Source organism: Lolium rigidum, unplaced genomic scaffold (assembly GCF_022539505.1).
Source record: "Lolium rigidum isolate FL_2022 unplaced genomic scaffold, APGP_CSIRO_Lrig_0.1 contig_69768_1, whole genome shotgun sequence".
Taxonomy (NCBI): Eukaryota; Viridiplantae; Streptophyta; class Magnoliopsida; order Poales; family Poaceae; genus Lolium; species Lolium rigidum.
Genome location: NW_025901421.1, coordinates 1 through 59,317, shown reverse-complemented (window position 1 = coordinate 59,317; position 59,317 = coordinate 1). Strand labels below are relative to the sequence as shown.

At 44.6% G+C, this 59,317-nt stretch overlaps 1 protein-coding gene and 1 pseudogene across 1 annotated transcript; both read left to right on the top strand.

Annotated features, from left to right (window-relative positions):
• The first annotated feature begins 40,350 nt into the window (after positions 1-40,350).
• LOC124682171 lies at positions 40,351-45,737 on the top strand (annotated as a pseudogene).
• A 30-nt stretch (positions 45,738-45,767) lies between these two features.
• LOC124682170 lies at positions 45,768-46,929 on the top strand. Its single transcript, XM_047216912.1, has 4 exons — positions 45,768-46,113; positions 46,199-46,297; positions 46,377-46,532; positions 46,606-46,929. Exons 1-4 carry the CDS (start codon positions 45,784-45,786, stop codon positions 46,927-46,929), a joined length of 909 nt encoding a protein of 302 aa, XP_047072868.1. The 5' UTR covers positions 45,768-45,783.
• Positions 46,930-59,317: the final 12,388 nt, after the last annotated feature.

Genomic DNA, 59,317 nt, shown 5'->3' with positions numbered 1-59,317 from the left:
ACACAAGTGTTTGCTTCTTGAGGTGGAGAGAAATAGGTGAACTGACTCAACATAAAAGTAAAAAGAATGGTCCTCATAGAGGAAAAGCATCGGTTGCTATATTTGTGCTAGAGCTTTGATTTTGAAAACATGAAACAATTTTGTCAACGGTAGTAATAAAGCATATGCATCATGTAAATTATATCTTATAAGTTGCAAGCCTCATGCATAGTGTACTAATAGTGCTCGCACCTTGTCCTAATTAGCTTGGACTACCTGGATTATCACCGCAATACATATGCTTTAACCAAGTATCACAAAGGGGTACCTCTATGCCGCTCGTACAAAGGTCTAAGGAGAAAGCTCGCATTCGGATTTCTCGCTTTTGATTATTCTCAACTTAGACATCCATACCGGGACAACATAGACAACGAGATAATGGACTCCTCTTTTAATGCTTTAAGCATTCAACAACAATTAATTCTTTTCTCATTAGAGATTTGAGGATGTTTGTCCAAAACTGAAACTTCCACCATGGAACATGGCTTTAGTTAGCGGCCCAATGTTCTTCTCTCACAATATGCATGCTCAAACCATTCAACTCAGTGTAGATCGCCCTTACTTCAGACAAGACGAACATGCATAGCAACTCACATGAAATTCAACAATGAGTTGATGGCGTTCCCCGATAAACATGGTTATCGCACAACAAGCAACTTAATAAGAGATAAAGTGCATAATTACATATTCAATACCACAATAGTTTTTAAGCTATTTGTCCCATGAGCTATATATTGCAAAGGTGAATGATGGAATTTTAAAGGTAGCACTCAAGCAATTTACTTTGGAATGGCGGGAAAATACCATGTAGTATAGGTAGGTATGGTGGACACAAATGGCATAGTGGTTGGCTCAAGTATTTTGGATGCATGAGAAGTATTCCCTCTCGATACAAGGTTTAGGCTAGCAAGGTTATTTGAGGCAAACACAAGGATGAACTAGTACAGCAAAAACTCACATAAAAGACATATTGAAAGCATTATAATACTCTATACCGTCTTCCTTGTTGTTCAAACTCAAAACTAGAAATTATCTAGACCTTAGAGAAACCAAATATGCAAACCAAATTTTAGCATGCTCTATGTATTTCTTCATTAATGGGTGCAAAGCATATGATGCAAGAGCTTAAACATGAGCACAACAATTGCCAAGTATCACATTACCCAAAACATTTATAGCAATTACTACATGTATCATTTTCCAATTCCAACCATATAACAATTTAACGAAGGAGAAACTTCGCCATGAATACTATGAGTAGAAACCAAGGACATATTTGTCCATAAGCTACAGCGGAGTGTGTATCTCTCCCATAAAGTGAATGCTAGGATCCATTTTATTCAAACAAAACAAAAACAAAAACAAACCGACGCTCCAAGAAAAAGCACATAAGATGTGGCCGAATAAAAATGTAGTTTCAGGGGAGGAACCTGATAATTTGTTGATGAAGAAGGGGATGCCTTGGGCATCCCCAAGCTTAGACGCTTGAGTCTTCTTGATATATGCAGGGGTGAACCGCCGGGTGCATCCCCAAGCTTAGAGCTTTCACTCTCCTTGATCATGTTGCATCATACTCCTCTCTTGATCCTTGAAAACTTCCTCCACACCAAACTCGAAACAACTCATTAGAGGGTTAGTGCACAATATAAATTGACATATTCAGAGGTGACACACTCATTCTTAACACTTCTGGACATTGCATAATGCTACTGGACATTAGTGGATCAAAGAAATTCATCCAACATAGCGAAAGAGGCAATGCGAAATAAAAGGCAGAATCTGTCAAAACAGAACAGTTCGTATTGACGAATTTTAAAATGGCACCAGACTTGCTCAAATGAAAATGCTCAAATTGAATGAAAGTTGCGTACATATCTGAGGATCATGCACGTAAATTGGCATAATTTTCTGAGCTTCCTGCAGGGCAGTGGGCTCAGATTCGTGACAGCAAAGAAATCTGGAACTGCGCAGTAATCCAAATCTAGTACTTACTTTTCTATCAACGGCTTAACTTGGCACAACAAAACTCAAAACTAAGATAAGGAGAGGTTGCTACAGTAGTAAACAACTTCCAAGACACAAAATAAAAACAAAGTACTGTAGGTAAAAACATGGGTTGTCTCCCATAAGCGCTTTTCTTTAACGCCTTTCAGCTAGGCGCAGAAAGTGTGTATCAAGTATTATCGAAGGGTGGTGCATTCTCAGCGAGGTGTGGAGTTTTCTCAACTAGGCATATTATATTAGATACATAAGTTTTAGCATCTCCCTTTTCATTAGTCTTAGGTGTGCTACTCTCATCAAACAAATTTTCAGGAACAAGCCAAGCATAGTTATTTTCTAGTGCATCATTCATAGCTAGGAGCTTACATGGTATTGGTGCTTTGATCTCCCCTCCATCATCAATATTATTAGTGTATCTTATTCTATCCATATCCATCTTTTCAAGGAGACTAACAAAATTAGTAGGAGAACCAAGCATATTAAATTTAGCAAACACCTTTCTAGCTTCTCTTGCTAGACCACCAAATTCTCTAAGAAGGGTTTCTAATACAAAATCTTTCTTTTCCCCTTCTTCCATATCACCAAGCGTGAAAAACATGTGTTGGATTATAGGATTAAGATTAACAAATTTAGTTTCCAACAAGCGAACTAAATGCGCAGCAGCAATTTCATAAGTAGGCGCAAGATCTATCAAGTGTCTATCTTCAAAATTTTCAATGGTACTAACATGGTTGAAGAATTCTTCTATATTATTTCTCCCGACTATAGACCCACGTCCTACCGGTATGTTCTTTGTAGTAAAATTAAAAGGAAACATGATGAAATAAGTAAAGTGAATGCAGGTAAACTAAATTTTTTTGTGTTTTCGATATAGCAAACAAGATAGCAAATAAAGTAAAACTAGCAACTAATTTTTTTGTATTTTGATTTAGTGCAGCAAACAAAGTAGTAAAAAATAAAATAAAGCAAGACAAAAACAAAGTAAAGAGATTGAGAAGTGGAGACTCCCCTTGCAGCGTGTCTTGATCTCCCCGGCAACGGCGCCAGAAAAAGAGCTTGATGGCGTGTATTTCACACGTTCGTTGGGCAACCCCAAGAGGAAGGTATGATGCGCACAGCAGCAAGTTTTCCCTCGTAAAGAAACCAAGGTTTATCGAACCGAGGAGGAGCCAAGAAGCACGTTGAAGGTTGATGGCGGCGGGATGTAGTGCGGCGCAACACCGGAGATTCCGGCGCCAACGTGGAACCTGCACAACACAACCAAGCTACTTTGCCCCAACGAAACAGAGTGAGGTTGTCAATCTCACCGGCTTGTCTGTAACAAAGGATTAACCGTATTGTGTGGAAGATGATTGTTTGCAGAGAAAACGAGTAGAAACAAGTATTGCAGTAGATTGTATTTCGGTAAAGAGAATTGGACCGGGGTCCACGAGTTCACTAGAGGTGTCTCTCCCATAAGACGAACGAGCATGTTGGGTGAACAAATTACGGTTGGGCAATTGACAAATAAAGAGAGCATGACAATGCACATACATATCATGATGAGTATAGTGAGATTTAATTGGGCATTACGACAAAGTACATAGACCGCCATCCAATCGCATCTATGCCTAAAAAGTCCACCTTCGAGGTTATCATCCGAACCCCCTCCGGTATTAAGTTGCAAAACAACAGACAATTGCATTAAGTATGGTGCGTAATGTAATCAACAACTACATCCTTAGACATAGCATCAATGTTTTATCCCTAGTGGCAACGAGCACAACACAACCTTAGAACTTTCGTCACTCTGTCCCGGTGTCAATGCGAGCATGAACCCACTATCGAGCATAAGTACTCCCTCTTGGAGTTAAAAGCATCTACTTGGCCGGAGCATCTACTAATAACGGAGAGCATGCAAGATCATAAACAACACATAAGCATAACTTTGATAATCAACATAACAAGTATTCTCTATTCATCGGATCCCAACAAACGCAACATATAGAATTACATATAGATGATCTTGATCATGATAGGCAGCTCACAAGATCCGACAATGATAGCACAATGGGGAGAAGACAACCATCTAGCTACTGCTATGGACCCATAGTCCAGGGGTAGACTACTCACTCATCACTCCGGAGGCGACCATGGCGGTGTAGAGTCCTCCGGGAGATGAATCCCCTCTCCGGCGGGGTGCCGGAGGCGATCTCCGGGATCCCCGAGATGGGATCGGCGGCGACGGCGTCTCGGTAATGTTTTCCGTATCGTGGCTCTCGATGCGGGGGTTTCGTCACGGAGGCTATTTGTAGGCGGAAGGGCAGGTCAAGAGGCGGCACAGGGGGCCCACACCACGGGCCGGCGCGGCCAAGGGGGCCGCGCCGCCTAGGGTTTGGCGCCCCTGTGGCCCTCTTCGTCTCTCCTTCGGACTTCCGGAAGCTTCGTGAGAAAATAGGCCTCCGGGCTTTTATTTCGTCCAATTCCGAGAATATTTCTTTACTAGGATTTCCGAAACCAAAAACAGCAGAAAACGACAGAACGGCACTTCGGCATCTTGTTAATAGGTTAGTTCCAGAAAATGCACGAATATGACATAAAGTGTGCATAAAACATGTAGATAACATCAATAATGTGGCATGGAACACAAGAAATTATCGATACGTTGGAGACGTATCAGGCCCGACATATTTAGTGCCCATACCTCTCCTTAGATCTGAGGGATCGACATAGGGATTGCCCAAATCGTCGAAAGCCTCTGATGTTTCTCCTTGATCGCGGCTTGCATCTCCAATGGCAAAAACTTGATGATATTTTGGAGTTTTTACTTTGCTTGGTTCGGTGACACCATCATAAAATTTGGTGAAGACCTTCCCAATAGAGGTGGATTTGTCGATGAAGTCGAAGCTGTTATTGTCGCTTGAATCATCGCTTATATAAGAGTCCGCCGATGATTCGAAGGACATGTCGCTAAAGATTCTGGCGAGTTTTTCACTTGCCCTGCTGTCGATGAAGCGTGGCGACGAAATCTCCTTATCGCTGGACTCGACGGATGATACTGAGTTTGAGAGATCAGAACCACCCGACGAAAATCTCGACGAGATCGGAACTTCGAGGCGATACACTCCTTCTTTCTCGACGCGGAAGTCGAATTTTCCAACCGTCATCTTCATTGGCTCCTCCAGATACGCATATGCATCCAAACGGGAGGGCGGGTGAGGAACAAAATCAACAAGACCAGTTTCGATCTGTTTACCTCTGTCCATGATGTTGCTTGCTACTGATGAAGTCGACGAACTTGAACGTGCCATCGAGATCAGCTCCTTATCGCCTCTAATTCCCACAGACGGCGCCAATTGACAAGGTATTAACTTGTCAATGCCTATAGATTGTAGGCTAGGGTTTAGTTGGAAGTAGAGGGCAAGTAGATCTCGAAGGTTTCAGCCGAAAAGTACTCGACGATTATGAAAACTAGGGTTTGTAGACAATGATTCGATGATCTTCGCGTCCCTCGACTCCCCTTATATAGGAGGTGGAGCCGAGGGACTCGTCTTGTACAAGTTACAAAGTCCGGGAAGGTTTCAAACTCATCCCGCAAGATTACAAATAAGACTTTCTATTACAACTCTAACTTTCCTTAATAACATCTTGGGCTTCTGAATCTTCTTATTCTTCGAGTAGTGGGCCTTCAGTAAACCCCGGGTACTATCTTCGGCATGCCCATTAGGGATGCCTATGTCAGGCACGCCCGCGACAAAAAACTCCCACGAAAGCCCTGTTTTCCACTAGTGAAGGCAAATGAACTACAAAGTAGGCTGCGTCAACGCGGAGCAAGAAGGTGAAGGCAGAGGTGGACGACTCGTTTCCCACGGCGGCAACGGCGGGCGGCGGTAAAGCTCTGCCTGGGAAGAGTCGCCCGCGCACGTTGCATGTTGGCGACGACGTTTCCTGCGGGGGAGGGGGTCCCGCGCGCGGCATGCACGTGGAAGAAAGTGAGTACGATATGGTGGCAATCCTTGATCATGATGTCCTTCGGCGCGTGGAAACGGCCATCTTTTCTTCCGGTCGCCTGCCCCGTGAATTCGTGACACCAGGGAAAACGATGTGACGTTGATCCAAGGCCGAAAAGTGATCATGATTCATGAGCCGCACCTACATTCGAAATTTAGAAGGGCAACTTTGTCACGGTGCTAATCTAGGAACGAATGTTTAGGAAAGAAGCCAACGAATACCTTAACGAACACAACGATTTTACAGGCGCCTGCACATACCGGTGTCACATCCACCATCCAATCTGCTTTGAGATTGGGGAGATTTTTTGCATTTTGTCTAATATAAAGTTTGTTATTTAAATAAGTAAAACTTCTGTGAAACATAACTGATACATGGGTAATATTGTGAAATATTTTGGCAAAAGAGTGAAACTACTGACATCAGTATCGTATGTTTGACAAAATATTTGTGTTTCAATTATATTTTGTTTTTTGTTTCATAATTTTGTGAGAGAATTGAGTCAGCCCATGGCTGATGTTCAGTGGAGAATCCAGAATTTTATGTTAGGGTGGGGCAAATAGACATTTTTTTGTCACATGCTATAATTTCTAAAAGCACAAAAAGTAGTTCATAAGGTGTGCAGAGGTACTCAAATTGGATGACTGGTTTGATGTTTGCATACATAAATTAGCTTGGTGGCAAAGTTACAAGTCGATTCACCTAATTCTCTCTTTCCCTCTAAAAACAAACCACCATATTATGTGATTTCATTGAAAACTTATGTATTTACTATTTAGTGATCACGAATGAACCTATAGAGTGGTTGTATACAAAAGGCTACCAAATTTAGAAAAAGATCAAGATGAAAGGATTTAGCATCTTAGAAAGGGGAAGCCCTAGCCTTTTTAGAGAGTAGACTGACTGCGCGGCAAGTGCCGTCGCCCTGCGCGTCAGCCTAATCAGTACCGCCACATGCTCCCTCCCTTTGTCGCCCCAACACTGCTCGCTACTGCCTTCGTCCGCCGGAGCGATCGACCCCGTCTGGCCGCTTGCCGCCCTGGCGTCTAGGGGCAATTGGGACCTGGAGCGATCAAGACGACAACGAGAAAATTAGAGGCGATCCCTTCTGGTTCTCTACCTGGGCCAATCCTAACTGGATTTTTTCTCTAAGATATCTATGTGCTATACAGGCTAGGAGGCCAAAATCTTAGGGTGGGCCACCCATCCACCCTGTTGGCTCCACCCCTTTGCTGATGTTCTGTTGGTACATGCGACTGTAAAAAGAGTTTTTTTTTTTTTTTTTTGCGAAACACAGTACAATCAAAGACGCTCATACATACGCGTACACACTCACCCCGATACCCTGATCGTCTTCTTTGCTATCTCGATATCTTTTTTCTCAAGAAAATTACCCAACGAACACGGCGAGGAGCAGTGTGCCATCACACGCCCTCGTGCCACGCTTGTTGCCCTGCTAAGGTCTGATGTAGTGCCCAGCCGCAGATCTCGGCCACGTGCATAGGGCATACGACTTAATTATTGGTTAATAACAACCTAGTAGCTTAACGACCATTGTGTCTTTGATTACCAAGGGTACGAAACAGTCTCGGTCGTTGTTTTGTTTTAGTTTGGGAGAGAGGTTGTACTGAAACAAAAGTCGTCTGATAATCGGAGGTCGGATCTGGTTGAGTATTTCGTGACATACAAGTACTATATATGAACGGAGAATCAACATGTGATTGGATGATTAGGAGTGGCATCCCCATCCCACTAGAGTTTAAATTCTAGGTTTGACACTTTGATATCTCATAAAAGGCGAAATATTCTTTAGTAGGAGGCGACGTTTCCGTCGACACTGAGGCCGATGTGGTGACTTCGTCAATTTCAAGACCCGTCAGATAAAGTTTCTTTAACGCAGTCTCTCGGAGGTGCTCACAGGGTAGGGTGTGTGTACATTCATAGGGTTGAGTGTATGTGCATATGTATGAGCGCCTAAGTTTGTACCGTGTTTAAAAAAAGTACTATACATGAACGAGATGTAGGCAAATGTTGGAGAATTAGGCATAATTTTTACGATTAATTTTTTAGAATATTAAGCATGATGATAGCAACTACTAACATGTGAAACTCGAACATACTAGATGCATTAGTCAATATGAATAGTAGTAGAGCAAATGGTACAACATTCATCGCTAAACATATCGAGATATGTCGCACGTACCTCTCTGGTGGAGGTGTAACAGTAGCGGTTATCTCTTCAAATATACTCTACAAGCATATATGATGCACTGTGAAAGGGTAGATAGGCTCAATCGGGCGAGAACCAACCCGTTGAACACTTTGATGTCTCATAAAAAAAAAAATGGCAGATGACGTTTTCCTCGATAGCGTGTTCGTCGGTGCTAATTTCATCAATCTTAAAATACGTTAGATCGGTTTCTCAGACTTTAGTATATCAGAAATGCTTATGTGGATCAGGTAGACTTAGTCTATCAGAAATGCTTATGTGGATCAGGCATGAATGTGTCCGTCCATTAGTGTAAGTATAACGTATTTCTCAGCCTCTACGGTCGGTATTTTAACACGGCGCACCGGTGAGTCCACACAGCCGGGCACCGCACCACGGGCCGAAGTGCCAAGTGGGCGGCGTCAACTTGCCAAAAAAAGCTCGAGTGGCAGCAAGGATTGACGACGAGTCATGTGCGATGGCTCCGTCCGACGGTTGGGTCGGTCGGTCGGTTGCGATACGATGGCAAATTGATTGACCGCCCCCTACGCATGCATGGAATGCTATGGTCGATCCAGTTAGTCATGTCCTACTCCTCTCTGTAAAATCTCCGCTGTGTAATTTCGTCGCTGGGAATAGAAAGGTGGCCGAAAGAAAACCATGCCGTGTTAGATACTGCCGTGCCCACCAGCCACCAGCACCAGACCCCTCCTCTGTCGATCAAAAAATCGTTTGCGTTCTAGCAATTGTGCATATGCATTCTGTGCATCCCCCCGCTATTTCCAGCGACGCCTTTACTCTTTTGGATTTGCTCCGTTTGTCATGTTTGCTGGTCGGTACATGCATGAACTATGCAGACACCATGACACGTGAATCTCTGACCTCTGAAGCAATGTACACCGTAAGTAGGAGGATGAGACAGTAAAAGTACACCCCCCGCCGAGCACTGCTGCTTGGCCCAAATAGCTTTTGTTTTTTTAGAATTGGCCCAAATAGCTAACGCATCACGTGTACTTCAATTGCTGGACATATAGATCGATCCGCTTGGCTCTCGTTCTGGTAGCACAATACAAAGGACAAAATTATTACAAAAACCATTTTGATCACTCTGAAATAAGCAATTTTACCCTAGATGAAAATATGTGTGGTTCGATAGTGAGAGATTAAATGATAATGATAATGCACAGCTGTGTAAACCTTTTGATGAAGATGAAGTAAAATTTGCAATCTTCCAAATGAAGTAAAACAAAGCGGCATGACCAGATGGTACGCTTGCTGAATTCTACCAAAGCCTGTTGGGACATCATTAAATTGTATATGCTTGAATTTTTTGCCGTGTTTCCAGCTAGTAGTTTGGATCTCGGTAGAATGAATTATGAGATTATTACTCTTATTCCGAAAAAAAGTGTTGATAGAATTTAACTGTTTAGACCTATTGATTTATTAAATGTTTGTTTTAAAGTTTTTCTGAAAGCCCTTTCAATTAGATTTGATCAAGTTGTTGATAAAATAGTTTTGAAGTGTGAAAATGCTTCCATTCGTGGCAGATTTATTTCGGATGGGGTGTTGTCACTTCATGAATTTTACATTAGTCGGAAAAAAATACAAGGGGTTGTCTTTAAAATTACTTTGAAAAAGCATATCATAAAAATTGGGAGTTCCTTTTTAAATATCTTGATTTGAGTGATTTCAGTTTCACTGTGTGTGGATGGATTAAACAATGGTTCTACCAGATCTCATTTGTACTCCTCCCAAGAAAAATGGGAATAACCATGTCTCGGGAAAGTGACCTCCTGTCATAATAACGACACTACAGGAAACACACAAGGTTCCGATGCACAGGGCCCGTTCCGGCCAGGCCAGCAGGCAAGCCGTCGGCACAGGAAAGCCATCGTCATAGTTTTGGCCGTCGACACAGCCTCTTTGCCGTAACGGCGAGGTAATAGCGGCAGGCTTGTGCCGACGTCTTTGCTTTCAACCCTGTGTCGACGGCAAAGCCATAGGCATAGCTATTTTCTATTTTACCACATTAATCTTAGAAAAATCATAACTAAATTATTATAATTCAGAAAATACAAATAATATATCAAAATTTTCAAAACAAATAAGATCTATCTTGGAAAAATATCAAACTTGGAATCTTCAAAATATCTCAAAAAACCTTCTAAGAAATGAGCTATCGTGTGTGATGTTTCATGGATTTCACGCCGAACGACCAATGTTATGGCTAGAATCGTCGCATAGTTTGTGATAATGTGCCCATATTGTTCACACATGTGCATATTGAGATGATGAACAATGTTGCTAGAGGAAACGTTCATTTTCGTGGCACCAAAAAGATATTTTCCATTTTTGGAGTTCCAAAAACGGGGTGTTTTGTGAAGCAACCACTAAATAAAAGTTTCACAATGGTACCACCCCATTTTTCAAAAATACTAGACCACCTTACATACACAATTTCCCGACCGGGGTATCTCAAACATTACCGTCCACCCCTCGTTAAAAATACAAATTCCTGCCTAGTCAGCAGGAAGTTTGTCAGATTTGAACTACACACATGATCTATTGATCATTTTTAGGTTCACAACATGCTATTTCATTAGAGATTCACTGCAAGTTTCGCGAGGCTCATCTCCGAGCTAAGAATCTTCATGCCCGCTATTTTGACCATAGTTTGAAACGGGCATAAAAAACTAAAAAAAATGAAAAACATTCGCGTGGTGTCATATTATGTGACATAGTTGAAAGAAAAAATATCAAACTTGGAATATTGAAAATATCAAAAAAAAACTTCTCAGAAGCGAGCTATCTATTCGATGTTTCATGGCTTTTAGGCCAAACAACCAATGTTATGCCTAGGTTCGTGGAATCTTTTGTGATAATATGCTCATATTGTGCACACATGTACATCTTTGGATGGATAACAATGTTGCAGGAGGAAGATTTCCTTTTCGTCACACCAAAAAGTTATTTTCTATTTTTCGAGTCCCAAAAATGGTGTGTTTTGTGAAGCAACCACCAAATAAACGTTTCACAATGGTACCACCTCATTTTTAAAAATACTAGACCATCTTACATGCATAATTTCCTAAATGGGGTATCTTAAACATTTTCGTCTACCCCTCATGAAAAAGATAAATTTCTACCAAATCGGTAGGAAGTCGGTCAGATTTAAATTACATATACATGATCTAATGCTCATGATTTTTCGTAAAAATCATTTTTAGCTTCAAAATATGATATAGATGTCATATTTCGATTCCTCTCATTTTTCGATCGATTTAGACATATTATTTGTCGAATTCTAATTTACAGATTTAAAGATATTAATTATTCCATGTTAAATAGAAAAGGACAAAAGAATAAAATCATTTTATTGTCAATTGAATTAAGATTAATATTGCTTATTCAGTAAATTGTTTGGAATTCAAAAAAATAAAGGGGTGCGACATCAAGGATTAGGTGTTAATAGGATTGATATGGTAGTATTATCAACAAAGTGTCATTTCTTTCACGTGCGAAAGGAACAGAGAAGTTAAACGTTCTAGGACTAGAGCAGTGTGAGGATGTGTGATTCACCGGAAAGTTTGACCACGAGTGCAATGTCGCCTAATACTAATTGTAGTTAGAGTTAAAATAGTCCACGTGAGAGATTAAAAAATTAAAAAAAATTGATTTTTTCTTAAAAAAAATCGAGCCAGAATTGCCAAAACGGCCATTAGTTCTATACCGACGGCTTTACCATCGGGCACATGATGTTGTGCCGACGATAAATGGATCTGTGCCGAGAACATATTGTGCCAACTGCGAGGTGGCGATAACATGGCGGTCATCGGCACCTTGACTGGTTCCCGTAGTGCGACCCTATGCTGCAGAAGTGAAGACAAGAAAATAATCGAGCTTCAGCATCCCTGGATCAGTAGATAAAACAAGTCTTACTAGAAAATATCTACTGGGTATGAGCAGGAGCACGAATACGATAAACCAGAACAAAGGAGATGCAAACAAATACAGTCATAACAGTAGTAGGTACGTAGAATGGCACACGCACATGCCCTTGATCATTCAGTTGATGGAGCGCATGTTGCAGTTACGCGGTCGATCAATCTGATCATTGGACCGTTATCCGTTGGACGAAAATGTCAACAAATTAATAACATGATGAAGCTTCTTCATACTGTTTATATACCATATCGCCCGGCCCGATTAGTATGAACGAGCATGCATGTCAACTCCTAGCAGCTAGAGCTTGATGTACCACTCAAAATAGAATAATTATTTGACATTGAGATCCAGTTAGCGCGTGATCAGATATCTGTTCAACCACCAAATAATTGGCTTGAACAGTTTTCTTCTTCTTTCAGACCCACGTCAAACATTGGAATGTCGTAATCTAAGCGAGGAATATAATTTATCGAAAAGAAAGGAGAAGCGCTGGCGCGTCTGCATCGATGCCTCATGCACACCATATTTGTTGCAAAGCTTTAAGAGGTGATCGTTACAGCCCATGAAAGAGGCTGAGTATGGGTTCCTTTGATTAATAGAATTTACATAGAAATTCTACTCGTGATGTTTAATTCATAGGAACGTATCCTATAGAAAATCTTATGCAAAGCTTGTAGGGCAAATTCTATAGAAAAAAATTAGATCATACCTCATGAAAATTTTCTTTGGTACCATCAAACACATTTAACTTATCCATATAATTAAAATAAGCATGACACTCCAAGTATATATTTCCCCTATCTCATCAAAAAATTCTTTGGTACCATCAAACACATTTAACTTATCCATAGAATTAAAATAAGCATGACACTCTAAGTATATATCTTCCCTATCTTATAAACCAAAGAAAGGCCTGTATCTCAACCAAACTCAACAAAGGAAAATATGAATGAGTACCGTACACTGCCATGCATCCATATTTTATGAACAATATGTACTTTTAACAAATCTAGCCTAATAGCGCATCTAATGCCTCGGCAAAACTAGTTTAGAGTCTGACCCTTGACAAAGGTGGATGCGACAACGGCTCCAAGACGAAGGGAGCCCTGAGTCGTGACCGAGAGTGACCACTACATGAACCAGTCAAGGTGGCCGTCGGCACATGCCATTTTAGTCGTCAGCATAGGCTATGCCGACGGCCGCCATCGGCACAATCCTCTCTCGGCACAGACCATCTGTCCGTCGGCTGTTAGCTGAGGAAAGTCCTATGCCGAAGGCATCATTTTTCAAAAAAAAAAAATCAATTCTTTTTCAGGCAATTTTTTGAATTGTTTGCCAGATCAATCTCTAAGTATGCTTAGTATTAGGTCAAATTACTTACTAGTAGTCAAACTTTTCACTCGGTCAGCCATCCTCAAACTGCTCCCAGACCAGCACGATTAACTTTTTTATTCTTTCCGGATGAGCTTCCGGCACATGAGTGGTTCTTTGCTGACAATTGTACACTATCGATTCTATTAACCCTTGGGGCCATGATATCACACTTCTTTGTTATTTGAATTTCGAACAATTATTTGACAAATCAATAATGAATGTATTATTTTTTTAATAACAAATCTTGAAATAATAAAATAAATTTTCAGGTTGAAATTCATGTTTGTTAATTTTCCTAACAACTAGAACACATAATACATGGATATCTCAACGGATTTTATTTTTTGAAATTTCCAACATTTTATTATATAGTTTTGAAAACTAAAAAGGCGTTTCAGGGAGGGGGTGCATGGAGAAAAGAAAGAAAAAAACATGTGCCGACTGTCCTAACGCCGTTGCTTCGCCGTCACGACGGAGACCACTGTGCCGATGGTTTTATGTGTTGATGGCCATTTTCTATGCCTATAGTGGCCGTCGGTACAACCGTACAAGTTACCCTATGGAGATGGCTTGCTTCGCGGCCTGCCTGGTTTAAACCCTGTACCAACGACCCTGACAAAAAGCCGTTAACACAGGGAAAGCCGTCAACACCTTGACGTTTTCCTGTAGTGGAGTGAGGACCAAACCGGCTGGCGAGCAAATGGGTGTAGTATTTTTTTTTGTTGTTTACTTGTAGCTCACCGAGAACTTGCCGCTCAGTAGCAAATGGGCGTATTGCCGGCCGGGGGGCGGGGCTTGTGTTTTGACTCACCCGCCGGCAATGCTACGATCAACCCTGCTCTGGTCAGGGTCTACAAGTTCAAAGCCACCGCCATGTAGTATGCGGAGCGCTTCTTATGGTGGGTGGCACAGACATCTCCCGTCGCCGTCGCCGTCGCCGTCGCCTATCAGTCCTGGCAATGGCATGATGATTGACAAATAATTAAAGCGCACGCCTCCATTAGACCATCAGGCAATGAATATATCTGTGTGCAGTATTGCGTAGCCTGTAGTGAGCCACGTATACGCACGGTTCAAAGAAATTCTGGCGTCGCGTCACACGATCACATCGACGCAGACCCGCTTTCATTATACGGTAGGGGCCAGCGATGGACGGAGAGAACATGGGCGCGCGACGGCAGAGCTAGGCGGGGACAGGACGAGACATGCACGCGGGGACGTGGATTTACAACACCGAAATGGCAAGGCGAGCATGGCTCCCAAAAGCCGAGCCCCGCAGGAACCAATCGATCCATCCATCGACATAGCCATTCCTCCTTGCCACAAGGTTTCAGTTTCGTTTCACATCACATGGACGATGCCCTACGAGGCTACGCCCGACCGACCTAAAGCTAGCTGTCTTACTGGCCTGCTCCGTACCACGAGCGCAGACTCTCCTGCATGCATGCGACGCGTACGGCTGGCCCAGGTGCGCGGGATCGATGGCGCTGGCGTCGGCGTCGGCGTCGGCATCGGCATCGGCATGGCAACGCGTCGTGGCTATGGCTTGGCTTTGGACTCTTGAGCCTCTGCGCCGGAGTGGACAACCAATAATGGCACAGGGACATGCTGCGCTCGATTGTGCGCGCGGCTTTGCACATGCGCGCCTCTGCCCGATCCCCTCCCATCTAGCCGCTCACTGCGAGCAACTTTGTTCTTTTCTTGCACGTCATCTCCAGCGAGCAACGCATTTTAGAGCATCTTCATCGGTGACTTCGAAACGCTGGCGCTTTTTCGAGCCCAGTTAGGCCGTCGAGGCTACCACAGGTGGATTGGGGAGGACACGCCGCCCGTATGTCTCCTACCCGCGTCGACATAAACCGGGCCCAAATTTGAGGTCTGGCGGATAGGTGAACGGACAGGTAACCAAATACATGACCGCGTTGGGCCATGATTTTTATCTGCAACAACCCATCCGTACAACGCGCGGAACAAATGTGTCATAGCCGTTTGCAGCACTGCCTTGCTAAATAATGCTCAAGCTGAGAACATGTGGCTGGGTGGTTTAGAGGATAGTGATACTCCCATGTAATATCCCAGGTTTAGAGACAATCGAGGGGTAGATTTTAGAAAGGGATGTGCATTGCATCGTAAATTCTGGGGAAATTTCGCGCTTTTAAAAGAAAACTGCAGCGAAGGGGGCAAGTTTCTCTCTCGACACCTTACAGGGTTAGGGTTTCGAGAGTGCGATAAATTTGGACCTCACTCAACTAGACTAGGGTTTTTGAGAAGAGAGAGGAATAGTGCATCACAAACATTAAGTTGCATGATTGAATTCAACTTAGTAAGTTTGAATTCCAAATTCAAACATCACATGAACATTTCATAATTCAAATAGAAGTAATTTATTAAAAAAGTATAAATAATCAAGGATATTATTTATACAACATATAAATAAAAGCTCATTAGAGAAACTTTGAGCTTTATTGATCATCACACATAATACATTGTCATTTACAAAATTCAGGATTGAATTATGAAATATTACAACACATTACAAGAATTGAATAAATGTAAAAAGAAAAAGGAAAATTACAAGTCAATTAAATGTCCTAAACTACATAGTTGATCATCATGAAATTCTTGATCAAGATGATCTTGATCTTCATCTTGATCATCTCATTGTTCCCTGCACACACACAAAGATCAAACAAAGGGTTATGCCAAGTGGCATTGCCACTTGGCAGGTTAGTAAAAAAATTGGAGAATTGAGAGGATATGACCAAGATCAGCCGAGCTGATCCACTCACTGGACCAAGTACCAACCAACAACCACACATGCAGCTCACCAGGCATAGTGCATGCACACCAGCACACACAACCTGGGGGAGTCACCAAAATGACCAGGCCCTGTTGTCGACCAGAGAGGCAAGGGCAGGGAATACATAAACTTTTCACAGCCCAAACCCTAGCCATTCCATCGGCGGAAACTCAAGTGGTAAGAACATAGCAAGAACAGCAAGAACAGGTGACAAGGGACTAACTTGTCAATGCCTACAAGTTGTACACTAGGGTTTCGTTGAATGTAGAGGGCAAGTAGATCTCGAAGGTTTCAGCCGAAAAGTACTCGACGATATAAAAACTAGGGTTTGTGAGACAATGATTCGATCCTCTCTTTGTCCCTCGACCCCCCCTTATATAGGAGGCGGAGTCGAGGGATTCGTGATACACAAGTTTACCGAGTCCGGGAGGGTTTCTAACCCGTCCCGCAAGATTACAAATAATGCTTCCTATTACAACTCTAGCTTTCATTAATAGTATCTTGGGCTTCCGAATCTTCTTATCCTTTGGGTCGTGGGCCTTCAGTAAACCCCGGGTACCATCTTCGGCAGGCCCATTGGGGATGCCTATGTCAGTAGCCCCCGAGGTTTTACTTGAATCGCAGAGTCAGGGAAAATCTCCAACTTTATATTTGTTCAATAGCTCTGAACTTTATCATATATCTTTGAATATGAAATTATATATTGCATAGGGATAATGGTAGTTGGGGCTAGTTCATCTGAAGGATCAGGTACTAGTTAACTGCTCTAGTGGCAATCCGCAAAAAACCTACTTCAAGATCACGTCCCTGGACATGATCCCGGGATACTGGTGTAAACTTCGACAGGTGCCGCTTAAGGTCTTACCATTCCGTCGAGTCCCGGTCATATTTTATCGGGTACCTAACGCGTCCGTTGGGATTTTTCTTCGTATCCGTTGATACGGGAAAAAGTAGCAAACCGACGTCGAGACGGCGCCACGCCGCTCGGAACGGATCCGGGGTCTCACCTTCGCAAAGTTTTGCGGCATTCAGAGATTATTCGCTACTTTGGCGCTCTGAGAATATATTGTCGAGTGCTTTTTCGGCTGCTGGAATAGCACATTTTATTGAGTCAACGGATGACTTATTTTGCCTTCCCGATGGGAATATATGTAGAGTTATTTGTATAACTCGAAATATACTCATTTCTTCCTAATACGTCTCCGACGTATCGATAATTTCTTATGTTCCATGCCATATTATTGATGATACCTACATGTTTTATGCACACTTTATGTCATATTCGTGCATTTTCGGGAACTAACCTATTAACAAGATGCCGAAGTGCCAGTTGCTGTTTTCTGCTGTTTTTGGTTTCAGAAATCCTAGTAACGAAATATTCTCGGAATTGGACGAAATCAAGACCCAAGGGCCTATTTTGCCACGAACCTTCCAGAAGACCGAAGAGCATACGAAGTGGGGCCACGAGGTGGCCAGACCATAGGGCCGCGCGGCCAGAGGGGGGCCCGCGCCGCCCTATGGTGTGGGCCCCTCGTCAGCCCTCCGACTCTGCCCTTCCGCCTACTTAAAGCCTCCGTCGCGAAACCCCTGATGCAAAAACCACGATACGGAAAACCTTCCGGAGACGCCGCCGCCGCCAATCCCATCTCGGGGGATTACGGAGATCTCCTCCGGCACCCCGCCGGAGAGGGGATTCATCTCCCGGAGGACTCTACACCGCCATGGTCGCCTCCGGAGTGATGAGTGAGTAGTTCACCCCTGGACTATGGGTCCATAGCAGTATCTAGATGGTTGTGTTCTCCTCATTGTGCTTCATTGTTGGATCTTGTGAGCTGCCTAACATGATCAAGATCATCTATCTGTAATACTCTATGTTGTGTTTGTCGGGATCCGATGGATAGAGAATACCATGTTATGTTAATTATCAAGTTATTGCATATGTGTTGTTTATGATCTTGCATGCTCTCCGTTATTAGTAGAGGCTCGGCCAAGTTGATGCTAGTAACTCCAAGAGGGAGTATTTATGCTCGATAGTGGGTTCATGCCCGCATTGACACCGGGACAGAGTGACGTAAAGTTCTAAGGTTGTGTTGTGCTCGTTGCCACTAGGGATAAAACATTGATGCTATGTCCGAGGATGTAGTTATTGATTACATTACGCACCATACTTAATGCAATTGTCTCGTTGCTTTGCAACTTAATACTGGAAGGGGTTCGGACGATAACCTCAAGGTGGACTTTTTAGGCATAGATGCCGTTGGATGGCGGTCTATGTACTTTGTCGTAATGCCCAATTAAATCTCACTATACTTATCATGACATGTATGTGCATTGTTATGCCCTCTCTATTTGTCAATTGCCCGACTGTAATTTGTTCACCCAACATGCTTTTATCTTATGGGAGAGACACCTCTAGTGAACTCGTGGACCCCGGTCCATTCTTTTAATATCGAAATACAAATCTGCTTGCAATACTTGTTTTTACTCGTTTTCTTGCAAACAATCATCTTCCACACTATACATCTAATCCTTTGTTACAGCAAGCCGGTGAGATTGACAACCTCACTTGTTTCGTTGGGGCAAAGTACTTTGGTTGTGTTGTGCGAGGTTCCACGTTGGCGTCGGAATCTCCGGTGTTGCGCCGCACTACATCCCGCCGCCATCAACCTTCAACGTGCTTCTTGGCTCCTCCTGGTTCGATAAACCTTGGTTTGTTTCGAGGGAAAACTTGCTGCTGTGCGCATCATACCTTCCTCTTGGGGTTCCCCAACGAACGTGTGAAATACACGCCATCAAGCATATTTTCACGGCGCCGTTGTCGGGGAGATCAAGACACGCTGCAAGGGGAGTCTCCACTTCCCAATCTCTTTACTTTGTTTTTGTCTTGCTTTATTTTATTTACTACTTTGTTTGCTGCACTTATATCAAAACACAAAAAAATTAGTTGCTAGCTTTACTTTATTTACTGTCTTGTTTGCTATATCAAAAACACAAAAAAAATTAGTATACTTGCATTTACTTTATCTAGTTTGCTTTATTTACTACTGCTAAAATGGCTACCCCTGAAAATACTAAGTTGTGTGATTTCACTAGCACAAATAATAATGATTTCCTATGCACACCTATTGCTCCACCTGCTACTACAGCGGAATTCTTTGAAATTAAACCTGCTTTACTTAATCTTGTTATGCGAGAGCAATTTTCTAGGTGTTAGTTCCGATGATGCTGTTGCCCATCTCAATAATTTTGTTGAATTGTGTGAAATGCAAAAGTATAAAGATGTAGATGGTGACATTATAAAATTAAAATTGTTTCCTTTCTCATTAAGAGGAAGAGCTAAAGATTGGTTGCTATCTCTCGCCTAAGAATAGTATTGATTCCTGGACTAAATGCAAGGATGATTTTATTGGTAGATATTATCCCCCTGCTAAAATTATATCTTTGAGGAGTAGCATAATGAATTTTAAACAATTGGATAATGAACATGTTGCTCAAGCTTGGGAAAGAATGAAATCTTTGGTTAAAAATTGCCCAACCCATGGACTGACTACTTGGATGATCATCCAAACCTTCTATGCACGACTAAATTTTTCTTCGCGGAATTTATTGGATTCAGCTGCTGGAGGTACCTTTATGTCCATCACTCTTGGTGAAGCAACAAAGCTTCTTGATAATATGATGGTTAATTACTCTGAATGGCACACGGAAAGAGCTCCACAAGGTAAGAAGGTAAATTCTGTTGAAGAATCATCTTCCTTGAGTGATAAGATTGATGCTATTATGTCTATGCTTGTGAATGATAGGACTAATGTTGATCCTAATAATGTTCCATTAGCTTCATTGGTTGCCCAAGAAGAACATGTTGATGTAAACTTCATTAAAAATAATAATTTCAACAACAATGCTTATCGGAACAATTCTAGTAATAACTATAGGCCATATCCTTATGGTAACGGTTATGCTAATTCTTATGGGAATTCTTACAACAATAATAGGAACACACCCCCTGGACTTGAAGCTATGCTTAAAGAATTTATTAGTACACAAACTGCCTTTAACAAATCTGTTGAGGAAAAGCTCAATAAAATTGATATTCTTGTTTCTAGAGTTGATAGTCTTGCCTCTGATGTTGATCTTTTGAAATCGAAAGTTATGCCTAATAGGGATATTGAAAATAAAATTGTTACTACAGCAAATGCCATCCAAGTTAGAATTAATGAGAATATAAGATTAATGGCTGAACTGCGTGCTAGGTGGGATAGAGAAGAAAATGAAAAACTAGCTAAAGAGAAAAATGTAGCTAAAGTTTGGACTATTACCACCACTAGCAATGCTAATGATTCACATGTTGCTGCACCTCCTACTATCAATGGTAAAATAATTGGTGTTGGCAATGCTTCTACTCCTAGTGCAAAGCGCGCAAAATTACTGAAATTGCTAAAACTAGCTGAAGCTGCTTGTGATAAAGCTGCTGAAATTTTTTCCAACCTTGGGGATGATAATCCCATTGCTTTAAATTGTAATGATTTAGATTTTGATGATTGCCACATCTCTGAAGTTATGAAGTTCTTACAAAAACTTGCTAAAAGTCCCAATGCTAGCGCTGTAAACTTGGCTTTCACAAAACATATTACAAATGCTCTCATAAAAGCTAGAGAAGAGAAACTAAAACTTGAAACTTCTATTCCTAGAAAGCTAGAGGATGGTTGGGAGCCCATCATTAAAATGAGAGTCAAAGATTTTGATCGTAATGCTTTATGTGATCTTGGTGCAAGTATTTCTGTTATGCCTAAGAAAGTTTATGATATGCTTGACTTGCCACCATTGAAAAACTGTTATCTGGATGTTAATCTCGCTGATAATGCTAAAAAGAAACCTTTGGGGAGAGTTGATAATGTTCATATTATGGTTAACAATAACCTTGTCCCCGTTGATTTTGTTGTCTTGGATATTGAATGCAATGCATCTTGCCCCATTATATTGGGAAGACCTTTTCTTCGAACCGTTGGTGCTACTATTGATATGAAGGAAGGTAACATTAAATATCAATTTCCTCTCAAGAAAGGTATGGAGCACTTCCCTAGAAAGAGAATGAAGTTACCTTATGATTCTATTATTAGAACAAATTATGATGTTGATGCTTCATCTCTCGATGTTACTTGAGTTACACTTTCTGCGCCTAGCTGAAAGGCGTTAAAGAAAAGCGCTTATGGGAGACAACCCATGTTTTTACTACAACACTCTGTTTTATATTTGTGTCTTGGAAGTTGTTTACTACTGTAGCAACCTCTCCTTATCTTAGTTTTATGTTTTGTTGTGCCAAGTAAAGTCTTTGATAGTAAAGTAAGTACTAGATTTGGATTACTGCGCAGTTCCAGATTTCTTTGCTGTCACGAATCTGGGTCTACCTCCCTGTAGGTAGCTCAGAAAATTAAGCCAATTTACGTGCATGATCCTCAGATATGTACGCAACTTTCATTCAATTTGATCATTTTCATTTGAGCAAGTCTGGTGGCCTAATAAAATTCATCTTTACGGACTGTTCTGTTTTGACAGATTCTGCCTTTTATTTCGCATTGCCTCTTTCGCTATGTTGGATGAATTTCTTTGATCCATTAATGTGCAGTAGCTTTATGCAATGTCCAGAAGTGTTAAGAATGATTGTTTTACCTCTGAACATGTGAATTTTTATTATGCACTAACCCTCTAATGAGTTGTTTCGAGTTTGGTGTGGAGGAAGTTTTCAAGGATCAAGAGAGGAGTATGATGCAATATGATCAAGGAGAGTGAAAGCTCTAAGCTTGGGGATGCCCCGGTGGTTCACCCCTGCATATTCTAAGAAGACTCAAGCGTCTAAGCTTGGGGATGCCCAAGGCATCCCCTTCTTCATCGACAACATTATCGGGTTCCTCCCACGAAACTATATTTTTATTCCGTCACATCTTATGCACTTTGCTTGGAGCGTCGGTTTGTTTTTGTTTTTGTTTTGTTTGAATAAAATGGATCCTAGCATTCACTTTGTGGGAGAGAGACACGCTCCGCTGTAGCATATGGACAAGTATGTCCTTAGGCTCTACTCATAGTATTCATGGCGAAGTTTCTTCTTCGTTAATTTGTTATATGGTTGGAATTGGAAAATGCTACATGTAGTAACTCTAAAATGTCTTGGATAATTTGATACTTGGCAATTGTTGTGCTCATGTTTAAGCTCTTGCATCATATACTTTGCACCCATTAATGAAGAAATACTTAGAGCTTGCTAATTTGGTTTGCATATTTGGTTTCTCTAGAGTCTAGATAATATCTAGTATTGAGTTTTGAACAACAAGGAAGACGGTGTAGAGTCTTATAATGTTTACAATATGTCTTTTATGTGAGTTTTGCTGCACCGTTCATCCTTGTGTTTGTTTCAAATAACCTTGCTAGCCTAAACCTTGTATCGAGAGGGAATACTTCTCATGCATCCAAAATCCTTGAGCCAACCACTATGCCATTTGTGTCCACCATACCTACCTACTACATGGTATTTATCCGCCATTCCAAAGTAAATTGCTTGAGTGCTACCTTTAAAATTCCATCATTTACCTTTGCAATATATAGCTCATGGGACAAATAGCTTAAAAACTATTGTGGTATTGAATATGTACTTATGCACTTTATCTCTTATTAAGTTGCTTGTTGTGCGATAACCATGTTTACGGGGACGCCATCAACTATTCTTTGTTGAATATCATGTGAGTTGCTATGCATGTCCGTCTTGTCCGAAGTAAGAGAGATCTACCACCTTAATGGTTGGAGCATGCATATTGTTAGAGAAGAACATTGGGCCGCTAACTAAAGCCATGAATCATGGTGGAAGTTTCGGTTTTGGACACATATCCTCAATCTCATATGAGAATAATAATTGTTGCCACATGCTTATGCATTAAAGAGGAGTCCATTATCTGTTGTCCATGTTGTCCCGGTATGGATGTCTAAGTTGAGAATAATCAAAAGCGAGAAATCCAAAATGCGAGCTTTCTCCTTAGACCTTTGTACAGGCGGCATGGAGGTACCCCATTGTGACACTTGGTTAAAACATGTGCATTGCAAAGATCCAGGTAGTCCAAGCTGATTAGGACAAGGTGCGGGCACTATTAGTATACTATGCATGAGACTTGCAACTTGTAAGATATAATTTACATAACTCATATGCTTTATTACTACCGTTGACAAAATTGTTTCATGTTTTCAAAATAAAAGCTCTAGCACAAATATAGCAATCGATGCTTTCCTGTTTGAAGGACCATTCTTTTTACTTTTATGTTGAGTCAGTTCACCTATCTCTCTCCACCTCAAGAAGCAAACACTTGTGTGAATTGTGCATTGATTCCTACATACTTGCATATTGTACTTGTTATATTACTCTATGTTGACAATTATCCATGAGATATACATGTTACAAGTTGAAAGCAACCGCTGAAACTTAATCTTCCTTTGTGTTGCTTCAATACCTTTACTTTGATTTATTGCTTTATGAGTTAACTCTTATGCAAGACTTATTGATGCTTGTCTTGAAGTACTATTCATAAAAAGTCTTTGCTTTATGATTCACTTGTTTACTCATGTCATTACCATTGTTTTGATCGCTGCATCCACTACATATGTTTACAAATAGTATGATCAAGGTTATGATGACATGTCACTTCAGAAATTATCTTTGTTATCGTTTTACCTGCTCGGGACGAGCAGAACTAAGCTTGGGGATGCTTGATACGTCTCCGACGTATCGATAATTTCTTATGTTCCATGCCATATTATTGATGATACCTACATGTTTTATGCACACTTTATGTCATATTCGTGCATTTTCGGGAACTAACGTATTAACAAGATGCCGAAGTGCCGATTCTTCGTTTTCTCGCTATTTTTGGTTTCGAAATCCTAGTAACGAAATATTCTCGGAATTGGACGAAATCAAGACCCGGGGGCCTATTTTGCCACGAACCTTCCGGAAGACCGAAGAGCATACGAAGTGGGGCCACGAGGTGGCCGGACCATAGGGCCGCGCGGCCAGAGGGGGCCCGCGCCGCCCTATGGTGTGGGCCCCTCATCAACCCTCCGACTCTGCCCTTCCGCCTACTTAAAGCCTCCGTCGCGAAACCCCTGATGCGAAAAACCACGATACGGAAAACCTTCCAGAGACGCCGCCGCCGCCAATCCCATCTCGGGGGATTCTTGAGATCTCCTCCGACACCCTGCCGGAGAGGGGATTCATCTCCCGGAGGACTCTACACCGCCATGGTCGCCTCCGGAGTGATGAGTGAGTAGTTCACCCCTGGACTATGGGTCCATAGCAGTATCTAGATGGTTGTCTTCTCCTCATTGTGCTTCATTGTTGGATCTTGTGAGCTGCCTAACATGATCAAGATCATCTATCACGTAATACTCTATGTTGTGTTTGTCGGGATCCGATGGATAGAGAATACCATGTTATGTTAATTATCAAGTTATTGCATATGTGTTGTTTATGATCTTGCATGCTCTCCGTTATTAGTAGAGGCTCTGGCCAAGTTGATGCTAGTAACTCCAAGAGGGAGTATTTATGCTCGATAGTGGGTTCATGCCTGCATTGACAGCTGGGACAGTGACAGAAAGTTCTAAGGTTGTGTTGTGCTGTTGCCACTAGGGATAAAACATTGATGCTATGTCCGAGGATGTAGTTTTTTTTTTTTTTTGAGGGAAAAATCAACTTTATTAACTCAAAAGCACAGAGTTACAATCAGCCTGAAGGCTGTGAATAAGAAAACCTGGACTATCTTCTAACCATACTGTATCTAAACCATTTTCACAAGCAAATCTAGCACACTCATGAGCAGCCCTATTGGTCGTTCTACCGAAGAAACGGAAATCAAACGACTCAAAGGTTGAGATGTGGTCATCGATCTCACTAAACACCGGCGCAATCGAGAGCGTTGATTGCGTCGTCCCTTCCACAGCTTCACTAGCACCTCACAATCCGTCTCACAAATGATCCGGTTGTATCCTTGCTGGCTAGCAAACAGGACTGCATCTCGGAATGCCAAAGCTTCGATAGATAGGGGATCTGAAATGTCATGGTACACACGGCACCAAGCTCCTCTGAAGCCATATGCATCCCTTGCTACACCACCTCCACCCGCAACTCCTTGCTCCTCCCGAATGGCACCATCGGAATTGAGCTTAATCACCCCCGGTTCTGGACCATGCCAAGTGCACGGTGGCCTAGGAATCCTTACTTTTGGTTTCTTCTTATGTTCCAATAAGCCCATTGTTTCAGCTATGCTTTCCACTGACTTAACAGGGTCGTAACCTATCTCATCATGAGACCAACGATTTCTCGAATCCCAGATAGGCGACATGATCGAGATCATTCTCTCTTTTCTTCCTGATCAGACTGTGGATCACAAAGTATATCCATCGCCCAAGTGTCAGGATGCAGCCGGGGCCGTTTTAGATGCAGAACATCCTGGGCAGCTGCCCAAAATTGCTTTGCATGACCACATTCCACCAAAGCATGGAGCAATGTCTCCGATGCTGATTTGCAAACCGAGCAAGTACTCTGGACTCTGACATGCCGCCTGGTAAGGGTTGCGAAATCAGGCAAAATGCCTTTGAGAACCCGCCACCAAAAAACTCGTACTCTCGGTAAGACATCAAGTTTCCATAGTTTTTTCCATTTCTCATCCTCCTGCATTGTGGAATGGCCAACTCCATTATTCATCGCCGACATACTCCTGTCTTTAACATCAATGAGTGCCCGGTATGCAGAGCGGACTGTGTAAACACCCGTCCTCTCATGGTGCCAGGATAACCAATCCTCTCCAATACTCCTCCTCAAAGGGATTTGTAAGATAGCTCGAGCATCTGGATACTCCGAGGATGTAGTTATTGATTACATTACGCACCATACTTAATGCAATTGTCTGTTGCTTTGCAACTTAATACTGGAAGGGGTTCGGACGATAACCTGAAGGTGGACTTTTTAGGCATAGATGCAGTTGGATGGCGGTCTATGTACTTTGTCGTAATGCCCAATTAAATCTCACTATACTTATCATGACATGTATGTGCATTGTTATGCCCTCTCTATTTGTCAATTGCCCGACCGTAATTCGTTCACCCAACATGCTTTTATCTTATGGGAGAGACACCTCTAGTGAACTGTGGACCCCGGTCCATTCTTTTAATACTGAAATACAAATCTGCTGCAATACTTGTTTTTACTGTTTTCTTGCAAACAATCATCTTCCACACTATACATCTAATCCTTTGTTACAGCAAGCCGGTGAGATTGACAACCTCACTGTTTCGTTGGGGCAAAGTACTTTGGTTGTGTTGTGCAGGTTCCACGTTGGCGCCGGAATCTCTGGTGTTGCGCCGCACTACATCCCGCCGCCATCAACCTTCAACGTGCTTCTTGGCTCCTCCTGGTTCGATAAACCTTGGTTTGTTTCTGAGGGAAAACTTGCTGCTGTGCGCATCATACCTTCCTCTTGGGGTTCCCCAACGAACGTGTGAAATACACGCCATCACTTCCTTCTTTCTTTTTCCCCTCTCTCTCTTTTTTTATAATTTCATCGGGCACGCGAACAGCGTTCCCGATGGGAGTAGCCCCCGAGGCTACAGCCAAGGACTAGTGCTTGGTTGTAGGCTCAACACTTTAATGCTTCATGTCGCTATATTGTCATTCTTTCTCGAATTTTCATATATATCAAGTGCGCGAACAGCGCTCCCGATGGGAGTAGCCCCCGAGGCTATGAACACATGTTTACATTTGATCATAAGCTCTCACCATTTCTATTTTGTCATAGTATATTTTTTCCTTTTTCCAAAGTAGCCCCCGAGCATTTGGGAAAAAAAACTTGTATTTGATCAAAGGCTCTCAAAATAACCAACAATCTTCTGCTGTCGCCATTCTTACGAACCTTCGTTGCCGAGATTTTTTCTTGCCAAGGTGACATCATTGCTGACGATAGCCACGATCACTGTATCGGGAAAACGCGAGAACTTCTCCCCCTCTGTCTCGTGGGCCCAAATTTTTACCATGTTGACACGTCGTGCAAGTGGGGGACACACGTCCTCCACTTTTCCTGGCGCACGCACTGTAGCGCCCGTTCGTTCCCTTCTCAGTGAATTTGCGATTTTACCCCTTGTCCACGTGTCACCATCTATCCCACATTTTCTCCATCCAACGGCGCATCGATTCACCGCACCTCTATTTAAGGTCATCGTCTTCCTCCTTGGACACTTTCGCTCGCGCCGCTCCTCTGCTCTCCTCTACCAAGATTCTCCCTTGCGCCCCACAGTTCCTGAGCTCAACTACACTTCGCACTTTGCTCCGGATCCATTGTTGATGCCTCCGCGCAGACTCACCAGGCACAACACGCCCGAGTCTAAGATGGCGACCGAAGATCTGGGGAATACGGAGTGGGAGAGATCCAAAATCTCCCCTCAAGACATCAACCTACTGAAGAAACCGGGGATCAGCAAGAAGGAAGGCGCGCTTCGCTTCCACAGCGAAGAAAGCTACCCAATCCCTCCAATGGAGTATCGGGTCAGTTTCGTCGACCACCCCATCCGTGGTCTTTCCGCCCCCATTCACAATTCCTTACGGGGGTTGCTTTTTTATGTACGGACTGCAACTGCACCATCTTACTCCCAACTCCATCCTCCACATCTCAATCTTCATCACGCTTTGCGAAGCTTTCCTTGGAGTCCAGCCTAACTGGGCTCTATGGAAACACATTTTGTTCTGTCGCCGTAATGGCTCTGCCAATGTTTTCTATAACATTGGCGGCGTTGTCATCTGCGTCCGCCCTGACGTCGAGTACTTTGACGTCAAATTCCTTGACTCAGTACAAGGGTGGCGCAAAAAGTGGTTGTACATTCATGAGGAGAATCATGGCTCTGTTGAAGACAACATCCCTCCTTTTGATGGTACCGAGAGAATCTGTCGCCGTCGTTCCTGGGATGCAGAGGCTACCGACGAAGAAAAAGCGGCGACAGAAGCCTTGATGACACGCATCCACCAACTCCAAAATACCCAAGGACAAGAACTGTCGGGTATCCAAATCACGGCGTATTTCCTTAGGATTAGAGTGCAGCCTCTGCAAGCTCGCAAAAGTCCCCTCTGGAAGTATGCTGGCGACAAAGATGTGGATCGCTTGTCGGTGGATTTGCCGGTCAAGGATTTAGAAAAACTTGTCCGAAAAATCTCCTCCTTCAACAAGAAAGATCATGTCCCCTCATCTTGTCGCGTAAAACCGTATAGCGCCACCAACGCGCTCCCTGAGGTGATTTTTGTATGAACTATTTTTCTCGAGTACGTATTTTTGTTGACATCCTTTGCATAACTTTTTTGTCAACATTCTTCTTTTTGCAGAACCATCCAGATCTTGTTTCTCTTCCTCCCCTTCCTGAAGGTGGAGAGGTCGAAGAACGGGCCGTTGTCACCGACGACAACCAGGGTACTTCTCGTCCTGAGAGTGAAACCGCGTGTTCTCGAAAATCCGCGGTATCCTCTGAAAAGGAAGATGAATCCGAGGCTACCGGATCGGCACACTCTCCTCCCCCAGCTGTTTCCCCCAGGAACAAGCGAAAGAGGGATGAAGTTGTCGACTCCGGCCCCTCCAAGACCGACACACCTCCTGCCGAAGAAGTTGTTCCTACTGAAAAAGGACAACTTTCGACCCTTACACCGATGCTCTTATCAGCTCGTAAGTCCCTGCTGCTGTTTGTTGTTTGCCATTGATTGTTTCGACTATATTTTCTTACTGTCTTGTCGCCTTTTTGTAGTGATGATGAGGATTAAATTCAACCTATTGACGCGACTGCTCGAACGAGTACGTCTCGTACTTTAGTTGTTTCTGAAGCTCATCCTGATGGGGATGAAACTTCTCCTCCTCAACGAGATGTAGAGCATCCTACTCCAGTTGCTAGCCCCCGAGCCTCTTCACCAAAGAGAGCTAGGGTAGAAGCATCCAAGGAACCTCTCCTGCTGGCTTGTAGTTCCACGACTCCTTCATTGGATGATGTAAGATTTTCATTGTTCTTTTTTCCGAACATTTCAACATTTGTCGACTCCCCTTTGTTTCTTGCATAAGTCCTATCGAACTTTTCCTTCTATATTGACTTTTCTTTTTCTTGTGCTCTTTCTTCAGCCTGTGATGAAGGAATTTGTTCGCCTCGGTACCCAATTCGTCGGGTACCGTGATCATGCGAATAAACTTGAAGGTACTACTTTTCCTTGCCCTCTCTACTATATATACTCCTTCATTGTTTTGTTGTGACGTTTATCATCGTTTATTTTTACCAGAGACTCTTGCCGAAGCCAACAAACGCGCTGACGCTCTTGCTGTTAAGTTAGAGCAAAGCGAAGCAGCTCGCAAGAAAGCTGAAGCAGATGCCGCCGCCGTCAAAGACCTTCGAAAAAGGCTTCATGACGCGGAAACTTCGTTGAGTGAGCATATAACCGAACAATCTTCTCGCGAAGAAGCAATTATCAGGCGCTTGGAGTCGCAGAGCCGTCGCTTTGTCAGTAAGTGTCCAAACTATTTTGATTTCCTTGAACTTGCTCTTCTTTTCTTGTTTATTGATCAATAAAATTTTGCCTCAGCAGGAAAAACGTGTCAGGAATATGAAGTTGAAGATCATGACAATGATCCCCTTCTTGACGCACTTTCTCTCCTTGAGATTCATGGAGACGAAGCACGCGAAGGCCTTGCTGAAGCTGGGGCGGGACTGTCGCGGCTCTACCCTTACTTCTTCCCGAAGAAAGGGGAACCCGCGCCTTTTCTTGCTCTCGCCAAATGCTTCAAGTCGCAAGAAAATCTTGGGCTCAAACTTCGCCAAGAAGGTTTGAAGATTGGTGTTGAAGGCACTATTGCCCTGGTTGCCGACAGCCAACAAAATATCGACTAGACTAGGGTTGGCGACACGCAGGAGATGGAGACCAAGAAATGGCAGTCACTGATTAAGTTTGCGAAGCCAAACTCGAAGAAGATCCTCGCCTATCTTGGATGCAAGCCAACTCCAGCTCTAAGTTCATCAAAGCCAGAGGTCAAGTAGACCACCTTTTCCTTCTCTGTTGTTCTCTTTTGGTGTTGTCCCCTTTTGTAGATTTGGCGACAATCGTCCCCTTGGTTCATTAGGAACCATCCTTTTGTAATAGCTATGTAAATACGTCGAATATCAATGGAAATCTATTTTGCTTGATGATTAATGTCGAAATTTTTATTTTCAGTTGACATTTGACAACTATACTTCGACTCGTCCTGGCAATGTTGTTTCCACCTCATCCTACTTGAAGAAAGCGCCTGTCGACGATGAATTTGCCGAAAATTCCTCGAGTAGGGGTTCAACACAAGAATTAGCAGAACTTCGTCAACAACTCTAGTCTATCAAAAAACAGTCACTTATGGTAATGGAGCAGTCTCGAAAATCTTGTGAGAGGGAAAAATTGCGCTTCAGCAAGCCCAGGATGCTATAGCTGTAAAAGAGGACGCGATTGCTGCAGCTGCCGAAGCTTCTCGTCGAGAAAATTTCATGCTTGAGCTAATGCTTTATTCCAGCTTGGATATGGCGGGTACGCTTCGTTCGCTTGGCCATGATTATCTGTATTCTCCATGTTTTTCCTTCCTTTCTGATTCCTTCGCTGAAAACAGGTTCTTTTCTGGACACCGCTGCCGAGGATCATCGTGTTGAAGCTCGATCCAATGTGCTTCTCAGACTTGCCGAAGAACATGGTTCCAACTTTTGGGTGACGCCTGAACGTACTCGCCAAATCGTTAGATTTCAAGATCGTGCGACTCAGGTCCGTGAGTTTCTCGACTTCTGTGCAAGGACATTGTCCTTAGTTTACGGCACCATGTTTCCGTGCAATAAGATGCCAGAGACCCTTCCTGCTTTGATGGAGAAATTTCGAGATGCTCCTCGAATCCATGGATTTGTTCGGGCCCAACTATCTGCCGGCGCCCGGTTTGCTATGATGATGATAAAAATCTGCTATCCCAAGTTTGACATGAGTCAAATTGTTACCAAGTGCCTGGCCAAGATGGCGAAAAGGAAGAGAGACGTTGGTAAAATTGATGATCTTGTGACCCCTATAGCAGAAGATATGATGGATGAACTTCTTCGGATGGACGCTGAGTTCTTTGTGAAGGGCAGCTATGCTGAACACATTACTCGTACTATCAATACTGAACGGATGACCATAGATAATATACTAGGCAGCCATTGACATTTTTTCTTTTAGCTTGTCGAGTTTTCTCAGGAATTGTATCTTCTATATTGTGAAGCCAGGAAATGTATTTATTTTTCTTCGTCAAGCCCCTGAGTGTTTCGGTGGTGAATTTCTTTATTGTGTGTGCGAGGTTTAAACCAAAGCAACTAAATTATTATTGAATATACTATATTTGCGGGTACGAGCCCCCGAGTGTTTTTGCTGATCGCTATTTTGTATCTTTGTTTACTTTGCGAGGTGTTGTGCACCAAAGCGAAATATTTGTCGGTAATATATATTGCAACTCTTGGGCATAAGCCCCCAATCATGTCGAAGAAAAAGATATATATCTTGACTATCTTTATTATATTGCAGCACCGCGAGCCCGCCTCATTAAAAACCTCTTCCGGCCCCACTCGGTGCCCCGAAAAAGGAAAAGAGTGCGTCTGAAAACTCGCGGGCGTTTCAGTACATTGTATTTTTACAAGGAGGACTATATTTCGACTCTAGGCATAAAAATGTCGTAGCTGTGCCACATTCCAGGGGTTTTTCTCGGGATCCCCTGTCTTCTTGTCCTTTATCCTGTACGCTCCTCCTTCGATTACTTCTGTGACGACGTAAGGGCCAAGCCATGGAGACTCGAGTTTTTCAGTACTATTTTGATTGAGTCGCAGAACTAAATCTCCAACCTGAAAGGATCTTGGTCGCAAACGTCGACTGTGGTAATTTTTCAGGTCTTGCTGGTATTTAGTAACCCGCCACAATACTTCGTCTCTGGCTTCGTCCAATGCATCGACATCGTCTTCCAATGCCTTTCTAGAAGCTTCTTCATCATACTCCGCGACTCTTGGAGAATCATGTTCTATCTCTATTGGCAATACTGCCTCAGCTCCATGGACCAGAAAAAACGGAGTTTCCTGTGTCGCCATATTTGGTGTTGTTCGAATACTCCACAGCACACTTGGCAGCTCCTCTGGCCAGGTATGTCGAGCTTTTTTCCAATGGCCCCAACAAGCGCTTCTTGATACCATTGCAGATGATACCATTGGCTTTCTCGACTTGGCCATTGGTTTGAGGATGCGCAACTAACGCGAAGTGCAATTTGATGCCTACCTCTGCACAGTACGCTTTGAATTCCTTGGATGTGAAGTTACTGCCATTGTCCGTGACGATGCTGTGAGGTACTCCAAATCGAAAAACAATGCTTTCACGAACTTTATTGCTGATGCTGCGTCTGGTGAATTTATCGGCTTTGCTTCCATCCACTTTGTGAATTTGTCGACAACGACGAGCATGTACTTGTATCCTCCTGGCGAAGCTTTGTGTAACTTTCCCACCATATCGAGACCCCACTGAGCAAAGGGCCAAGATAAGGGTATTGGCATCAACTCCGTTGCCGGAGAGTGAGGCTTTGCAGCAAATCTCTGGCACGCGTCACAAGTTCGTACTATCTCCTCCGCGTCCTCAATTGCTATCAACCAGTAAAATCCAGCTCGGAACCTTAGCTGCAATAGCTCGACTGCTCGCGTGATGACCACATATTCCTTCGCGCACGTCCTTCAAGATTATCCTTCCTTCTTCGGGTGTAACGCACCTTTGTAACACACCCGAGATACTTCGCTTGTATAACTCCCCTTTGACCACTGTGAAAGCTTTGGATCGTCTAATAACTCGCCTTGCTTCAACTGGATCGTCGGGTATTGTCTTCCTTAGGATGTATGATATGTACGCCTGCATCCATGGAATTTGCACCATAAGTACTAGATCCTGTTCCTCTTGTTCTTCCAGTGTTTGTTTCGCAGCCCCGAGGGTTTCTCATCCTTCTCCTTCTTTTTTGATTTCTTCGACTTTGTGGATCTCTTTGTTATCTCCTCCCAGAATCGCGAGACACTGCGACCCGATGTTTGCAAGAACATCGGCTTCATCATTGCTTAGCCTGCTGATGTGATTTACCTCGCATCCATCAAATAATTTCTTGAGCTCGTTGTATACTTCCTTGTATGCCACCATGCTGTCATTGACTGCATCAGATTGGTTCATGACTTGCTGAGACACCAATTGTGAGTCGCCAAAGATTTTTAGTCGAGTTGCGCCGCAGGCTTTCGCCATCTTCATCCCATGTATAAGAGCTTCGTATTCTGCCTCATTGTTAGACGCATTTGGGAACGTCATCCGTAAGACATATTTTAATTTGTCGCCTTCAGGTGTGATATGAGTATCACGCCTGCTCCAGCTCCCTCTAACCTCTTGGACCCGTCAAAGTTCATAGTCCGGGTTCTCGATAGATCCGGGGTCCCGTATTTTGCAGCTCCATCCACTCTGCGATGAAGTCTGGCAGAATTTGCGACTTTATTGCTTTTCTTTTTTCATACGTGATGTCCCGAGGAGAAAGTTTTATTCCCCAAAGGGAGACACGACCTGTAGCTTCTGGATTATTTAGTATATTGGATAAAGGCGCCTCGTTGACCACTATTATCGGATGCGCCGAAAAATAGTGCCGCAATTTTCTGGCGGTTGTAAACAGGGGTGTAGCCGCAATGTATAGTAGGAGGGGTTCTTTCTCTTTTGGCGCCACCAAGATTGGTGGTGTCGAAATTGCGCGTTTAAGATTCTCGAAAGCTCTATCTGCCTCTTCGTTCCACTGGAACTTCTCTCCTTGTTTGATTTAGGGCGTAGAACGGTAACGCCTTTTCTCCCAATCTGGCGACGAATCTGCTTAAAGCTGTGACTCGCCCAGTTAACTGCTGTATTTCTTTCAACTTTGTTGGCTTCCTCATTGTTACGATAGCTTGGATTTTTTCGGGATTAGCTTCAATCCCTCTTGCTGAGACTAGGAACCCGAGAAATTCTCCTGCAGGGACGCCGAAAGAACACTTCGTCGGATTCAGCTTGAGACAAAACTTATCGAGGTTGTCGAAGGTTTCCTTTAAGTCCTCGATTAACGTTGCCCCCTTTTTTGACGTTATAACGACATCATCAATGTATACTTGTACGTTTTTCTCAATCTGTGTTGCTAAGCACTTCTGCATCATCCGCTGATATGTTGCTCCCGCGTTTTTCAGACCAAAAGGCATTGTTCTATAGCAAAACACGCCGTAAGGTGTAATGAACGCTGTTTTGATTTCATCTTTTTCTTTTAATCTGATCTGGTTATAACCAGAATAAGCATCCAAGAAGGAAAGACGTTCACATCCTACCGTAGAGTCGATGATTTGATCGATCCTTGGGAGGGGAAAGTGATCCTTTGGACAGTGTTTATTGAGACACGTAAAGTCGACACACATGCGAAGGACTTTAGTGTTTTTCTTCGGGACCAAGCACCGGGTTTGCTACCCATGTGGCCTCTCGTATGCAGCTCCTTAATAAAACCAGCTTCTCTTAGTCGATCAATTTATGACAGCATAGCTTTGCGGTTTGGCTCCGAAAAACGCCTCAGAGGTTGCTTGATTGGTCTCACTATTGGATCCAAGTTTAGGTGGTGCTCGGCAAGTTCCCTGGGTACTCCTGGCATGTCAGCTGGACACCATGCGAAGATTTTTCAGTGCTCACGGAGGAACTCGACGAATGCGGTTTCCTATGCGAGGTCCATGTTTGTCGCGATGGACGTCGTTTTCTTCGGATCTGTCGGGTGAATCTGCACCTCCTTGGAATCTTTTGCGGTGTTGAAGGTTGGTTCCTTGTTAGGCCTCCCTACATCTGGCAGCACGTCATAATCAGTTGTAAGCCTCGACGCCATGTACTCTGCTTGCATCCCGAAAGTTTCTGACAGTCGATGAAAATCCTTGTCACATTTATCGGCTAGCGCGAAGCTTCCTTTGACTGTGATTGGTCCCTTAGGCCCGGGTAGCCTCCATAATAAGTACGTATAATGTGGAACTGCCATAAACCTGGCATATGCTGGTCGTCCCAACAAAGCGTGATATTGCGACGGGAAATCCACAACTTCGAATTCCAACCTTTCTATCCTGTAATTTTCTCGGGTCCCAAACTGAACGTCGAGATTGATCCTCCCCAGTGGGTAACTTGGCTTCTCTGCTGTGATGCCATGAAAACGTGTGTCGGTTGGTTTCAAATTTGCTAGGGAGATGTTCATCTTCCTTAGCGTATCTGCATACATAAGGTTTAAACTACTGCCGCCATCTATAAACACTCGAGATACGTCGAATCCTGCAATTACTGCTGGTAAGATAAGTGCTGATTGCCCTGGTCTCGAGGAACTTGCTGCGGGTGATCCGCTATTGTGAAGCCAATGTCTTGCCCTGACCAATTTAAGTATTCAACCGTTGGTGGAGGCATCTTCTCTGCCATGAACACTTGCCGCGAGATTACCTTCTGAGCCCTATTAGATGGCCTAACTTTCTGAATCATCGAGACCGCACCATTGGAGTTAGGATCAACATATGGAGGTGGGTGTGGTGCTGCCGCTATTCTGAGCTGATGTCGATTTTCGTCCGTGATCGCGGGAGGAGGTGGCAAGGATCTCACTCCTGGGCCCCTGAGGGTTTCTATTTGCTGCTTGAGCATTGGCTATCCCTGCAACCCGCATCATTGCTTGAAAATTGCGGCAGTCCTTCTCCAGATGTCCTGACTGCCTTTTTCCTATTGTTATCGAGATAAAAATGCATCTGGCATGGCCCGTTCATCATATCTTCGGGAGTTACAAAAGGTCTTTGAAACCTTGACCCGCTATTTTGCCTGTTATTCCGAGAGTCATCTCTATTGTCGCCTTGCTGCTCATTACTCCTTTGATAATCATCTCTATTGTTTCCTCCATTGTTTCCTCGAAACCCAGCCGATATTTGACCTGGGGCATCGTAGCTCGAAAATTGTCGAGGAAATCGTTGTCTATTTTGAAAATTTTGACTGCGGTCCTCCTCTGGTGACCTGTGTCGTTTATTATGTACAGCATCTTCGCCATCTGCCCATCTGTTTGCTATTTCCATTAATGATGATATTGTCCTTGGGTTGGTTCTTCCCAAGGTCTCCACAAAATCTCCTCGTCGAACTCCTGCTACAAACGCATCTATCGCTCTCTTGTCAGATATATTTTCTGCCGAGTTTTTAATGATGTTCCACCTTTGGATGTACTTCCTCATTGATTCATCATGCTTTTGTCGATATGATCTCAACTCCTCTAGTGTCGCAGGCTTTTTGCAGGTTGATCGGAAGTTCTTGAAAAACACGTCCTCAAAACTGTCCCAGCTGTCGATGGAGCCTGGGGGAAGCTTCTTTATCCACGATCTTTCGGCTCCACTCAGATGTACTTGGATGCTCTGCATGGCTGTTGCTCTGGTTCCACCTATCAACTTCACCGTCTCGAGATAATCAACTAGCCAATCCTCTGGATCTTGCAGGCCGTCGAATTTTTTGACGTTATCGGGTAGTTTGGACCCCGAAGGAACTCGAGTTTTTCGGACCCTCCTTGTAAAGCACGGCAGCCCACACATATCCTCGTCATCTAACTCTGGGGAGTGTCGATGTTCCCTTCTATTTTGTCGTGCTCTGTCCACTCGTGCTTGCGCTGCTGTGTCTCGTGCTCCACTTGTTCTCTCGGGACCTGGCGCTGCTGCCGCGGGTCGTGGACTATTTTGCCTTGCTGAACCTTCGGGAGGCGTTGTTATAAATGCCGTTCCCATGGCCCCGACTCCTGCCATTGCCATATTGTACAATGCTTCTCGTGGATCTCCAGGAGGTGGCTTGGATGCAAGGATGAATGCTTGAGTCGCCATGTACCTAGCTTCTGGTGTCTTAGGAATAATGTTTCCTCTCGTGTCGATTGACATAAAAGACATGTCGAGGTTTTGAACTAGGTTTTCTCTCTGTGCTTCAGGTATATTTTGCAGGCGTGATCTTGCTCTCCTTTGAGCTTCCCTGTGGCTATCTCCCGAAGTTCCTGAATGTCGACTTAACTCCGCTCTTCGCCTGCTTGATGCAGAGGCTGCTTCCTGCCTTCTATCCAACTCGATTTTCTGCTTCTCGAGCTCCCTCCTGGTACGTGCGAGTCTATATTGATACGCTTGTAGCTCCTCAGGTGTCGCCGTAATGGTCATTGGTTCTGTACCATCAATAGCTCTTGCGACTCGATCCCACACTGCCTGCGGAAATCGCACCATCTCTCATGTTCCTGGTCCGATATATTTCGTCCCCAAACCTCGCGTGAGATCTGCGGGATCGACGTACGGATTTCCCGCATCATCGAAAGCCTCAGACGTCGCTGGTTCTGCCCGGCTTGGCTCTCCAATTGCATCAATCTGGTGATATTTTGGATTTTGAATTTTGTCGAGTTTGGTGACACCATCATAGAGATTGGTGAGGATCTTTCCAACAGTGATGGATTTGTCGATGAAGTTGAAGCTGTCGGTGTCGCTCGAGTCATCGCTTATAAGAGTCCGCAGATGTCTCGAAGGACATGTCGCTGAAGATCTTGACGAGTTTTTCGCTCGCCCTGCTGCTGATGAAGCGTGGCGATGAAATCTCCTCATCGCATGACTCGATTGATGATGCTGAGCTCGAAAAGTCGGGATCGACCGCCGATAATCCCGACGAGATCGGAATTTCGAGACGATACGCTCCTTCTTTCTCGACGCGGAAGTGGAACTTTCCAAACGTCATCTCCATGGGCTCCTCCAGATACGCATATGCATCCAAACGGGAGGGCGGGTGAGGAACAAAATCAACGAGATCAGTTTCGACCTGTTTACCTCTGTCCATGATGTTGCTTGCTACTGACGAAGTCGACGATCTTGAACGTGCCATCGAGATCAGCTCCTTGTCGCCTCTAGATCCCACAGACGACGCCAACTTACAAGGGACTAACTTTTCAATGCCTACAAGTTGTAGACTAGGGTTTCGTTGAATGTAGAGGGCAAGTAGATCTCGAAGGTTTCAGCCGAAAAGTACTCGACGATATAAAAACTAGGGTTTGTGAGACAATGATTCGATCCTCTCTTTGTCCCTCGACCCCCCCTTATATAGGAGGCGGAGTCGAGGGATTCGTGATACACAAGTTTACAGAGTCCGGGAGGGTTTCTAACCCGTCCCGCAAGATTACAAATAATGCTTCCTATTACAACTCTAGCTTTCCTTAATAGTATCTTGGGCTTCCGAATCTTCTTATCCTTCGGGTCGTGGGCCTTCAGTAAACCCCGGGTACCATCTTCGGCAGGCCCATTGGGGATGCCTATGTCAACAGGTGAACAGCTAGAGCTGCTCCACCTATTCCAGTAATCACCAGAAATCAACCAAGAATCACAAGCTTGCAAGGAGGAGCAGGGCAAGCAAACCAAACCAAGCAGAAGCAATCCTCTACATCAACAACTTAATCTAGGAGCTGGAGGGAGGTATACCCAAATTCATGAGCAAACATCTGTTTTGCTCATAACACAAGCATGTGCATAACACATACACAAGTCACAGGGTATGATTACCCTGTGTGCATCATCATTTGGTGTTAAACCATTTGATGCTGGCAAAATGGGGTATAAGCCAGAAGAGAATAACCCTAGGGAAGAATTGGTCAAGCCAAGTGTATCATCACAAAGGAAAACCAAAGAATCCAGCAAGGATTGATCCACAGCTAGCTGGTTCACTAAACCATCAGATATTAAGACAAATTATTGTCTATATGATTTTCAACATCAAAAGTTACTGGCAATCCAAAAAGGGGATCACCCAGAAAGCATCTAGCAATCCACAGCAAGCCACAGAGAGGGGAGCTACCTAAACAGCAATAAATTGCTGTCAAGGTCACCTCAACCACAAAACCATCAAGCCAAGCACTAGTATCATTACCCAGATGGGTTCAAAGAGGAGCTAGGGTCCCCAACAACTGTTGGCATCCCTCTAGCTCAATCAAATTAATTATAAGAGTCATCACTGCAAGCAGTTCATCTCATTTATCCAATAAACAATGACAAGCTATGCAGATAAATGAAATACATAAGTCACCAGTAACTGGAACACTTGCACATGATCCAATGGATCATCACAAGCATCAGCAGATGCTTGAGCAAGCACCAGCACACATCAGCACAAGCCTGTGTGACACACACACACATCACAGATTGAGCAGCAGTGAGGCACAGTAATAACACAGCAGCTTTTACAAGCAACTGATGATCACAAGATTATCAGAAGCTTGCCAGAGCATGCTAAAGCATGTTAGAATCAATTCTAGTATCAATACATGGACCAGATAATTAAATCAGCTACAAGACATGAACAATTGCATCACAGATAAGCAAATGAGCTAAATACAATTATATCCAGAAGCACACCATCACTGGATGGTGCTGTCTAGCCAACAATAATGCTCAATGGAGCATTTCCAGGAATTAAAACACAAGGGATAGCACCCTAGGAGCACTGGCACTTGCATAATGTAAGGATCATGCATCATGATCAAGCCAGGGGCAAGGAAATGCACACACAGGAGAGGCAGGAGCCATATAGCAACAGCAGGAACAATTAAATAGAGCATAAGCATCACATTATGCTCTTGAGCAAGAGCTCATGAGTTACAACAACAAGTTATAGAGAAGAACATCACAACACAGCAGCTAGGATCCATAGCAGCAGCACAACACAGCAGCATACACGCATCCACAGCAAGCACAGCAGCAGAGCACATAGGTGTAGCAGCAGCAGCACAATCAGGTGGATGCCAGGGCATCCAAAGGAAGGAGAAGAGGTAGAACAGGTAGCAGAGGAGAAGGAGGAGCACATACCGGGGAGGAGGTGGTCGACACGACCATGGCGGCCATGGCGGCGCACGCCAGGGCACACGGCGGCACCAGGCCTGGCCAAGCCAAGCCACGGCGACCACCACAGCACCCCAGCGCAGCACCACGCGCCCAGGGGAGCGCCTGGAGGAAGGTCCACGGCACCTCCAACGCGCGGCGGCGGCGGACGCCAAAAGCCTGGCGCACGGGAGAGTCGATGGCGAGCGAACGAGGACGCGAGCGTCAGATCAGTGCGGACCGATCAGTGCGCCGTCGAGCGACCGTCATTTTGCGACCGATCTCGCTGGTGGGAGTGGCCGGAGGCGGCCGGAGTAATTCGGCGACGGCGCGGGCGACCACGGCGTCGCGGGAGAGGAGAGAGCTAGGGTTTCGCGAGAGAGAAGAGGAAGGGGGCGACTGAGTCCGACCGAGCCGGTTGGTGCGGCTCGGGTTAGACTCAACCCTCTCGGCCACACTGACAGGTGGGCCCAGGGACATTTTAGTAATTTCACAAATTCATTTAAACCAGAAACTTTGAAATTAAATAGAAAATTGATAAGAGATCTAAAAAAATAATTAAAAATATGAAAAATGCTCAGCATAAAATTCTCTATCAGAATAAAATATCAAAAGGAATTTTTGAAGACAACTAATAATAAGTCCTAATTTGATGATTATAATAATCATTTAAATCACACCCTATATTTTCAGTAATGAAAATAAGTCCATAAATTAACTTGGACTTTAAAAACACCTTGACAACATTTCAAGGTTGTATTTTACCCTAAACAAAGTATCCCTAAATTGTTCTTAGTATTAACCTCTCACATAAAATGATAAGACACCGGAAGGGGGGAAACAAAACCTAAAAGCTGAATCATGCATAATTGCTTCTTTAACCATTGCCCTTATCGGACAATGATGCTATTTTTCAGCAACAGAGGACAAGGGTCAGTCCACACCATCCAACCGCAACACTTTGCAGTGTTCAGGCAAGTTCATCACTTGCTCATGTCATTTGAGTATTTTTACCAAATTACTTGCAAAGTACTATGTTTATCACTATTGCATAAAAAAGCAAAACAACTATTTTCATAACTATGAATATGACTAAGTGGTGGGCAATGGAACCATGGATTGTGTTGATATGGTGGAGGTTCCATTGCAAGGGTTTATATCCATCTAGGATTAAACAACAAATATCGTCCATTGATTCTTGTGTCGTAATACCCGTGTTAACCATAAGATCCGGAGTGGGACGGAGTAGTCAAAAGTGTTTCCACCTCTCGTTCATCAACGGATGCGCTTTACCGTAGTACACTTGTAATCCAAGGGGGTAAGCGGTGAGGCTGGGGAGTCCTAAGTCCCCACGGCATTGTCCGTAGTACACTTGTCGCCCGAAGGAGCAAGCGGTGAGGCTGGGGAGTCCTAAGTACCCACGGTATTGCGGTCTATGAGGGGTCGCAATGACCGGCGAAGGTATCAGGCCGTCGTGCCTGATAGTAGTCGAGGTCGGATGGTATCTTTGGATAAGCTGGCCGGCGAGGATCCAAGGTCGGAATCGCAACAAAGGGTGGGTGTTCAAGGTAGCGGAGGAACATGATTGGCTAGACCTTATACCGGGCCTCACACCAAAGGAAGTGCGGACGGGAAAGCTGCCCGGTTGGCACCAAGGATAAGATCTCTTATGGGTAAAGCAACACACCTCTCGCAGAGTGTAATGAATCGTGACTGTCACTCCTGTTCCGGGATTTGGAACTGCGAACGCTGCCGGAAAGGAACTCCATGAAGTTCTAGTAAACCGGTGAAGGCTGACGGACATAGTTCTTCTGAATAAAAGCAACCTCTTGAAGAAATGATTATCAAAGCCTGCATTGGTATTAGACTTTTTGGTCTGATATCGTAGCTAGTGCATTAAACACCTCTTTTCTATAATGAACCTGTTGAGTACGCTCGTACTCATACCACTCTTAAATCCCTTGCTTAGATTGTCTGAATCCACTGGAGGAGAACAACGACGACCCTGAAGGAGCAGAAATCATCTGCTATGAAGAACCAGACCTCTCCGGAGGTATAGAAGGAGTAGAGTACCTCATCGTCTACGAAACCGGGGAGGGTTCCGGAGGAGAGCAAGCATAGACCTACCGAGTAGCAGTAGTATCCGAGCAGTACGAATTCTTAGTACTTAGCTGCTCGAGAAGAATAAATGTATAACCTAGTAAGACTCTTATATTGTAAGTTGAGTCGGGTTCGCCTCGAACCCAGGAGTATTCCTCTTAGGACCCAGGAGGAACTCCGAGATGATATGTACATGTTGCTTGTAATAATAAATGAATGAGTTATGAACCTGCTATGTTCTGTTGTACTACTCTGAGGGATGTAATATTTGCAGATTGGTACTTCGTGAATGTTATATCAACGACTGACATACTATAACATGCAGTGGTATGCAGGGTCACCACATCCCAGCTCACCAGAGTACAAACCTCAACCTCAAGTTTGACACTTTGATGTCTTATAAAAGGCGAAATACTTTTTAGTAGGAGGCGGTATTCTTATCGATAGCGAGACGCTTGTGATGACTGCATCGATCCCAGTACTCGTCGGATGAAATCTTTTTGACTCGATCTCTGGGAGGCATCTTTCGCATTCTTGACGACCGGTCTCATCCTCAGCTCAAGCGACAAGCGTTCAACGCAGAATGACAGCACCGTGGTAGCTAGCAGTAAGTGGACATGACATCCCTCTCACGTCTACTGGCCGTTGATCAGTGAACATACGACGGACGACAGCCGACAGGCCCTGCCCGCTCAGAAAATTCATCGCCAGCCCTGTCCCAAACCACCCCGAGCCGTCGATCTCGGGATCAACGGCGCAGCCGCGCTAAAACCCCGGGTCTACGCCATGCCAGACACCAGGAGAAGAAGACCCCCCTCGGCGCGGGAGAGCGACTGAACGGTGGACATGCCATGATAGAGGCACAGGGGAAAGCTGCACATACGCGACACTGAAGCGCCTTCCAGTGGCCGACGGCGACTGAATAGATGGGCTCGTCAGAGAAAGCGGTCGCGCTTTAAAGGCCGGAAGGCACTCGCGCACGCACGAACAGCACCCGTCTAGTCGCCACCGTATCGATGGAGACATACACGATCGGGCCATCCATGCATTCACGAGTGCATGCTCCATTCGACAAAAATAACCCTTGGGCGAAAGGAATGGCAAAAATGCACTATCGGCGAAACTATTTCGCAGAACTAACCCTCGCGTGCCGCGCCTGCAACCACGGCGTCGCAGTCCGCATGTGCCACGCCCTCCGGCTCGGCGCGGCAGGCGTGCCGGCGTGGCTTAGCGGGCCCCGGTGCGCGGTAGTGCAACGCCCCGGGCTAGGGCGCGGCACGTATACGTGCAACGCCGGCGCCGGTGGCGCGGCACCGCGCACGCATAAGGCCGCCCGAGCCCGCCCGACCCGGCCACTTCGTCCCTTTTCGCTAGGGTTCCGGACTCGGGAGGCTCGGGCGTCGCGGGAGGCTCCGAGCGGCGCGGGAGGCACCGGGCGGCGGCGTCGGCGTCGGCGGCGGCTGCTGTCCCCTCGGCCCTCCTCCAACCCACCCTCTCTCCCTCCTCCAATCCGGGATCTTGCTCCCCACCTATCTCCAAGGTATTTTCCCTCTCAATCCCCATCTCTTTTATTCGAAAATGTGTAGAAATTTGGCAACCTAGTTCATCAATAGTTCTAGAAACCAATATTGTAGCATGGTAACAAGAGGTGTGACTATTGTTTACTTTTTTTGTGGCCTAGATTTTGAAGTCAAATGCTCACATATAGCTTTTGGGAAACCCTAGTTCATCAAGATATCTAGAAATTTATACCCATGAATAGCATTTGTGTTAATATTGTTTGGGTCTTGTGTGCTAGATTTTGTAGTGACATGGTCACATATTATATTATATTTTGTCACATTTGCTCACATATTAGCTCTCATGTTGTTACTATTGCTCACATATGTGTAGGATGTCGCTTCTCGAACCTCACTACGATACTAGACACCGTGCGTACTTAATGTCCGAGAAGAAGCAGGTAATAGAAATAAACCTAGTGGTACATATTGTTTTCCAATGCTATATGCATATGTAATAACGAGGCTTCTATTTGTGTAGGTCTTTGGACCCCTCCGACTTAGGTGTCACGAGGCCTCGTCCTTACAGAAGATGCCATACGATGAGCGGTACACGGAGTACATCGAGCCGCTAGGTCTACTTCCATTCATCCATATGGTGACCCGGCGGACACCGAGCATGAACCCTTCCGCCATCACTTGCTCTTGTTGATCGGTGGAGACCGGAGACGCATAGTTTTCACCTCCGAACCGGTGAGATGACCGTGACTTTGCAGGACATGTCGATGATACTTGCACTCCCCATTGAGGGGAAGCCACTATGTATCGACACATCTTGTGAAGACTGGCGTGGCAAGATGTTTGACCTTATTGGCAAGGCTCCTGATGAGATTATAAACAAGAGGGGTGAGAAATTAAGGGTCTCTGCCGGGCTACTTTCACTTGGATCTCACAGAACTTCAAGACATGCCCGGAGGGAGCCAGCCGTGATGTGATTAAGCTGTACGCACGTGTGTATGTGTGGTATGTTATCACGAGAACTCTATTTCGACTGCCGGTGGGAATACCGCTCAGTGGCACTGGTTGAAGGCGTTAACCAAAATGGAGACTAAATGGAGTTGGGGTTCGGCGGTATTGGCCTTCTTGTACCGTCAGGTAATCACTTGTATCAACCCTAACCCATTTCTACATTACATCTCCATTTTGGAGAAGACTAATATTTGTTCCCTTTTTTGTGTAGTTGGACGAAGCTTGTTGCGAGGATCGGTAAGGACGCTTGCATTGGTGGTCCGTTGATTCTTCTATCAATTTGGAGCTGGGAGCGCTTCCTGTCGGAAGGCCTCGTGTTCTCGATTACAAGAATTACAATGATCACGGCAACCCGTTGCGGCGACCCACTTGGGCTTATCAGTGGGACATTGTCTCCGAGTTCAGTGGAGACCCAATAGCGGCCTATCAGACCTACACCAATGAGTTTGATAACTTAACACCGGAGCAGGTGAATATTTTCATCCCATAAGTCCAATGCACGGTGTTTTTGTAAATTTCTTTTTGACATCATTGTGATACAATCTAGGTGGAATGGGAGCCATATGGTCCTCGATCGGCGCTTGGTAACGCTTCAACATTCACACTTAACCCGGCTTGCATGGCGGAAGCTCATCTTTGGTATATGCATTGTCCCTTGGTATGCATGTGGGCCGTTGAGCATCATATGCCACAGCGGGTTATGAGACAATTTGGTTTACTTCAGCCTTGCCCGCCTGAATGGAAGGACACGAGTATACTACTTCACGGGTGAGACCTCCTTTCTAGCTCTTTTTGTATTTTCCATTCGCATCATTGACATGGATTTCTCCATTCGCAGCTTTGACAGGAGGAGGAGCAAGAAGACGGATTGGCACAACATTCATAAGAAGCATGTGAAGAAATTCGTCATGCGAGTGGAGGAACAGAAGAAAGCGAAAGGAATCCAATATGAAGAACATAGCGAGGATGCTTTCAACCAGTACCTCCGTTGGTTTCTTGACAACACCCGTGTTCAGATCCTTCCGGACGCTTATGGGCATGAGATTTTGGAAGAGCCCTTGATATTCGACGATATTGCCACCCTGAAGTACAACAAGCTTGTTAGGGAAGGGCGCCAAACCTCTTTTGCTCCAATGCTGAACTTTGTGGTAACATATCTTACTTTATGTTTGTCCTTTCACTATGGAACTTTTTTGCATTTCTCTTTGATGAGGTCATTTGTTTGCATCACAGCGTACGGAGATCCAGAAGCAAGCAGTTGAGCATGAGACCGCTTTGGAGTCGTTTCCACATGGTGAGAAGGGCGAGAGTTCATTTCGAGAATTTGTGAAGGTTCGTCCATAGAATGATACTCTAGTTGCTCTTTGCATCTCTAATATCCACATGTTTTGACCATTTGCTGGTTTTTCAGCGCCAGGGCCAGAAGCTACGTCGGTTGTCGAACCTACTTGGTTGCCGTGATCCTGAGATAATGACGCCGTCCCAATCAAGGTCCGCCTCGCCCTCCGACCAAGATGATGCGAACAACTCCAACTCTATTGCCCGTGATGAGGAGGTTTCCGATGAGGTATTACATCGCCACTGTAACCATGTGTTCCAACTTGCTTTAGTTGTCCATTCATTGCTTGTTCTATTTGAAGGCGGGAAGTGAACATGAGGTGGATGAGGATGATGAAGACGTGCCATTGGGCAAGTATGTGAAGAAAAAACGGTCCGCGTACAAGTTGAAGCCTCGAAAAGAACGGCAAGATAGGTACACACCGGACGCATACGCAAAGGCTCCGGCCGCAAGGAAGGCGAGGAAGAAAGCCGTCATCGAGTCTGATGAAGAAGAGCACATGGAGCCACGTCAGAAGATTCCGCCTAGGAGGGAGGCAAGACCAAGCGTGCAAGGAATTAGATATTCTTTGTTGGTATGCACGAATATGGCCTTTGTGGTGCTAGTTGTTGTTGTAAGAACTTGACTATCTAGAAGAACTTGTTCTATTTGTTGGTATGCAAGAATATGGCCGTTGTTATGCATTATGAAACTACAATGACTATCTAGCAATTGTTGGAATCTCGTGTGGATCTATATTTTTTTGCTCCGTGGCTTTGGCTTGTGTTGTTGTAGTAAAAAATGTTTGGCCTGTACTGTGTCCTGATGGACCCAATTTTTTGCTCAAGTTATGTTGTGCCGCGCCGGGGACGATGGCGTGGCAGCCATAAGTGCGGCGCCGCCCACGGTGGCGCGGCAGCACTCTCTGTTACTTTTTCTGTCAACGGAGCCGCGCCTGGCTTGGCACGCGTTGCTGCATCGCCAGGCGGCGTGGCGTGGCAGATCTGCAACGCCGTCCCAGGCGGCGCGACAACGACTTGAGCAACGCCATGGCCTGCGGCGTTGCAAGCCTGGCGGTTAACTTCCATCCAAACAGCCGGGGCAGGTCTGCAACGCCGTGGCCAGTGGCGCGGCATCCACTTGGGCAACGCCATTGCCGGCGGCGTTGCACGCCTCTCGGTTAACACAGCCGCGCCTGGCTTGGCACGCACAGCTGCAGCGCCAGGGAGCGGGGCGTGGCAACTCTGCAGCGCCGCGGGCTATGGCGCGGCACCCCTTTGTGCAACGCCGCAGTTAGTGGCGCGGCACGCCTCTCTGTTAACTTCACACCCCTGCTGTATCTCTTCCTTTTTAGACAGCTGTGCCCTCTTCCTTTTTAACACACAATATACACAACACATCGAATTTCAAATTGTAAGACACATGGAGGTTCAAATTGGAAGACAACACATGGAGGTTCAAATTTTAATACATCACACCGAGGTTGAAATTGTAAGATAACACATGGAGGTTCGAATTACACATCAACACATCAAGGTTCGAAACACGCGGCGAGACATGAAAAACGCAATTGATTTACTGCGTCGGGAAGGCTCCTTGCCCACTCCTCTTCCTCTTCCTCATTTCTTCCTCTAGTTCTTCTTTTTCCCTCAAATCGCGAGCGAGTTGAACCACGGAGTCGAAGAACACCCGGCTCTCCATGCTTCTCTTCATCTCTTCTTCTTCAGCTCTTTCCTTCCTTATGACCTCCGCCTCATGTGCCAACCGGTCCATCATTTGCCTATTCTCCCTCGCCCTTATTATCTTCATACGTGCACACTCCTTTTTCCAGTTTTCCTCCGCCTTCCTTTGACGTTCTTTTGCCGCATCTTTGTGCCTCTTCTCCTCAAGCCTTAGCCGTTCGTAATACTCAAGTCTCCCACGCTCCTTTTCCTGCCACTTCGCTTCTTCCTCCTCACGCCTTTGCCTCTCACACTCCGCCGCGTCCTGCTCCCTCACCCTCCTCACAGCCTCCTCCCACACTCCCAGCTTCTCATCTTCCCCATCATTGGCCTCCTCCCACACCCCCTTGCCCTTGTTGGGCTGAGAAGACATACCTGCAAATAATGAAATATAGGAAAGTTAGTAACAACAATTAAGAATTGTAGAGAGCAATATAAAGAGGAAATTTAGAGCAACAAAATGGATACACATACGGATTTGGTCCTTGTAGGTATCCAATAGGTCAAAAACAAGAGAAATGAGGGAGAGCACCTCTAGAAACTTGGAGGGTTCGAAATCCACGGAGAAATGGCTCAGATCTGTGAAGTTTGGGTGGGGATTAGAAGAGGGGGAGAGAAAACCCTAGCAGCCGCCGCCACTCCTCTCAACCAGAAAAGGGACGAAGTGGCCGGGTCGGGCGGGCCTGGGCGGCCTTATGCGTGCGCCAGTGCCGCGCCACCGGCGCCGGCGTTGCACGTATACGTGCCGCGCCCTAGCCCGGGGCGTTGCACTACCGCGCACCGGGGCCCGCCAAGCCACGCCGGCACGCACTGCCGCGCCGAGCCGGAGGGCGTGGCACAGCGGACTGCAACGCCGTGGTTGCAGGCGCGGCACGCGAGGGTTAGTTCTGCGAAATAGTTTCGCCGATAGTGTATTTTTGCCATTCCTTTCGCCCAAGGGTTATTTTTGTCGAATTTGCTCCTGCATCCTGTCGTCGACATGCATAGTCCGGGCGCACATGCTGCATACACTGATTTTTTTCCCAGGAGACAGTCACGAAAGGGATCGATACCAGTGTCGAATTGTCTGAGTTATGCATCGCCTATATACCTTGTTGTCGGCGTTCACTGATCGATTAGACAAGGTTGCCCTGTTTCGCCGGAGTCCTTGCCGTTTTCAGGCGGGGCAACACGAGCTTGGGTTTGTTTTGGGCCGCCGAATGGCGCGTCCAACGTGGTGTCAAGGTCGTCATGCTCACCCAAGACCAGCAGTCCCAGCTAGCCCGTCATTGTTCATATGGGGCTGGCCCATGCATATGTCGTCCCAGCTAGCTCGTTTTGCTATGTGGCAACGTCTCTAATGTGCATCTTCCGAGTAGTATGAACTATCAGACAGAAAGCAACATCTGCTACTACTGTTTATTGCTCAACTTTGAATGCTGTGACCATGTGTGCTCGGAAAGGCTGTAGTTTGCGGTCTTGGGAACACTAAGCTTTGCACCTACACCTCGAAAAAAACTAAGCTTTGCACCTTTATTAAGACACGTTGGTTTCTGATGATGGAATTCGGAGAGAGATCCTCTTTTGGTAAAAGTGAACAACCAATTGTTCGTTTCAGAAACTTAGGAAGGGTGAAATTTCTGAGCATATGACAACCAATTGATCGTTTTAGAGCATCTCCACATGCGTCCCTTAAATAGTCGCCAGCACTGCTGTATTGGGGACGCCGGCGGCGCGTCCTCTAATTGGGACGCTGTTCCCACACCGACGTCTCCGACACGGCGGCCCCCAAAACTTTTTTTCTTTTTACAATATTTTGAAACAACATATCAATCACATTTTATTCATACTATATTCAATAATTCATACAATCACACAAATAGTACGTAAATTATTCATACAATCAAACAAATATTACTTAAATTATTCATACAATCAAATAAATGGAAATTAAATTATTCATACAATTAAATAAATAGAAATAAAATCATGCATTGTTGGCGGCTTCTCTCCTCGCCCACAAATGCGCAGCTAGATCCATCTGAAGTTGTGCATGGATACCCGTATCTCGAATTTCATTGTGCATATGAAGAAAAACAGCAAATTTTTGGGGCACATTCTCTACCTTAGCAAGTGGCCCTTGATAATCAAATGGTTGATCATCCTGCACAAGTTCATCGCGCTCGCTCTCAATGATCATGTTGTGCATGATGACACATGTGTTCATCACCTCCCACATCTCAGGGTACTTGACAACGGCGAAACGCTGCTGAAGTACCCCAAAAGCACGCCTCCTGGCATGTCGCAAAGTAAGCGTCCATCTCGTTTGTTGGAGCCGGGATTGTCTTCACAAATGTAGCATATGTTGGATAGATGCCATCAGCTAGATAGTACCCCTTGTTGTATGTGTGGTCGTTTACCTCAATGTTCACGGTATGAGCTTGCCCCTCAGCTAGCCTGACAAACACCGAAGAGCGCTGCAACACGTTGATATCATTGTTTGTTCCTGCCATGCCAAAAAATGCATGCAAAATCCAAAGGTCATGGTCTGCCACTGCCTCAAGAATGAAATTGCACTCACCAATATGCCCCTTGTAGATTCTCGGGCGAAGCAAAAGGGCAATTCTTCCAGCCCTAATGCATACAGTCAATGCTTCTGAGCATCCCAGGAAACCCTCTTGTTGCATTTTTTTGCAAGATCCGAGCTGTATCATTTGCCCTTGATGCTCTCAAATAGTCTTTAGGAAACACCGCTATGACGGCTCGACAAAACTTGTAGAGAGTCTACATGACTCTGCCATCCGTAGGTAGTCGTTGGCTGTATCTGGAGGAGCTCCGTATGCAAGACAGCGCATTGCAGCAGTGCACTTCTGAATTGAGGTGAAGCCCCACAAACCTGTGCAATCGTGCTTGGCCATGAACTAGTTGTTGTACTCCATGATGCCATAGACAATCTTCAAGAACAACTCCTTGTTCATCCTAAACCGGTGCCGAAATTCCTTCGGCGAATGTGTCGCGTCGTCGTTGAATTAGTCGACGTCAAGCAGCATTGCGCCGGCTTGATGATGCCGGTTGATGTTCCTCCTCTTGCCTGGCTTTGAGCCACCGCACCGAGGCACGACGAAGAAAGGCTGGCGAACGCACGACATGCTCATCAGAATCAGCTGCTGTTGTTGCTGCCGGACAGCCTCAGCGTTCTACTCCTCCGTGAACAGCTGCACCATCAACTCGTCATCTCTGTCCATCGCGGCAATCGGATGAACACCTTGCGGGCGGGGCGGTTGTGCCGCGGTGGCGGCGAGCTCTGTTCCGGGCGAAACAGCTGCCGTCGGTCGAGGGGGTGGCGGCTGTGTCGATGGACGGAGGTTCCTTGATAGGCGGTGGTGTCTATTGCAAGCAGGGGCGAGGCGGCAACGGCGACGGTGGCGATCTAGAGGGGTGGGAGTCGGCTCGGGCGTGGGTAGGAGGTGGGGAAATCGGTGCGTCTGGCTGCCAGGCGGAGCCCACGCTCATTTTCAGACGTGCCGCGAGTTGCAGGCGCGCCCGATTCATGCCCTATGCAAAGGGGCCGACACGGGGATGCCGGCGATTCTATTAGGCTCGAAAACTAGCCGGCGTCTTTTGGGGCGCACCGGTGCGAGCCCAAAAACCATGCCGGCCCCCAAATCTCTATCGGGGCCGCTATGGGGCATGTCGGTGGAGATGTTCTTATGCCTTTTTCTTAGCAATCCCCATGTCTTTACCAGATTACATGCGGGATTACATGCCTATTTGATTACCGGATTCTCTAAGCATTTTTTTAAAGAGTGCAAAAGGCTGGCCCTATTCCATTAATTAAGAAGAAGTTTTACAAGAATAGAAACAACCCAGGTACAAAAAGAAACACTACTCTCGCGGTATCAAATTACTCATACACTTGTCAACCCCAACGCCCAAAGCTTGGACTTCAACTTAATCTTTTGGAGGACCACCGATGGCGGTGCATGCTTGTTCTTGAACACCTGATGAGCCTTTCATTCCAAACCTCCCAAGACATAAGGAGAGTAATCGAGGCCAAGTCCTTGCGCTTCGTTATCGTTCCCCACCAAGTGTGAAGACAATTGGTTGGCCAGGCGTGAAAATCAAGAGAATGAAGGCCAAGCCACTCCTTGACGAGACTCGAAATCCTAATGGTATATCGGAAGCTCGTATGGTAGACACCTAAACATCTAGGAAGCAAGCACTCCCCACAATGGAACCCTATTGTCTGTTAGCGCAAGCACTCTGTCTTCACCCCATCACTATGGGCAGATTTGACAAGAAATCTCCAAATCTCTCCGTAGCCAATTCCCACAATAGATGCTCAAGGGTACATCTCAACTTCCACACCTCAGAAGCTCGTAGGGTAGACACCTAAACATCTACGAGAGATCAAATAATCTCCAAGAGGGTCTTTGTTCTTGGCGTCCGCAGTCCGTTCTTATTTGGTGCTCAGCATAATAGATACACATCCTTCTCTCTAATAGATAAGATTGGATACACGAGAGAAAGGAGGGGTGAGCCTGATAATGTTGATCACAAGGATCTTCACAATAATGTTTGAGGCTCTGCCAACCTAGCTTGGGAGAAGCTCACTACTATTTTTAGATAGCTAGGGAGGATACCAGGCCTTGCGTAAAGTTGTGATATAGACGTTTTTAAATATCTTGCAAACAAGACAAAGAAACGGCAACGCACGTGGGCAACGATCACCTGATTGGAACGTCTGTTTGAACAATAATACAAATAAGTGATTACACAATGGACAGTCCTTTCTTTGAGGTTATCCTCTCTGTGGAGGTTGTCCTCTCTCGCTAATCACTTAGGACTCAGTTGCCACGAGGTCTCACTCTGTAGTATCAATAGATAAACATGAAGCATTGATTCCCAAACAAAGGTTCACTTTAGCATGCAGTCGTGCTTCAACCATGGGTTTGAAAAAATGATGTAAGGCTTTCATGACATACTTTAAGAGATTTTAGGGGGTTGGGTGTGTTGTGTATATTTGGTGTATAGGTTGATGAGCACTTGAAAATATAATATGTGTGACATCCTTGGATAAGCACTATGCAGATTTCCGCGTATCCGCTAAAATCCGTACAATAATGATCCTAATTAATACACCCATCAAGCACAATATGCACGTTGAAACATACATACGATGCAAGTGGAATTATCACAATAGTTCACGAATCAACCCACAAGAAAATATATATACATCCACAATTCCAAGGAGTCAATTTAACTAAAGGATACAATACAAGCATACAAATAAAAAAAACGAGGTAGCATCCAAGTATGGATAAAAGTACAAATGGGCCCAAGAAACCTGAAGATAACAAACTGACATCCATAATCCTGCCTAAGCAAAGCCGGAAGGTAACCCTACAAATGACGTTGATCCCATACCTACTAAAATGGTTCGACAGTTGGAGAGAGAGAGATAGCAGTAAGTAATAAAGTGTACTTCGAGTCTTAGAAGACCACAAATCACATCCATATATAGGAATGGTGGACTTAGCGGTGGCATAGCATGCACTAAAAAAACCTACATAGAGCTGATACAACTTCCGTCTATTATAGAAGGTAAGAGTGCATAAGGACCTAACTAGATACTAACAAACATAACCTAGCCAATCATCACCTCCTTCGCATAACCAACGAGGAAACACTCCCATAGGCACTCACAAGATTGAAACTTTTTATAGTTTATTATTAAAGTAATTCTAGTTTTCTACCCCAGTTATTATTACTGAGGTGCAAGTTGTATATGATTGATTTAAACAGCTTCAAGTCGTCCATAACCATGGACACGTCTTTTCAAAAAGATTCAACCCCGCGGGGTTTCCAAATGCACCCACCCGCACGTTCAACCCCAAAAAGAAAATGGCAAAAGGTAGGTATCACGACATGCACTCTCCTTCACTAGAAAAAAGTCACGGGAGCCACCCAACTAAGCCACCCGCGTCAAAGTCCGGTCGAGCTCCGTAACGGATCTAGAGGTTTGCACCACGGCTGAGAGAAAACCGTACCCAACGGGATGAGACCAACTTAGAAAAACATACTGCAGCCCTATACTAGCGTGCAAGGGGAAGACACTCAAGGAAACAACGAAAACAACAGGCGGCGTGTGAACCCGTCGAGTGGGAGTTTTCTCGGCAATGACACCACATGCGAGGAGGTGCGAGATGACTCCCTCGACTACCTCAGCCTCCTCGCGTGGGAACATGAGTAACTCGCCGTGGTGAAGAAGAGAGAAGAACTCAACATCATGTCACTCGGTGTGGAACTGGAGGAGGCACTCTATCTATTGATACCTTTGATCCGGATTATGGATTATAGTATGATAAGCTTTTTCCCAAGAAGACCTAGGTTTAATCGAACCTTGGGAAGCACTGCTAAAATGGCATAAAGGAAACGTCTACAAGACTTTGCTAGTTAATTTGATTTTATGTTTACCGGATCTATCTAGTCTACTTTGATTTGGTTATGTTCAATGGATGGAAATAGGCCAAGGCCAAGGATTTTCCTGCAGCTATGCATACATATAGAAATAAAGTACAAAAGTGTAGTAATAAAATAGTGATAAGAGATTTGTGAGAGCAACACATCCTTAAATAATCTTGCCTGTAAAGCCAAAGGTGACAAGAGTCTCTTGGTCCAACCATTGTTCCCAGCCGAGAGTAACAAAAATTATTAAGTAACTGAATACATACCAAATCATTAAGCTAGATGATTGTGTCGTTGATCCCAAGTGAATCACTAAACATGTAATATTACTTTCCTCTTTCTGTCAGTGAGGTTTCGTGGTACCACACTGTTCTCCCCTCATCCCACCTCTTACCTTGATCGATCCGATAAACATGGGTACATAGAGATCATCGAATTGAGGCAAATACCCAATGATACAAGATTGCAAAGCTCATATTCAATTCTTACATATATTCATTAGATTAGATGCATATAAAATCTTCGAGGATTCACCCCAACCCGCAGCCCGTGTGGACTACTCACACATAATATCAAGATCAAAGATAGAAATCATTGTTTCAGATACTTGAATTGAAATTACAATATGCTTACAATGGTCATCAATTCTCAAGGAGATCTCTATTACAATGGGGATGGATATGGCTATGGAAGAGATGGGAGATGAAATAGATGAACTATGGTGGTGGATCTCCTTCGGTGTGGTGTAGATGGATCTGATGGATGGCGGCTCTATTTGGCGATGAATGGCTCTCTCTTTGGTGTTGGTCCCTTCACAGAACTCATAGGGTTTGACCTCGGGAAGGCTACGGTACCCTGTAAGGGCGGAGGGTACGGGTGAGGCTTGCCCATACCGATGTCTTCTAAACTCCCTGGAACTTCCTTTCGACGTCTGGTCAACTTTGTTGTACTTGTGACGAGATTTTCTTCAGTAATTGCAGGTCCATTGCCATTATGGCTTGATTTCCTGCACACAACTCAAAGATAGAAGAGATTGCACATCTTTGAAATAATTAGTCATTAGTAGCACATTGAGAGGGAAACTTAGTCAATTTCTTGGCATAGCTAAAGGTTTAAATGTGAGAAGAAGTGGTGTATTTCACAGCCATCAATTTTCCCAAGCTTAGCCTTGATCATCCTCGATCAAGAAACAAAGAACCATAAGGAACTTAGCATTTAAACCAAAAATAGCGAGAAAATAAATTCACTTACAAGTGGTAGCCTTATGAGTCCAGCGCTTCTTTCATTCGAAAGCTTAGCATAGTTAGAGAAGTGCCAAGAATATAATACAAGCATCGGTAACTCGAGACAATCACAATAAAATTGATGAGCATGCATAACTAGTGGTGTAAGCAATCACTCTAGCTTAAGTAGTTAACTCTGAGTATGCTAAGTAACACTAGGAAGTTTATTATCAACAAAGTTAAGTAAGAGCATTCATGTCAAAAGAGGTGTAAGCAATGAAGTATCTTATTGACACCCACATCAATAGATCACGACAATCAAGACACCTACCATCTATTCATTGCCTTTCAATAAAACTCATCTAGTAGTAACGAGTCCATGCCAAGACTTTAGAAGTGATACATTTGGATTCCAATGATAGTTTCCAATCAAGAGTCATGAATGAACATTAGTAATATTTTTGCAACACTCAAGGAAACTAATAGTTGCACACGAGTAGCTAGCTACCCGTGCCATCAACTCAATAGCTGAAATTGGTATTTATACCGCAAGTCGTTCGTAAGCCAGTGGAGTTGTTAGCATCCCAAGAGTGTGCATAATATTTTGTAAACAAGCTTTAAGAAATACCATACTTGATTCACAACATTATAGCTTGGCATGCATCTCAGTCACCACTAGACTTCAGTTCAATCAAACAATTCCTATTAAGAGTGATATAAAGTCTATTACTCCCTCCGATTCATATTAATTGACTTCAATATAGATGTATCTAGAACTAAAATGTGTCTAGATACACCATATTAGAGTCAATTAATATGAACCGGAGGGAGTACTATATCTATGAAGTTAAGTATCTTCAAATTTAAATCCTTAAGACAATCGGTCATCATACAAGTCATAATTCTAGACTTTTTCTTGTTGTACTTGCTTGGCAATATTATTTCCAAGGAAAAACATGGTTAACTAAATGAACTAGAGCAATAGCTATCACAATTAATTAAACACACAAATTAAAGCTCTACTCCAATTGTTTCAAATCACTTCCACTAATACCATATCTAAAACAGTCTACTAATTAGCATAAACAATTCCAAACTTCCAAAGTGGAACCATAGGACATATCTCTTATAGATGACTTCACATTTCTCTTCCTTATGATGTGTTCCTTCAAAACTCTTATTATATCACTCTCATTAATAATATCAATGCAAAGAGGCAAATGTAAATCCGCTTTTTCATGAACAAGGATTAAAGGAAATATATTTTTGTATTTTTGTGAATTTGGGGTTGAGAGGGAAAAAGAAAAAGATTGGCGACAAAGTAAGGAACTTAAAAGAAATAAAAGGAAAATGAACTAAAATCGAAAGCAGATAAAAAAGCAAAGTGTTGGAACAAACCAACTCGAGTGTTTCAAAGCTCTTTCAAAGAGTTGGAGTACAAACTTATTTAACACAAACAAAAGTGCTTGAGGAAAACATCCCCAAGCTTAGGATTTTGCAAGCCCTCTTGTTGAGCTCATTGTGGCGGTGGAGGATAGTTCCCAAAGTTCCATTGGCTGCTCCAATGAGTGAACTAGGAAGCGAGATCGTTGCCGGAATCTCGAAAGTTTATGGTGAGGTTGATCATGTTCTCAATGCTTCCTTCGAGCATGTACGTACATGCCCTGATAGGTGGTGAAATCATGAAGTGTTTGCTGCTCCAGTCCAGGTCCTGCATGTTCTTCTTCCACTTATTCTTCTCGTTTGGGTTCATTTTGCTATTGAGGTAGATTTGCCTCAACTTGTGCATCATAATGCAAACGCCCATCCCCGATAGAGAATAGACCATTAGGCAAAGGGGCAGCGATCAAGTGATCAGCTCCCGGTATGTTGAAATAATATCTACCATTCATTTTTCTAACCATACCACATGCATTTAGAGTAGTAAAACCAAGACATCGAGGTCATTCCGATGCTCGTAAATTACTCACAATGATGTTAAGTCCTTGTGTCAGGACGGTGATGACTCCCCCTACGCACATGGGGCCCCAAGCTTCAAGTGCTTGATGGTTTAATTAAATGATGAGAAGGGTGCCCAAGTTTGGATGGATGTTGCTATTTTGGAACACGGCCTTTGCGAGAATCATCATGTACAATTCATTGATTATTGTGAAATCAGCACGTGCGGCTCATCAAACGAAAGGATATCCGATCGACTCCGGGTAGGTATTCCTCCATGGTGTGATACCTTCCCACTGTATGCTTCAAGGTGCTAAGGAACTCGAGTGTCAAGCGGCGATATGTGGTGGCTGACATAGGCATCCCCAATGGGCCTGCCGAAGATGGTACCCGGGGTTTACTGAAGGCCCATGAGTCGACGAATACGAAGCTCGGAAGCCCAATTAGCTATAGATATGTAAAGATAGAATTGTATTAGGAATAAAGAGATTTGTAACTTTACGGGTTAAACTCAAAGAGTCTCCCGGAATATGTAACTTGTACAATACGAAACCCTCGGATCCGCCTCCTATATAAGGGGGAGTCGAGGGACGAAGAGAGGATCAATTTCATTGTCAACATAACCCTAGTTTTCTAGCAGTCGAGTACTTTTCTGGCCGAACCCTCGAGATCTACTTGCCCTCTACTTCCTGCGAAAACCCTAGTCTACAATATGTAGGCATTGACAAGTCGATACCTTGTCAATTGGCGACGTATGTGGGGATTAGAGGCGACAAGGAGCTGATCTCGATGGCAAGCTCAACATCGTCGACATCTTCGGTGGCAAGCAACGCGATGGACAGAGGTAAACATATCGAAACTGGTCTAGTCGATTTTGTTCCTCACCCGCCCTCCCGTGTGGATGCATATGCTATCTGGAGGAGCCTATGGAGATGACGTTCGGGAGGTTTCACTTCCGCATCGGAAAAGAGGGATCACATCGTCTCGAGGTTCCGGTTTCGTCGGGATCGTCGGCGGCCGACTCCGATCTTTTAGAATCGTCGTCATCGTTCGAGACGGGCGCCGAGGAGATCTCGCCACCACGCTTCGTCAAAACTGCGATAAGCGGAAAGCTCATCAAGATCTTCGGCAACATGTCCTTCGAGTCGTCTGCGGACTCCAATATAAGCAGCGACTCAGACAGTGTTGACAGCTTCGACTTCATCGACAAATCTACTTCTATTAGGGAGGTCTTTGTCGATCTATGCGATGGTGTCACCAACCCAGATGAAAGTCAAACTCCAAAATACCATCTAGTCTATGTAATTGGAGAAACAAGTCGCCCGCAGGAGGAGACATCAGAGGCTTTCGATGATGTGGGAAACCCATACATCGATCCCGCTGATCTTATGCGAGGATTAGGCACCAAGTATGTCGGACCTGCAACGCGGCAGATGGTGCAACTTCCGCAAGCGGCTTGGGATAGAGCTGCAAAAGCCATCGATGGCACGGAGCCGATGACTACGACTGCCACAGCTGAAGAGTTGTAAGCATACCAATATAGACTCGCCCGTGCTGGATGAGAACTCGAAAAACAGAAAGCCTGCTTGATAGGAGGAAAGCCGCAGCCTCCGAGTCGAGCAGGCGAAGAGCTGAGCTGAGTCGACAATCAGGTACTTCGGGAGGAGATAGTCACAGAGTGTAACATCCCAAGTTTCAACAACAA

Coding starts and splice junctions, on each gene's coding strand:
- LOC124682170 (XM_047216912.1), top strand. CDS start 45,784: ATGGATTTCTCCATTCGCAGCTTTGACAGGAGGAGGAGCAAGAAGACG. Junction 46,298..46,376: donor CATTTCGAGAATTTGTGAAG/GTTCGTCCATAG, acceptor CTGGTTTTTCAG/CGCCAGGGCCAGAAGCTACG. Junction 46,533..46,605: donor ATGAGGAGGTTTCCGATGAG/GTATTACATCGC, acceptor TTCTATTTGAAG/GCGGGAAGTGAACATGAGGT.